Source organism: Bombina bombina, chromosome 6 (assembly GCF_027579735.1).
Source record: "Bombina bombina isolate aBomBom1 chromosome 6, aBomBom1.pri, whole genome shotgun sequence".
In the NCBI taxonomy this organism is placed as follows: domain Eukaryota; kingdom Metazoa; phylum Chordata; class Amphibia; order Anura; family Bombinatoridae; genus Bombina; species Bombina bombina.
The window spans coordinates 669,438,541-669,510,629 of record NC_069504.1 but is presented as its reverse complement, the minus strand read 5'-3'; positions in this window follow the sequence as shown (position 1 = coordinate 669,510,629).

The window sequence follows — 72,089 nt, the reverse complement described above, 5'->3', positions numbered from 1 at the left end:
TGTTTAAACCTATGTATCGCCTCTTGGATCTGTTTAGTTTCTAGTTCTTTAATCTGACTACGGAGGGTCTCCACCTCTGAGGATGTCTCCTGAGTGGGGTTAGCTTTGTTGAGCCTTTCTTTAGTTTGAAGATTAGCAACCAGAAGGCCCAGCGGGCACCCTTTAATTGTTTGATGGACGCCTGTTTGTGAATACAGACGCCTCTAATATAGGCTTTCAAAGCTGCCCAGATTGTCTGCTGAGAGGTGATAGAGTCAGAGTTATGGGTCAAATATTCTTGAATAGAATTTTGGATTAGGGGCAGAAAGTCTGGGTCCGCCCAGAGATGGCCCGGCAGTCTCCAGCCCGGGCGAGTTGACGTGTTCAGATCAGAGTCTAGGGAGAGTATCAGGGCATCATGGTCAGTCCAGGAGCAGGACTTAATTGTGGTCTCACGGATTTTATTAAGGCTCCATGTGTCTGTAAAAAAATAGTCCAGTCTGGAGTAGGACCTGTGTGGCCTAGAGAAAAATGTGTAGTCTTTAAAGGTGGGATGGCATGCTCTCCAAGTATTATATAGGTTGTATTGTGAAATTAATTTTCTGAATTTTTTTGCTGTGGTAATTGAATAAGAATTAATTGTTTTATCAGCACTTACTTTTTTATCTAGGGAGGGGTCCCAGATCATAATAAAGTCGTCCCCCCCCCCCCAAACAGTAGAGTCCCTGAGGCCTACTTATCAAGCTGTCAACTGTGCTGCATTCGACGGCACCAATACGCTCGCCTGATATCGCCTAACATCGCGGCCGCGGACCTGAATACGCTCTCCATATTTATCTAAAAAGCTGTCAAAAAGCTGCACACCAAGTACGGGGCAATGAGCAGCGGACTGTTGTTAACTAACAGTCATCGATCTCGCTGCTCTTCGGCTTTTTCACAGCTTTATTTGTATTCTGTCACTAAACACCGCCACTATACTAAACTGTTTAACCCCTATGCCACCGCTCCCGGACCCCACCGCATCTAAATAAAGTTATTAACCCCTATCCCGCTGCTCCCCGACATCACCGCAACTCTAATAAACTTATTAACCCCTATCCCGCCGCTCCCGGACCCCGCCGCAACTAAATATAGTTTTAAACCCCCCTACCCCGCTGCTCCCCGATGCCGCTGCAACTCTAATAAACTTATTAACCCCTATCCCGCCGCTCCCAGACACCACCGCCACCTACATTATGTTCTTAACCCCTAATCTGCCCCCCCCGACAACGCCGCAACCTACATTATACTTATTAACCCCTATTCTGCCATCCCGACACTGCCGCCACCTAAATAAAAGTTATTAACCCCTAATCTGTCGCCCCCTACAACGCCGCCACCTACATTATGTTCTTAACCTCTATCCCACCGCTCCCAGAGCCCACCGCAACTAATTAAAGTTATTAACCCCTAAACCGTCAGTCCCCACATCGCCATAAACTAAATTAACCTATTAACCCCTAAACCTAACAACCCGCTAAATGTACATTAAATATTAACTCATCCCTATCTTATAATAAATTTAAACTTACCTTTAAAATTAAATTAAACTATATTAAACTATTAATTAATCTACCCTAACTGTTATACTAAATTACCTTAAACTACAAATTAAATTAACTATATTATATATGTAAACACCTAACCCTACTCAAATAATTTAAATCTACACTAAAATTTACTAAGTTACAAAAAACTAACAACTAAGTTACAAAAAATAACAAACACTAAGTTACAACAAAAAAATAAACACTAAGTTACACAAAATAAAAAAGAAATTATCAAAGCTTTAAACTAATTACACCTAATCTAAGAGCCCTATGAAAATAAAAAAGCCTCCCACAGAATAAAAAAAACCCTACCCTAAACTACAAATAGCCCTTAAAAGGGCCTTTTGAGGGGCATTGCCCCAAAGAAATCAGCTCTTTTACCTGTAAATAAAAATACAAATACCTCCCAACAGTAAAACCCACCACCCACACAACCAACACCCCCCAAAATAAAAACCTAATCTAAAAAAAACTAAGCTTCCCATTGCCCTGAAAAGGGCATTTACATAATAACATACATAGTAGATGAGGTTGAAAAAAGACCGAAGTCCATCAAGTTCAACCTATACCAATCTAAAATATATACAAAAAGTTCCAGTTAAGATTAAATAATCCCACTAAAAGGTGACCCATTTAATACTAGCAATCATATCTATGAATTTTGTTTATAGACAGAAATGTATCCAAATAATTTTTAAATGTATCTAGGGTATTGGCATTCACTACCTCCTTTGGTAATGAGTTCCAAAATTGTATTGGTCTTACAGTGAAAAAATGTTTCCGTTGCAGGAGATTAAATCTCCTTTCCTCCAACCTTAAATTGTGACCTCTGGTCACAAACTATTTTCTTGGATTAAACAGCGCTTCTGCGATCTCTGTATATGGGCCTTGAATATATTTATATAAAGTAATCATGTCACCTCTTAAGCGCCTTTTTTCTAAAGAAAGCAGACCCAGTTTGGCTAGCCTCTCCTCATAGGTTAAATTCTCCAATCCCCTTATTAGCTTTGTGGCCCTTCTCTGAACTTTTTCTAGTTCTGCAATATCTTTTTTTGCGATCGGTCCCCAGAACTGCACTCCATACTCAAGGTGAGGTTTTACCAGGGCTTTATATAGTGACAGAATTATGCTTTCCTCCCTTGAGTCAATGGGGCATATTTATCAAGCTCCATATGGAGCTTGATGCCCCATGTTTCTGGTGAGCCTGCAGGCTCGCCATAAACAGCAGTTATGAAGCAGCGGTCACAAAGACCGCTGCTCCATAACCTGTCCGCCTGCTCTGAGCAGGCGGACAGACATCGCCGGAAATCAACCCGATCGACTATGATCGGGTTGATTGACACCACCCTGCTGGCGGCTCATTGGCCGCGAGTCTGCAGGGGGCGGCGTTGCACCAGCAGCTCTTGTGAGCTGCTGGTGCAATGCTGAATATGGCGAGCGTATTGCTCGTCGTATTTAGCGAGGTCTGGCGGACCTGATCCGCACTGTTTGATCAGGTCCACCAGACTTTGATAAATTAGGGCCAATGCCTCTTTTAATACATGCTAGTATCTTATTAGCCTCTGAAGCTGCTGCCCTGCATTGTGCACCATCTTTAGCTTGTTATCTATTACTACTCCCAGATCCCTTTCCTCCTGTGTTTGGCTAAGTCTTGTCCCATTTAAATAATACGTTGCCTGCTTATTTTTACTTCCAAAATGAAGAACCTTGCATTTTCCCGTATTAAATCTCATTTTCCATTTACCTGCCCATACTTCTAATTTTTGCAGGTCCCTTTGGATGGGCATTGCCCTTAAAAGGGCATTTAGCTCTATTGCAGCCCAAACCCCTTATCTAAAAATAAAATCCACCCAATAAACCCTTAAAAAATCCTAACACTACCCCCTGAAGATCCACTTACAGTTTTGAAGATCCGACATCCATCCTCCAAGAAGCCGGCAGAAGTCTTCATCCAAGCGACCGAAGTCTTCAAGCGGCAAGAAGTGGTCCTCCAGGCGGGCAGAAGTCTTCACCCAGACGGCATCTTCTATCTTCATCCATCTGGCACGGAGCGGGTCCATCTTCCAGACATCCGACGCGGAGCATCCTCTTCTTCCAACGACTACCCAAGATGGCGTCCCTTAGATTCCAATTGGCTGATAGAATTCTATCAGCCAATCAGAATTAAGGTTGAAAAAAATCCTATTAGCTGTTGCAATTATCCAATAGGATTGAGCTTGCATTCTATTGGCTGATTGGAATAGCCAATAGAATGCGAGCTCAATCCTATTGGCTGATTGGCTCAGCCAATAGGATGAAAGCTCAATCCTATTGGCTGATTGCAACAGCCAATAGGATTTTTTCAACCTTAATTCCGATTGGCTGATAGAATTCTATCAGCCAATCGGAATCTAAGGGACGCCATCTTGGATGATGTCATTTAAAGGAACCTTCATTTGTCGGGTAGTCGTCGGAAGAAGAGGATGCTCCACGTCGGATGCCTTGAAGATGGACCCGCTCCACGCCAAATGGATGAAGATAGAAGATGCCGTCTGGGTGAAGACTTCTGCGGGCTTGGATGAAGACTTCGGCCGCTTCGTTGAGGACTTCTGCCGGCTTCTTGGAGGATGATGTCGGATCTTCAAAACTGTAAGTGGATATTCAGGGGGTAGTGTTAGGATTTTTAAAGGGTTTATTGGGTGGGTTTTATTTTTAGATTAGGGGTTTGGGATGCAATAGAGCTAAATGCCCTTTTAAGGGCAATGCCCATCCAAATGCCCTTTTCAGGGCAATGGGGAGCTTAGGTTTTTTTAGATTAGGTTTTTATTTGGGGCGTTGGTTGTGTGGGTGGTGGGTTTGACTGTTAGGGGGTATTTGTATTTTTTATTTACAGGTAAAAGAGCTGATTTCTTTGGGGCAATGCCCCGCAAAAGGCCCTTTTAAGGGCTATTTGTAGTTTAGTTTAGGCTAGGGGTTTTTTTATTTTGGGGGGGCTTTTTTATTTTCTTAGGGTGTAATTAGTTTAAAGCTTTGATAATTTATATTTTATTTTGTGTAACTTAGTGTTTATTTTTTTGTAACTTAGTGTTTGTTATTTTTTGTAACTTAGTTGTTAGTTTTTTGTAACTTAGTAATTTTTTATTGTCGATTTAAATTATTTGAGTAGGGTTAGGTGTTTAAATATATAATATAGGGGGGCGTGGCTATGCAGCAGTTAGGATAGGTCGCACTTCATGAAGCTCCTTGAAATTTTCCCTGAAAATATACTTTTTATCAAGAAATTTAGCCTCATATCAGCCTAATTGGGCAACATCTACTACTGGAGCTGATTCAGCATAACCTCATCTACTTCTCTGGACTCAAGGAACTGAATAAATCCATCCAGATTACAGACCGCAAGCCTATATGTGAACTCCTAACATCCCCCCCCGATCAGCCGGGTTAGAGCGACGCTACTACTGCTGAATTATTGAGGCATCAGTACTACTTTTTATTATGGAGGGGGACACTTTTGCAACATTACAAACACTTCTCTTTGAGTTAGATATGAAGATGCAACACAACTTCTACGATCTCCAGCGCACCATCAGAGACACATGGGGGAGAGAACATACAAACACTCTCAAGATGGCGGACTATGGAGAGAATTCAGCGCAGCACAATGAATCAGAAACAGCTCGGAGAACTCTCAGCTCCAAGACAAGTAACGACCAGCATGGCGCATTGTCGTTCTCTTACTTGGAAGAAGAACAGAACTTATCCCCACTAAAAAACGAATACTGTACTTCCGGTACTGCAACGGATCTTCTCCCCGTTATGCTGCCTCAACAGGATCCCCCGCTGCTTGAAATGTCGGATGGTGCGGCCGGCCACCCGACAAGTCAAAGTTAAGGACCCTAAGAGACAGACTTATGTTGAGAGGCGGGTAGGGGGGAGAGTATCCCGATATCACCTGGATGCTCCTGAGTTGGAGACTTCTGCAGCATATGGAACACCTAACGACTTGAACTCGGTCCCCTGTGATGCCCTCAGCCGATTATATTTGTCACTGGGGTGTGTTTTTTTGAGTTCGGTGATGCAAATCCCACCATGCTCCCACAATCTACAAAATGTAGATAAGATTGTAGCATCTGGTATTGGTTGAGCGTGGACTACCGTGGCGCTCACGCTTGAAAAGTTGAAATGCGCTTCTCTGTTTAGAGACTTTCCCATCAGTTATCTCAACTTAAATTGTTTATCTTTATTTTGCAGGAGTTGGTAATAATGAACCGTTGTTTTACTTCACTATTGCACTATATTACTGTTCATATACACGTGCTTTTATGGTTATATGGCTGCATGTTTTGATTTCTTACTGTCCCTTATGGATCCCCCCATAGCCACAGTTGAGCCTGTTAACACGAATTACTTAATATATTGGGAATTTCTCGGTGTGGTATTACGCACTGCATTATCTTCCTTATATGCTTTATATATTTATACGATCTCTCTACACACTGCAGACCAAGTTCTCTTAGAGATGGGAGTATAGACATTTTAATTGAACAGCTATTAAAATATACACAACATATCCATGCCAGATTTATACCTAGCGTATACTATCAGTTTCACATTACATATCCTACTAACTCTCTCCCAATCCAGTGCTTCAGATAGAATGACATCTGATAGAAACTCACCCCACTAAAATATGGTTATTGCAAAAGGGAAGACCTAGAAGAATGTGCTGTGCTGTTTTCTCCACCACTTATTAATTTTAGAATACTTATCGAATACGCTGTTGGTAAACGTGCTTATGAGATACTGCAATGATATTTTCCTTTTCCATGTATCTAGGTCCCATCTGGGTAACATCACTCCATACGAAGGTTTTTACTCTTCCAAAGTGTACCTCTTTCTGATTTCTACTACCTCTCTTACACTCCGCTAGTACTGTACCTATAACTTACATGTCATTATTTTCTCATAAGACCCGGGAGTGTCCATACATATGATTATCATATGCGCCCCGATTACACAACTATATGACTCATAGGGAATTAGTTTAGCAAGTATCCCAGTGGGTTATGGCCACTGTGACGTAGAGGACCCAGAGGGTTAAGCAAACTTTCACTTTTTGTTTCACTAATAGATTTTAGCATAAGTAATTTATGTATTTTGGGTTGTGGTGTGTAAAACCGTGAGTCACTTATCACTTGGCAGGAGAGAATGATGTATCCTACTGAGGAGTCTGTAATACTACTTATATATGTCTCTAGGTTAACAATACCTCATAAAAAGCTCTATACCCCCTCCACTTCTTAAAGTGCCTCTCCCTTATTCTTACACTTTCTTTATATATTCAGCAAGTTATTTTTATATAATTTGATTCTATTACTATTGTTATATAGATATATTTTTTGTTATTAAAGCAGTGCTTATCCGCTGACATTTCCCTAATTCCCCCCTCGCTCCTTATGTAGCTCCTTGTATTAGGACCCTTTAAAAACAAAAAGCTAATAATTAAGCTGACAAATAACATCTCCAACAAATTAGTTACAGTTTATAGCAAATTGGGTCACCTCAGTAGCTACAATGTTCTCTTAGAATGTGTCACGACACGAGAGTCTTTACTAATTGCTACAGTCATTGTGATGTCTTAAAAATCTATAAAAAGTTGGTTTTCAGTTATAAATGGGCAGATATTGCGTGACGTGTTGTTTTTACTAATATTTCTGTTTAGATATCCATTATTCTGTAATGTAATGTTGATGCACCATATTTACTTATTGTTATTATACAAAACCATCAATAAAAAACTATTTAAATAAAAAAAAATATATATATATATAATATAGTTAATTTAATTTGTAGTTTAAGGTAATTTAGTATAATAGTAAGGATAGATTAATTATTAGTTTAATATAGTTTAAGGTAATTTTAGTTTAATAGATAGGGTAGGTTAATTATTAGTTTAATATAGTTTAATATAGTTTAATTTAAATCTAAAGGTAAGTTTAAATTTATTATAAGATAGGGATGAGTTAATATTTAACATAAAGTTAGCGTGTTGTTAGGTTTAGGGGTTAATAGGTTAATTTAGTTTATGGCGATGTGGGGGCTGGCGGTTTAGGGGTTAATAGGTTTAGTAAGTGGTAGTGATGTGGGAGGCCAGGGGTTTAGGGGTTAATACATTTATTTAGTTGTGGTGGGCTCTGGGAAAGGTGGGATAGGGGTTAATAAGTTTATGTAGGTGGCGGCGGTGTCAGGAGCGGCAGATTATGGGTTAATAACTTTTATTTATGTGGCGACGGTGTCAGAAGAGGAAGATTAGGGGTTAATAATTTTAATTTAGGTGGCGGCAGTGTCAGGAGCGGAATATTAGGGGTTAATAACTTTTATTTAGGTGCCAGCGGTGTCGGGGGCATCAGATTAGGGGTGTTTAGACTTGGGGTACATGTTAGGGTGTTAGGTGTAAACATAACTTTTATTCTCCCATAGGAATCAATGGGATATCGGGCAGCAGCGAACATGAGCTTTTGCTGCTTTCAGACTCCCATTGATTCCTATGGCATCCGCCGCCTCCAGGGCTTTTGCCAGTCTGTAGGCTTTGATAACTAAGGAGAATCAAGCTCTTCACAATTATGCTGCGGAATTCCAGCATATTTGCGGTTGACGGCTTGATAGATAGGCCTCCCTGACTTAAGTCTGTCAATATTTTGGAGTAAAGTCTTCAGGAATCTAGGTTGGTTTTGGCCCGGGGCGTACATGTTGACAAGTGTGAAAAGTTGGCCATCTAGTTTACAAATTAAAACAAGGAACCTGCCTTCCATATCTGACTCCAGATATATGTTTTCAAAGCTGACTTGTTTATGGGTGAAAATGGCAGCTCCTCTCGACTTATCAGAGTTAGAGGCCGAAACATATTGAGTATAGTGTAAGGGCTTAAAAATCTGTGGTATTCACCATTCAGTTCCACTAAGGTTGCTCTTCCCATCTCGGGTAAACTTTTTTTACTTTAGATGATAACCTCCCCCCCCCCACATCCCATCTTATATCATATCATTTTACACTATACTGTCATATATTGGATGTTGTTCACCCATGGTCCATATGTGACCACTTCATTTCAAGCGGTACTTACCCGCTGAAAAGCTACCCTGAAAGTGTCATTAGGCCCAATAGGGTCTTCAACATGACTACCGTACCCCAGCATCTATTTTACCTATATTAAAGGATCCATGAGTGGCCAGATAACTAGTCATTTATAGAAACTACTGTATATATAAAATGGAGGTTTCAGTTAATGTTGTGATTCTTCTTATGTCTGTCAAATTTTTCTTTTAAAAATTTAATTGCATTGTGCTCTATGACAAGCTGTTGTTATTTACAATATGCACCATTCATTGTATGTTTTATTTTATTTTTTCTTGAAAAACCTCAATAAAAGATTATTATATAAAAAAAAAAAAAAAAAATGGTGGTATGGTAGATAACCAATGGGTCTCCTGAGCAAATACAATTTTGACTCTATTGGTATGCATATATAATTGTTCAGACGGCTACGCTTGGTAGAAGAATTTAGACCCTTACAATTAAGTGAAGCAAAGGTAAGAGTGTTCGGTCTCTGATCCATGTTAGGGGAGGGAGGGGGGTATTGGGGGAGGGAATGGGAGCAGGGCAAGAGATAGGAAAAGAAAAGAGAGAGCAAGAGGAAAGAGAGGGGGGAAAACCCTCTCCACCTACCTGAGGGTGCTGTTGTGCAATCGGTACTCGAAGTAATGGTAAGCTGGGCATTGAGGTAATTATCCAGCAATGTGTGTCCCTGATAGGGCTATTAAGCAAACGAGCAACTATGTAACAGGGGGACGAAAGACAGCACAAGTTAAAGATAAAAACTTATACCAAACCAACTCAATATTTGAGAAACTTGGTGGCTCTATTCACCGCCTAACAAGGAACTAATAGATTTACCTGTGGGGAACAATCTAGTTCATTGATCTCATCAAGATGAGAAATACAAAATTAGGGGGAGGAGAGTACAGAGGGAGAATCTACTACTTAGACTACAGGGTGACCTCTCAAAGGGGGCAATTGAGGGGCCACGGGGGGAGGAGGAAGGGAGGTGTTGTGGAGCCTATTAGCTCCAAATTAACATAGGGATCAATCCCAACTAGAATGAGAACAATAACTTTATTAGAGACTGGAGAGATTATAATTTGGTGTTCCGGTCCCAAGCCACTACAGGGGGAGGAATCTATCTACGCTGTAGAGTGATATGGTCTGTTGATATTGGCCGCATCAATCGACTAGACAGATGTCAGGGGGCTACATATGAGTACAGGGTAATCTATCACTGGGATAAAGGACATGTGTTCTACCTCTGGAGCATGTACGCCTCAGTGTGTGCTTTTAAAAACATAAACATATGTACAAGTTTGAAGTTTGTTATTGAGAAGTGTATATATCTCCCTGTACTACATGTTCAACGAGGCAGAGCCCTATAATGGTAGTGTTCTAGGTGTGTTACTCTACCTGTTGGGTTTGAGCGGGAGTCCCAGTCTCCCTACAAGGGGATCAGGTAAGTTAGAAGGAGTCAACAGGCTAAAGACTGACACAGGTTACCAGACTCTACTATCTCTACTAGATAACTCCTAATCTATTGACCCAGTTCTCCTCAAGGGACCTAAGGGGTTTCCAACTCTGAGTGGCGGAGGACATCAAGACCAGAGGAATAACATTCACACAGAAACCAATAAAACATTATTACAGTGAGATTAATGTTAACAGTGAAAAACAATAATATGGTGTGCCCCATTAGAAGAGCTTAAAATAAGGCATTACGATCAACATATCTTATAGATGATACCAATGTCACTAGTACGCAGTGTGGACTGTGGGGGACTATCTCAGAATAGCATAAGGCCTTAGAACTATATAGGTGAAAATGGTACTTAAACATGTAAGCAGGAGTACTCCTAGGAAGTGGAAACTGCAACAGCAAAAAGATGAACCTACCTCGTTTGGGGCTTGAAACAAAAAACTTCTCAATTATCAACACTTACATATAGGGGCCTAGTTATCAAGCCGTCAACCTCAAATACGCTGGAATTCCGCAGCGTATTTGTGGCGAGGCTGATACGCCTTAGTTATCAAAGGCTCGAGACCGGCAAAAGTAGAATTTTGTGACGTAAGCATCGATCCGCCGGACTCAGTCCGACACAGATCGATTCTTACGTCACTCCAGATGTTCCGCACACAAGTGCGGCACATTCTCACTACTTTTGCTAGTTATCAAAAAACTAGCAGGTACGCTCGGCACTTTTACGGCCCAGCGTACCTGGTTTTCAATCCGCCACCCCTGGAGGCGGCGGATCCCATAGGAATCAATGGGAGTCTGACCATAGCGAAAGTACAAGTTCGCTGCTGACAGACATCCCATTGATTTCTATGGGAGCTGTCTACACCTAACACCCTAACATGTACCCCGAGTCTAAACACCACTAATCTGTCCCCCCTACACCACCGCAACTAAATAAATGTATTACCCCCTAAACCGCCGCTTCCGGAGCCCACCGCAAGCTATAATAAATATGTTAACCCCTAAACCGCCGCTCCCGGTCCGCGCCGCAACTATAATATATGTATTAACCCCTAAACCGCCGCTCCCGGAGCCCACCGCAAGCTACTCTATACATATGAACCCCTAAACCACCGCTCCCGGAGCCCACCGCAACTATAATAAATGTATTAACCCCTAAACCGCCGCTCCCTGAACCCGCCGCAACCTATATTAAATGTATTAACCCCTATCCTGCCCCCCCTACACCGTCGCCACCTATAATAAATTTATTAACCCCTAATCTGCCCCCCCTACACCGTCGCCACCTATAATAAATTTATTAACCCCTATCCTGCCCCCCACTACGCCGCCGCCACTGTAATAAAATTATTAACCCCTAAACCTAAGTCTAACCCTAACCCTAACGCCCCCCTAACTTAAATATTAATTAAATAAATCTAAATAAATTAACTCTTATTAACTAAATGAATCCTATTTAAAACTAAATACTTACCTTTAAAATAAACCCTAATATAGCTACAATATAAATAATAATTATATTCTAGCTATCTTAGGATTTATATTTATTTTACAGGTAACTTTGTATTTATTTTAGCTAGTTAGAATAGTTATTAAATAGTTATTAACTATTTAATAACTACCTAGCTAAAAGAAATACAAAATTACCTGTAAAATAAATCCTAACTTAAGTTACAATTAAACCTAATACTACACTATCATTAAATTAATTAAATAAACTACCTACAAATAACTACAATTAAATACAATTACATAAACTAACTAAAGTACAAAAAATAAAAAAAGCTAAGTTACAAAAAATAAAAAAATAAGTTACAAACATGTTAAAAATATTACAACAATTTTAAGCTACTTACACCTAATCTAAGCCCCCTAATAAAATAACAAACCCCCCCAAATTAAAAAAATGCCCTACCCTATTCTAAATTAAATACATTTCAAAGCTCTTTTACCTTACCAGCCCTTAAAAGGGCCATTTGTGGGGGCATGCCCCAAAGAAAACAGCTCTTTTGCCTGTAAAAGAAAAATACAACCCCCCCAACATTAAAACCCACCACCCACATACCCCTAATCTAACCCAAACCCCCCTTACAAAAACCTAACACTAATCCCCTGAAGATCATCCTACCTTTAGTTGTCTTCACTCAGCCGAGCCACCGATGGAACTGAAGAGGACATCCGGAGCGGAAGAAGTTAATCCTCCAAGCGGCGCTGAAGAAATCTTCCATCCGATGAAGTCATCATCCAGGCGGCGCTGAAGAAAAGTCTTCGATCCGGCCGATGTCATCTTCAAAGAGGCGCTGAAGAGGTCTTCTATCCGGGCGAAGTCATCTTCCAAGCCGGGTCTTGAATCTTCCTTCCGCCGACGCGGAACCACCTTCTTCACCGACGGACTACGACGAATGACGGCTCCTTTAAGGGACGTCATCCAAGATGGCGTCCCCTCAATTCCGATTGGCTGATAGGATTCTATCAGCCAATCGGAATTAAGGTAGGAAAAATCTGATTGGCTGATGGAATCAGCCAATCAGATTGAGCTCGCATTCTATTGGCTTTTCCGATCAGCCAATAGAATGCGAGCTCAATCTGATTGGCTGATTGGATCAGCCAATCGGATTGAACTTGAATCTGATTGGCTGATTCCATCAGCCAATCAGATTTTTCCTACCTTAATTCCGATTGGCTGATAGAATCCTATCAGCCAATCAGAATTGAGGGGACGCCATCTTGGATGACGTCCCTTAAAGGAGCCGTCATTCGTCGTAGTCCGTCGGTGAAGAAGGTGGTTCCGCGTCGGCGGAAGGAAGATTCAAGACCCGGCTTGGAAGATGACTTTGCCCGGATAGAAGACCTCTTCAGCGCCTCTTTGAAGATGACATCGGCCGGATCGAAGACTTTTCTTCAGCGCCGCCTGGATGATGACTTCATCGGATGGAAGATTTCTTCAGCGCCGCTTGGAGGATTAACTTCTTCCGTTCCGGATGTCCTCTTCAGTTCCATCGGTGGCTCGGCTGAGTGAAGACAACTAAAGGTAGGATGATCTTCAGGGGATTAGTGTTAGGTTTTTGTAAGGGGGGTTTGGGTTAGATTAGGGGTATGTGGGTGGTGGGTTTTAATGTTGGGGGGGGGTTGTATTTTTCTTTTACAGGAAAAAGAGCTGTTTTCTTTGGGGCATGCCCCCACAAATGGCCCTTTTAAGGGCTGGTAAGGTAAAAGAGCTTTGAAATGTATTTATGTAATTGTATTTAATTGTAGTTATTTGTAGGTAGTTTATTTAATTAATTTAATGATAGTGTAGTATTAGGTTTAATTGTAACTTAAGTTAGGATTTATTTTACAGGTAATTTTGTATTTCTTTTAGCTAGGTAGTTATTAAATAGTTAATAACTATTTAATAACTATTCTAACTAGCTAAAATAAATACAAAGTTACCTGTAAAATAAATATAAATCCTAAGATAGCTATAATATAATTATTAATTATATTGTAGCTATATTAGGGTTTATTTTACAGGTAAGTATTTATTTTTAAATAGGAATAATTTATTAAAGTATAGTGTAGTGTTAGGTGTAATTGTAACTTAGGTTAGGATTTATTTAACAGGTACATTTCTCTTTATTTTAGCTAGGTAAGCTATTAAATAGTTAATAACTATTTAATAGCTATTGTACCTGGTTAAAATAAATTGAAAGTTGCCTGTAAAATACAAATAAATCTTATTATTTATATTGTAGCTATATTAGGGTTTATTTTAAAGATAAGTATTTAGTTTTAAATAGGATTCATTTAGTTAATAAGAGTTAATTTATTTAGATTTATTTAATTAATATTTAAGTTAGGGGGGCGTTAGGGTTAGGGTTAGACTTAGGTTTAGGGGTTAATAATTTTATTACAGTGGCGGCGGTGTAGTGGGGGGCAGATTAGGGGTTAATAAATGTATTATAGGTGGCGACGGTGTAGGGGGGGCAGATTAGGGGTTATTAAATTTATTATAGGTGGCGACGGTGTAGGGGGGGCAGGATAGGGGTTAATAGGTTTAATATAGGTTGCGGCGGGTTCAGGGAGCAGCGGTTTAGGGGTTAAACTATTTATTTAGTTGGGGAGAGGTGCGGGATCAGCAGGGTAGGGGTTAATAATTTTATAATATAGGGCGACGGTGTAGGGGGGGCAGGATAGGGGTTACTAGGTATACTGTAGGTGGCAGCGGTGTCCGGGAGCGGCGGTTTAGGGGTTAATACATTTATCAGAGTTGCGAGAGGGTCTAGGAGCGGCGGTTTAGGGGTTAATAACTTTATTGAGTTGCGGGGGCTCCGGGGGCGCCGGTATAGGGATAGAACAGTGTAGTTTAGTGTGAGTGCTTAGTGACAGGCTAGCAATAAAGCTGGGAAAAAGCCGAAGGGCAGCGAGATCGGATGAGTGATAACTGTCACAGTCCGCTGCTCATCGCCCCGCGGCTTTTTGACAGCTTTATTTGATAACTTAGGCGTACTTTTTCAGGTCCGCTGCGGCGATGTGAGGCGAGCTTAGGCGGGCGTATTGGGCCGGCGAAGCCAGAAAAGTAGACGGCTTGATAACTACCCCCCATAGAGACAAAATTCCCTAAATGGCTGTAGGGATTACTTATGTCCAATTCAAAGCAAGAGTCCTTTAGATTAAATGTCCTTTCCTGAGAGATTGTACAGAGGGGCTGTTGAAGTATCTTTTTTTCCTTGACCTACGGTGGATCTTTGCGGAAGGGGTGTCCATTCTGAAGCCAAAACTTGGAGTTGGCGGGGCTGTTCTGGTTCACCTTGAGTGGTTGCAGTCCTCCTCAGGTCCCATTTTTTGAGAAGGTCCATGCCATCATTGATGTTAAAGATGGTATGCAGCATCCCATTTCTATTGACAATGAGCTTGGTAGAGTATCCCCAGCGATACTTCACATTATGTTGTCGCAGAACCTGTGTAAATGGGGTGAAGGACAGGTCTGGGAACACTGAGATGGACTTACATTTTTCCGGCAAAGTTGGTTTATTAGCTAGTTCTCTAAGGATCTTGTCTTTATGTTTGAAAAAGTGGATCCTAGCTAGGACATCTCTGGGTTTGTATGCTGATATGTTCCGGGTCTTGGTGTGCAATGGACCCTGTCTAGGAGAAAACTTGGTGCATCCAAATCTGTAAGGAATTGCATACAAAAGTCACTGATAAACTTATCTAGGTCTGTCGTAGGGATCTCCTCAGACACTCCTCTGAACCTTAGGTTGTTTTTTTTTTATCTATCTTCCAGGTCAGAGAGTTTCAATTCTAAATCTGAGATCTGGATAGCCAGATTCTGAGAATAGGACAGTAAGTGCTCCTGATCAACAGCAAGATCCTCCTGTTTCCTGTCTAGTGCCTATGTTCTTTCTCCAATTGCTGCTATATCTCTGTGTAATTCTGCTGCAGATCCCTTAATGGCTTTAGTGAGGGAGTCTTGAAGGCTGATCATTCGTTGACAGACGGTATCCACATGTTCAGTGGCGGAGCTTCGCTAGTGCTGGCTCTAGAAATAGTGTCAGTCTCTAGATCCTCTATAGATAGAGCCCCTTCAGGAGAGGAGTCGTAATCGTCTCTGGAGGAATGTTTAAAGTGATCGGCCACAGTCCTATTACTACATAGCTGAAATTCTTTAGGTTTTCTTTTGTTACAAGTTTTAAAATGTTTAGGTATTGGTAATTCTAGATTTCTCTCCAGGTTCATATTTTCTATTGAATTTAGGTGTTCACAGATCCTATCTTTTACGGGCCTTTCTGACTCTCCAATGTACTGTTTCAAACACAAACATTCTATTAAATAGATTATATTGGAGTCTGAACATCTATAGATGTCATTCATTTTAAATTCTTTACCTGTTATAGTAGACCGAAAAGATTTCTTTTTGGAAGCATGCTTGCAAGACTTGCACTTTAAGCAAGGATAGAACCCTAGAACTTCTTTTCCCCATGGTGTTTTCACTTTATTGAACATGCCCTTATTTTATCCATATCTGTTGGAGCCAGCATAGTTTTTAAATTCTTGCTCCTCTAATAGACAATTTGTGGATAGTTTTTACGATCTTTGAAAGATTTTATTTTTGTAGAATAGTGTTGTGGTTAATACAAAACTATATAGTAAGCAGTTTGAATATTTGTATAGCGCCGTCAAATTCCGTAGCGCTGGAAATGTTATAGGAGTGTAAATATCACTCATAAATTTAACATGTGATATGTATGTCCCTTTAAACAAAAGGTATCTCTTTAATAGACACTGCTTATAAGGCGTGCAATTGCAATGAATCTTGAGTTTGAAAAAGGAATTTAAAATGCGCTGCTCAGTGTATCTTTGGCTTCCACATAGGAGCACACACCTTCTGTGATCAGTACACCTGCTACAAGCAGCTCATCGGTTTGGTGTGGCAAATGGCTGATACTAGCCTCTAAATTTGGGTCTGTTTTTGTATCAAACAATCGGACCACAAGTAAAGCCCCCTAGCCTACGTGTCTGAATTGAAGCAGAGACAATTTTTAAAGCTCATAGAGTTGAATTTTATTATTCTGCAGTGACTAAACTGGTATCCTGCTCTGAAACTACATCCGAATCATCGATCTGTGGCGAACAACGCAAACCTATATGTGAGTATGGATATACTCTTAAGCTATACTGCTGTTGGTATTGCGTTAAGGAAATCCTCTTTCCCATTAACAGAACCCGGTGGCGGTAATCTGAGGGAGTTCAACACACCAAAGATGCTCCGAATTTGGTTGTTTCATTTGACTGAACATTTTTCTTAGACACAAACTGCTCTGTTTACGGAAGATACCTTTCGTTCGTAAGATCTAACCAAGGAAACTATTGAGAACTTTGTTTGTCCTTAATTTTTGCAATATGATTTAGCACACACTGCTGTAGAAATTAGTACGGTTGTATTTTATCTCTTTTTTATATTATTTTAGTATTTTAATGCGGCCACATATATGTGTAAATTTCACACAAAAAATGTTCACCAAAATAATGTTTTCCTTTAAAATCGAATCGATTTTCTAAAATTAATAGTTCAATTAAACCCACATTGATATCTTCCCTTAGTAAGGTATAATTAACCCATAACTAGATTTATACACATCCTAATTTATATCACAAGATTTTAATAAAAATTATACCTTTACCTAGGTATTAAAATCACTTTATTCTTCACCAGACACATGTAAATTATATTTTAATCCACCTTTAGCACTCTTTTGCGCAATCAATTATCATTTGTTTTGGATGAATGTATCCACCAATCAGCAAGAACAACCTAGGTTGTTCACCAAAAATGGGCCGGCACCTAAACTTACATTCTTGCATTTCAAATAAAGATACCAAGAGAATGAAACAAATTTGATAATAGGAGTAAATTAGAAAGTTGCTTAAAATTGCATGCTCTATCGGAATCACAAAAGAAAACATTTGGGTTCAGTGTCCCTTTAAGAAACTACAAAAAGATCTCAGAGTTCAAGACATTTGGAGAATCATGCATCCAGATGTTAGGGAATATTTGTGCCTCTCCAAATCTACCTAATCTCTATCTAGACTAGATCTTTTCCTGGTCGGATCATATGGTCAACCAGGTTTAGGAAGCTAGAATTGATCAAATCACAATCTCAGATCATGCCCCCATTATTATTGCATTAAATATAACTCCCCCAAAACAACTTGGCTCTTTTTTCTTCCCCAAATATCTTCTAAACAATCCTAAATTTATACATTTCATGAAAGGCAAATGGATAGAGTTTTAATAATAACTACCTTAATAAAACGAATATTTATTCAAATACAGCAAAAGCGGTACTTAGGGGGGAGATCACTGCCTTTATAATTAACATGAAGAAAACAAACAATTAAAACGACAAGTAACCAAAGCATTAATAAATGCATATTGGAGATATTTGAGGAATAGATCCAAGCCCAACTGGGAAAAATATATCCTAGTGAAACAGAACTGAGACAACTTTTTTACACAAAATTAAATTAAAGAAAACATGAAGGCCTGTAGTAAATTCTACAGATTCGGTAATAGATCTGGCAGGTTCCTGGCACAATTAGTTAATAATCAGAAAAAAACTGTTTATTTCCAAAGTAAAAGGCAGGGACAATATTGTAACTAATTTTAAAGATATACAAGAAGCATTTTATGAATAATTCTCAAATCTATATACATCCTACCCAGTAGATGAGGAAAAGAAAGACCAATTTTGGGAATCAATTAATGTTCCAAAAATAGACACTACTCAAATAAATAAACTCAATGAGGCTATCTTGGAAGAAGAAGTAGCTCAAACAATTAGAAATATTTCTAAAAATAAAGCTGCTGGTCCTGACGGATTATCCTCAGAATTCTACAAAATCTTGATAAATGAAACTACCCCTATACTAACACTACTCTTGAACAAATTCTTGAATGGACAACTTATACCTTCTGTAGATTTTAATGAATCTACAATAATTGTTATCCGAAAGCCAGGGAAAGATCCACACTTACTAGAATCGTACAGACCAATTTTACTCCTAAACATTGATTAGAAAATAGCTACAAGTATTATAGCAAAAAGACTACATACAATTCTGAGGGAAATAATCCACCGGGACTAAACAGGCTTTATAAAAGGTCACTCATCTAACATAAACCTAAGGAAATTGTGTAATATCTCTAGATGCGTACAAAGCCTTTGATCCAATTGTATGGGACCATATATTTACAGCACTAACTAAATTTGGTTTCTCTGGAAACTATTACAATATGATAGAATTATTATATAGGAAGTCCCAGGCAGCGATAGTCATAAATAATCATAAAACAGGATATTTTCCATTATTGAGAGGAACTCGCCAAGCCTGTCCTCTCTCCCCATTGATCTTTAATTTAGCCCTAAAACCACTACTGATTGCTTTAAGATTAAATATTTGAATAGTAATCTATTGTAAAGAGATTAAAGTTGCAGTGTATGCTGATTAATTATCTTTACCAGACAATCAAAAGTACATTTTAAACTTATTTGTCAAACTGTTGAAATGTTCGACTCATTTTTGGGCTATAAAATTAACACAAACAAGTCAGAAGTTTTATGAATTCATAAGAGACAGGATTCAGAAACCCAAATCTTTAAAGAAGTAAAGCATTCATTAATCTATTTAGTGCTTTAGTTCTCTGCGGACCCAGCAGAGATATACTCCTTAAATATAAAGGAAGCTGTTAGGATATTCACCAAAAAACTTAAACACTGGGAATCACTTCACCTTTCTCTTTATGGTAAAATAAATCTATTAAAAATGATAGCACTATCGTGATTATTGTATATCTTCCAAAATATCCCACTGCTAATCAAAAAAGATGAAATGAACAAAATTAATTCATCTATCAAAATGTACTTATGGGGGAATAAGAAAGTAAGATTAAGCCATAAAAATGAATGCTCCAAAAAAAACACCTGGGATTGGCTCTACCAAACATTCTGCTATATAACTTGGTGGCAGTGGGGAAAATTGCCCTATATTGGCTAATGGGTATAGGACATTTTACCATACTAGATATTGAATCTCAACTAGTCAAACCTTTATATCTTAAAAATATTGTCCATCTAGAGATTAAAGAGCTTTCCTTGTACGTTTAGAGAATACGTTTTCCGAAGGACCCAATAATAGCATGTTATAGGATCTGTAAAAAACTAAATTTAAAGTTTGCAGTCTCTCATTTCCTTACTATTAAAGGAAACCAGTATTTTCAATTACGGCGTCAATCTAATGTGTGTTCGATATGGAAAGACCATGGCCTAGTTAATATGGTTCAATTGGTAAACAGGGACCAGGAAACACCTAAGGTTTTAGATTTTGTAACTACCAAAACTCAATTTCGGCTTAAGAAGGAACATTATTACGCTTATCTACAAGTAAGAGACTATTGACAGAGACATATAAGATAATATGGGAAATCGTGGGACTACCCTCCACTCTCACCAGTATTCAATGCATACAAAAGAGGTAAATTCTCCATCTCTTTACTATATAATATTATAAACAATATAGACTATGAGAAACAACTGGAGAGGATTACAGTAAAATGGAAAGACACGCAATTCCCTAATCTGTCAGTACAGACAGTTCTTAGAAGTATAGAAAGATTATGGAAAGCCTAACTCTCAATGTCAATGCGCGAACAACATGTTGAAATAATATGGATGACATATTACGCCAGAAATGGTGTCTCAATGGGGGAATAGTTAAAACGGACACAAGTGTGAGAAATGTAGGCTGAATAAAGCAAAATTAATACACTGCTTATGGTTATGCCCGAAATTACAAAAATATTGGAGAATGCTATCCTATTGGGCCAACAACAGGTGTAATTCCCATGTGACACTCCAAGCAGAACATATTATTTACCTAAACTTTAATAAAAAGGAACTCCCACAGTGTAGGAACGTTTTTACTATGTTAATCTTACTAAGCAGGAACTTGATCCTAAAAGGATGGAAAGGCATACACTCACCATCTCTTAACTCATTAAAAAAATGTGGTACAGAAGCAATTTCTGATAGAAAAAAATGATATCTGGATTAATCTTGAGGTTAATGTTGAAAGGTTTTTCGAGAAATGGAAATTCTGGATTAAAGCACAAGATAGGGATACACAAAAGAAATTCATCTCAAAGTTTGAAAACAATCAATTTATAATGGAGAGTAGGCTGAGAGATGAATGGCTATGGTGAAGTTAAAAGGGGGTGGAGGGGAGGTTAACACAAGTAATTGACTATGGTATGGCTATACTGTTTGTTTGTTTTCCTTTGCTCTGTTTTTCCTTTCTTTTTTTGTTGTTGTTTTTTCTTAGCATTAAGAATGGACTGTAGTGGCAGTAACCTAATTATCTAGACCGCTCAAATATATATGTCATTGAAATATGCTTGGATTCCAGTAGTACTGGCAATATTAGATAGGTCACGAAGGCACACTCTAAATCAAATTATGGTGGTTTTGGATAACCTAAGTATCTTAGAAGTAATGTTTAAAGGGAGCATAAGGATTCCTATATTTTGTGTTATTATATTTTTGTGAGAAGCATGTATAATGCGAGATAATACTATATAATGCTGTAATGCAAATGATATATACAGGCTTCATAATTTAGACTATTCATTTACGTAAGGGGCCCAGGATTCTTCTACAGAATGGAAAAGAAAGAGAATGTGGCTTCCTAAGTTTTTTTTTTTTGTTTTGTTTGTTTTTGTATAACTGTATTTCTCCTTGTTTGACACAAATATTCAATATCAAATCTGTTGTATTATCTCACTATTATTGCTGCTGAAGTCTGTCTATGTACTTTAAAATATTAATAAAAATACTTTTAAAAAAAAGAAGGGAAGGAGAAAAAAAAATGTGTCAGCACACACCAGGATTGGGCAAACCGTATATTTTAAAGCTATAAAACAGTCCACCTCTTTAGGTTTATTCTATATTTATTGTTCACCCTGCAACTATACTATGGATTAAGGAGGATGCTCTGAGGCCCCTAAATGTCACAGGGAACTTAGTTTATTCTATTATGAATCCCGTTATTAGTACTTGATATGGACTATGTTGTTGACATTGTAATTACTGTTGTTTATAGCTTATTTTGGTAAGAAGGTAACCATAAAAGTTCTTCTGCACTATATGAAATGCAGATTATATGTATATGATTTGAGTTCTTAATCTATTTATTTTTTCCCTGTTAAATTGTAACTAGTACCATTTCAATGATTCTGCAAACCTGTTTGTAAAACTAATACAAATTTATTTTTTTTAAAAATAAAAAAAATTGCATGCCCTATCTAAATCATGAAAGTTTAATTTTGACTTGACTGTCCCTTTAAGATTCAAATTTTAGGAAAAGCATACAAAACAAATAACAAAAGCAATTTGCAAAGTTGTGTTCACTATGCATCATTATACCTTTTATGGGTAATTATCTTTTTGGCATTAAATGTCATTACAACTTTGCCCAACAAACAGTACCTTGCCAAAATAACAGTGCATTGAAATAAGACTTAGGTAGCAATGTAATCTCAGCTGTCAAACACTTCTTCTGGATCTAATAAATAAATAAATCACTGAACAAACCTTCCTATATCTAAATCCCCTGATGCCCTATTCTTATCTTTATTGCTTCTTTGATAATACCAGGGTCTGATTAGAGTAAGTAAACTATAGATGATTGATGAAACTTTACCAATTTAGGAAGTTCAACTCATTTCCAAACTCATTCAATCAAAAAATAAAACTACTATCTTTTGTTCTGTTTACATTAGGAAGACAGTATTTTCCATATGGTATAAAATTGCTCGGTTTGCTTAGCTATGAGTGTCAATTTGTTTTTATAATCAGTAAACTGTTTAAAGTTTGGAATTCTGAACAAGCTGTATATACATGTTTGCCTGCACACCTGTATTTATTGATATTTTGAGCCTGGAATCGGCTCTCTGACATGCAAATCCATATGTGGTGATTCGCTGGGAATAAAATGCATATGTATTTTTACAATTATATTAGTTATTTAAATATTGACAAAAGCCTTCATAAAGAACTAGTTGTCCATGTTTTAATCTAAATTCTAGGTTTAAAAGGTCAGTAAGGGACTATTATAAATGAGGTAGTAGATTAGCAAAAATACAGTAGAATTGCATAATTAGCAAGTGCATAATAGAAAGACAATGCAATAGCACTTACTCTGAATTTGAAATAAGCAGTAGATTGTTTTCTGGCAAATTTATTTTTTCTCCCTTTTTCCAGCTCCCTGTATCATGTGACAGACAGCAGCCAATCACAGACTAGTATGTCTATACCCTGTGAGCTTGTGCACATGCTCAGTAGGAGCTGGTGCCCCAGAAAGTGTGAATATAAAAAGACTGTGCAAAATTTGATAATGGAAGTAAATTGTAAAGTGTCTTAAAACTGTATGTTTTACCTGAATAATAAAAGTTTATTTTAACTTGAGTGTCCCTTTAACTGCTGAGTTGTTTTGGAGCTTGTGGATTCTGCTTAAATATTAGCACATTTATTGTTTTGTTGGGGGGGTGTCAGCAGGATATTCAAACTATACCATTATTGTATGTATATATCATGATGTGAGAAATCTACAAGAAAAAGTTTTTAAAAATGCACATTTTGATTAGAACTGTAAAAAAAGTAAACCATAAAGGAACTGAGATTGAGGGGGTTTATACTTTTATGCTTAACCCACACCTAGCTCCCTTCTTCTTCCTGCAGCAGCCCAGCACTTTCAGGTTTCTAAGGCTTGGTGATTCCCCTGGCAATGCCAAACTGCTCTGCTGGCAGTAAAAGCCTCAAGTGCCTAAAAATGTAACCCCATATAGTCCTCGATTACACGTGGAGCGCTATTGATAAAGTAGGGTGCATTATAATATCACAGGTTTGCGCTAAGAATAGGGCACAATCTTATGTAACAAGTGATTTGTAAAATAGTTTTTTCAAACAATAATGTTGGTTAGCATGTGCAAATTTTTTTAACGTGCCCTATAATTTCAATGGGTAGCACAGGCACGATAAAACTACTCATATTGCAAGTGGTGCATTATGTGCTGAAAAGTTTAGCGCCCCTGGAGACCCTAAGTAAAGGGCTAGAATAAAAGTATAACAAACCACAAGTATAATATTTTAAAATAACGTATTTTAAACACACACACATATATACATATATATATGTATATATATAAGGGGTAATAATAGTTAAAGGGATATGGTATATGGCAATGTGATGAACTGGGAAGGGTTCAAATTAGGTTATGTGTGTGTAGATTTGTATGTGTATGTATATATGGGTGTATATATATCAAAATAACAAGAGTATTGCATTGAGCAATGATACTTTTTTATTGGACTAACTATACATTTATAAGTTGACAAACTTTCAGGAGAATGTCCTCCTTTTTCAAGTCTGAAGCAATACTGACCAATTTGATGGAATTGACAGATTATGGGTGTGGTATACTGTTACTTTAAGAAAAGACACTCTGGACCTGGGAGGGAACTCTATGATCAGCAGCCATCTTCTTTATGTTAGTTTTCTCAGTTAGTTCAGTTAGTGTTGTTGTTTACATCTGAGCTGAATAAAGACCTGCTCTGTGTACCTACTATCATCAAGTAGTGCTTATTCCTATTGCTAAATAGCCACACAAGAAACATGACAATGGGGCATATTTATTCATGCGAGCGGAGATGATACAATGTAGCGTATCATGTCCGCTGCACATCGATACATGCCGACAGCATACGCTGTCAGTATTTATCATTGCACCAGCAGTTCACCAGAACTGCTTGTGCAATACCACCCCCTGCATATTCGGGGGCAATCGGACAAGTTATGGAGCAGCAGTATTTAGACCGATGCTTCCTAACTTCTGTTTCCGGCGAGATAGAAGGCTCGCTGGAAACAAGGGACATCAAGCTCCATTTGGAGCTTGATGATTTGGCCCCTATATCTTAAAACACAGGCTAAAAAGACAGAAGGTGTTACAGAGGTCTGATTGAAGGTGGAGGAGGGGGTGTCGTAAAAATCACAAGGGGGTTAAGGAGACAGAGGCATACAGTGTCCAGTGAAGGATAACAGACAGGGGAAATATATGGTTATACACAGATAATATACTGACATAGAGTTATATATATTTCAACATGGAATCAATATGTATAAAGATGTGAGATTAGGTATACTAGGGAATATAAGATAGTCAAAAAGGAGAAAGGAAAGAAAGGAAAAGGAGAATAATAATAATGACAAAAGTGTGGACATAAGCTTATATAGGCCTATGTCCACACTTTTTGTCATTATTATTATTCCCCTTTTTCTTTCTTTCCTTTCTCCTTTTTTGACTATTTTATATTCCACTATATACCTAATTTCACATCTTTATACATATTGATTCCATGTTGAAATATATATAACTCTATGTCAGTATATGCTCTGTATATAAACAAATAATTCCCCTGTCTGTTATCCTTCACTGGACACTGTAGGCCTCTGTCTCCTTAAAGGAACAGTATACACCCATTTTCATATAACTGCATGTAATAGACACTACTATAAAAAATAAGATGCACAGATACTGATATAAAAATCCAGTATAAAACTTAGACGCTCTCAGTTTAGCTCTGTTGAAAAGATAGCTGGAAAGTCCACTGCAAGTGGGAAATAAGACCTTCCCCCTAGGGTAAGACCTAGGGTAAGCAGTAATCCTAGGGTTTAAGAGGCTTTACTAGCTTGCATAAAGGGCTTACTTTGGTTTTTTTGGGCACTCAGTTTGTATGATTGGATTGGATTGGAGACAAACGTTTTGGTGTTCTGGGAGTAACGGTTTTTATTGATGGGACATTTGCATGAGGGTTCATTTGGCTTATTTGGGGTTGTTATAACCCACATGGCTTTCAGTCAAGGTTTGTTGGTTTTGTGTAGGCCCCAGCCACATCGAGTGTGGTGGGCGGGGCCTATTTTCGCCTCTGTTGCGCATTTAGTTTTACTGTCTAGCAGCAAGCAACTTCTCCTGAGGTCCTGATATTCTCCTGAGGGCCTAATTGAAGCTTTAACATCATTTTATCGTTCCTTAAGGGCAGGTAGGGCCACAGAAGAGCTGTGGCAAGGTGCTAATAGGGGTTTAAACCGGTTTTAGACATTTTTCAATCCGGTTTTGTCAATTGGGGGTTAATTGATTATTTACTTGTGGTGCAATCCCTCTAAAGCTTAGTAGATATACTGTTAAAATTTCAGAAAATTTGAAGCTTGTTTAACCTGTTTTGCAGTTTGTGTATGCCTTTTTTTCTCTTAAAGGCACAGTACCGTTTTTGCAAATTGTGTGTTTTTCATTAAATAAAGTGTTTTCCAAGCTTGCTTGTCTCATTACTAGCCTGTTAAACATGTCTGACACTGAGGAAACTCATTGCTCAATTTGTTTATAAGCCATTGTGGAACCCCCTCTTAGAATGTGTCCCACTTGTACTGATATGTCTATAAATTGCAAACAGCATATTTTGACTTATAAGAGTTTGGCATTGGATGATTCTCAGACAGAAGGAAATCAGGTTTTGCCATCTAGTTCTCCCCAAGTGTCACAGCCAGTAACTCCCGCACAAGCGATGCCAAGTACTTCTAGTGCGTCTAATTCTTTCACCTTGCAAAATATGGCCTCAGTTATGAATACTACCCTCACAGAGGTTTTATCTAAACTGCCAGGGTTGCAAGGGAAGCGCAGTAGCTCTGCGTTAAGAACACATGCTGAGGCTTCTGACGCTTTAGTAGCCGTATCCGATATTCCCTCACAATGTTCTGAAGGAGGGATGAGGGATTTGCTATCTGAGGGAGAGATTTCTGATTCAGGAAGGATATTCCCTCAGACAGATTCAGATATGACGGCATTTAAATTTAAGCTAGAACACCTCCGTTTATTGCTCAGGGAGGTTTTAGCGACTGGATGATTGTGACCCTATTGTAGTTCCATAGAATCTGTGTAAAATGGACAAATATTTAGAGGTTCCTGTTTACACTGATGTTTTTCCAGTCCCTAAGAGGATTTCGGACATTGTTACTAAGGAGTGGGATAGACCAGGTATTCCGTTCGCTCCCCCTCTTGTTTTTAAGAATATGTTTCCCATATCTGACACCATGAGGGACTTATGGCAGACGGTCCCTAAGGTGGAGGGAGCTATTTCTACTCTGGCTAAGCGCACAACTATACCTATTGAAGACAGTTGTGCTTTCGTTGATCCTATGGATAAGAAATCAGAGGGTCTCCTAAAGAAAATTTTTGTTCATCAAGGTTTTCTTCTTCAACCTATAGCGTGCATTGTTCCTGTAACCACTGCAGCTGCCTTCTGGTTTGAGGCTCCAGAAGAGGCTCTTCAGGTGGAAACCCCACTAGATGATATTCTGGACAGAATTAAGGCTCTTAAGCTAGCTAATTCTTTTATTACAGACCCCGATTTATATCTCGCTAAGTTAGCGGCAAAGAATTCAGGTTTTGCCATTTTAGCGCATAGAGCGTTATGGCTTAAGTCCTGGTCGGCTGATGTGTCATCTAAATCTAAGCTTTTGACCATCCCTTTCAAAGGTAAGACCCTATTCGGGCCTGCACTGAAAGAGATCATTTCGTAGTTCCATCCTTCAAGATGGAGACCATTCGGACTATTTTACCAATGATCCAGGAGGGTCAATATATGACCACCGTGGATTTAAAGGATGCGTATCTACACATTCCTATTCACAAAGGTTTGCCTTTCTGGACAAGCATTACCAGTTCGTGGCTCTTCCCTTCGGGTTGGCCACGGCGCCAAGAATCTTCACAAAAGTGAAGATTCGCGGGCCGCGGGGCATTGCAGTGGCGCCTTATCTAGACGACATCCTAATTCAAGCGTCGACTTTCCAACTAGCCAAGTCTCACACAGACTTAGTGTTGGCCTTTCTAAGATCTCATGGGTGGAAGGTGAACGTGAAAAAGAGTTCTCTTATTCCTCTCACAAGAGTTCCATTCCTGGGAACTCTGATAGATTCGGTGGACATGAAAATATTTCTGACGGAGGTCAGGAAATCAAAGATTTTCACCACCTTCCGAGCTCTTCATTCCATTCCTCGGCCGTCAGTGGCTCAGTGTATGGAGGTAATCGGACTTATGGTAGCGGCAATGGACAAAGTTCCGTTTGCTCACTTGCATCTCAGACCACTGCAACTATGCATGCTCAAACAGTGGAATGGGGATTATGCAGATTTATCGCCTCAGGTAAATCTGGATCAAGAGACCAGAGACTCTCTTCTTTGGTGGTTGTCACAGGATCACCTGTCCAGGGGAATGTGTTTCCGCAGGTCAGCATGGGTTATTGTGACGAAGGACGCCAGCCTACTGGGCTGGGGTGCAGTCTGGAATTCCCTGAAAGCACAGGGTTTGTGGACTCAGGAGGAGGCTCTCCTACCGATAAATATTCTGGAATTAAGAGCGATATTCAATGCTCTTCAGGCGTGGCCTCAGCTGGCTTCGGCCGGATTCATCAGGTTTCAGTGGGACAACATCACGAATGTAGCTTATATCAATCATCAGGGGGGAACAAGGAGTTCCTTGGCGATGATGGAAGTTTCCAGGATAATCCGATGGGCAGAGACTCACTCTTGCCATCTATCAGCGATCTATATCCCAGGGGTAGAGAACTGGGAGGCAGATTTTCTAAGTCGTCAGACTTTTCATCCGGAGCAGTGGGAGCTCCATGCGGAGGTGTTTGCTCAACTGGTTCAGCTATGGGGCACACCAGAATTGGATTTGATGGCGTCTTGTCAGAACGCCAAACTTCCTTGTTACGGATCCAGGTCCAGGGATCCTCAGGCAGTACTGATAGATGCTCTAGCAGTACCCTGGTCATTCAACTTGGCTTATGTGTTTCCACCATTTCCTCTCCTTCCCCGTTTGATTGCCAGAATCAAACAGGAGAGAGCTTTAGTGATTTTTATAGCACCTGGGTGGCCACGCAGGACTTGGTATGCAGACCTGGTGGACATGTCATCTCTACCACCATGGACTCTGCCACTGCGACGGGACCTTCTAATTCAAGGTCCGTTCAAGCATCCAAATCTACTTTCTCTGCAACTGACTGCTTGGAGATTCAACAATTGATTTTATCAAAGCAGGGTTTCTCTGAGTCGGTCATAGATACTTTGATTCAGGCTCAAAAGCCTGTCACCAGGAAAATCTATCATAAGATATTGCGTAAATATCTTTTTTGGTGCGAATCCAAAGGCTACTCATGGAGTAAGATCAGGATTCCTAGGATTTTGTCCTTTCTTCAAGAAGGATTGGAAAAAGGATTATCAGCTAGTTCCCTAAGGGGACAGATATCTGCTTTGTCTATCCTATTGCACAAGCGTCTGGCTGATGTCCCAGACGTTCAGGCTTTTTGACAGGCTTTAGTTAGAATCAAGCCTGTGTTTAAACCTGTTACTCTGTCATGGAGTATAAATTTAGTTCTTAATGTTCTTCGGGGGTTCCGTTTGAACCCATGCATTCCATAGATATTAAGCTTCTATCTTGGAAAGTTCTGTTTCTAGTTGCTATCTCTTCAGCTCGAAGAGTTTCTGAACTATCTGCATTACAATGCGACTCGCCTTATCTTGTTTTCCATGCTGATAAGGTGGTTTTGCGTACCAAACCTGGGTTCCTCCCTAAGGTTGTTTCTAACAGGAATATCAATCAGAAATTGTTGTTCCTTCTCTGTGTCCTAATCCTTCTTCTAAGAAGGAACGGCCTTTGCAAAACTTGAACGTGGTTCGTGCCTTAAAGTTTTATTTGCAGGCAACCAAAGATTTTCGCCAATCATCTTCTTTGTTTGTTGTCTATGCTGGAAAGCGTAGAGGTCAAAAGGCTACGGCTACCTCTCTTTCCTTTTGGCTGAAAAGCATCATCTATTTGGCTTATGAGACTGCTGGATAGCAGCCTTCTGACAGAATTACAGCTCACTCCACTAGAGCGGTGGCTTCCACATGGGCTTTTAAACATGATGCTTCTGTTGAACAGATTTGTAAGGCTGCGACTTGGTCTTCGCTTCATACCTTTTCCAAATTTTACAAATTTGATACTTTTGCTTCTTCGGAAGCTATTTTTTGGGTGAAAGGTTTTGCAAGCAGTGGTGCCTTCCGTTTAGGTTCCTGTCTTGTCCCTCCCTTCATCCGTGTCCTAAAGCTTTGGTATTGGTATCCCACAAGTTTGGATGAATCCGTGGACTTGGTACATCTTGCAAAAGAAAACAAAATTTATGCTTACCTGATAAATTTCTTTCTTTTGCGATGTACCGAGTCCATGGCCCGCCCTGGCTATTCAAGACAGATAGTATTTTTTTATGTAGACTTCAGTCACCTCTGCACCTTATAGTTTCTCCTTTTCTTCCTTGGCCTTCGGTCGAATGACTGGTGGGTGGAGTTAAGGGAGGAGCTATATAGACAGCTCTGCTGTGGTGCTCTCTTTGCTACTTCCTGTCAGGAAGGACAATATCCCACAAGTTAGGATGAATCCATGGACTCGGTACATCGCAAAAGAAAGAAATTTATCAGGTAAGCATAAATTTTGTTTTATATATATATATATATATATATATATAGTAAAGCAAAGAAAAAGTCCGGACAGGGAGCTCAAAGCAAAAGTGAAAATTTATTGGCACTATATAAAAGCTTCTAAGATATATTTATCAGACAAATGGCTATAATAAACAGCAAGAAAGGGGCTTGGGTGGGCGTCTGACGCATTTCAGCTCCTTTAGAGCCTTAATCATAGACAGAATACTGCCCTAATGCCCTATTCAAAGTGATATAGACTATGCTATCTTGCTATTGGATGACCTGACCTACCTGTGTTACTTGTGGGTGTATACCTATTAAGGAAAACTGCCTATGTGTGGCTGAATACCTTGTGATATAAGAATATAATACTCTAGATAATTGTTTATTTATTGTGTTAAATCATGTATATATTTATATCTTTACTGCTGTGAGAGTGTAATTCCCTGAAACATATTTTTATAGTTTTATTACTCAATTTGTATGTTAGTAATCTTGTTAGTGCCCTATTCACCAATGGACATAAAGTCTCATTAGTTGACAACTGAAAAGAAGAAAAGTAGTAACGTTTCAGCTAGTTAGATAGTTAAGTTACCTACTACTTACTTCTAAGCTGATCGCATTATATGCTGAATGTATGCCAAATTTTACTTGTGGTCATACTTATTAACAGCTTATTATAGAGGTAACTATATTCTACTGTCACTAATTCAAAATGAATGAATACGGGCTTTGTTGTCCTCAATATATATTAAGATGTTTAAATATTAAAGTAACATGAAAGTGGGTTTGTGGTAGCCTCAAAATGAAGTTAAGTTGGTCAACAAGAGGGCATGTAACCAATCACAACAACACTCTTAATATTGGATTAATCCTTATATCTATATTAACTGTGTATCTTTACAAAACTAAATGTTGTTGTATAGCAGTTGGATAGTGCCCTCATGTTGATCAACTTTGTTTGCTTAGTCGAACAAATGTAAAAGTAAATTGGAGAGAAAAGAAACAGTATTTGTTTACTTACATAAAAAATAATAATAAGTATTTACATTGGTATGTTGTAGTACTTATGTACAAAACCAGACTTTTTTTTATCATTTACTTATTTAGATACTGCACTTTTTGAAAACACAATGTAATGTATTTAGAAGCAGATGAGGGACAATCAATTACCAATGATTGATTAGGTCCGTCTCAATGTTTAGGCCAGTTGGTTGCCGACTACCTAGGGTGAAGATCCAGAACACTTCTTTGGCAAGGAGGTCCTTCAATCTATCTCCACCTCTTGGCTTCCTTTTTATCTGGTCGATCACAGTCCAGGTGAATGTGCTTATATCCTTATTGTGCTCATCCACAAAGTGTTTAGAGGCTCCTGTTGGTGTTATCCCCCTTTCAATGTCATTGAGGTGGGCACGGATCCTCTCCCTGGCTTCCCGGGAGGTACATCCTATGTATTGCTTCTTGCAAACACTGCATGTAATCATGTAGATCACAAAGGTCGATCTACAGTTAGTGCATTGTGATAGTGAGTACACTTTTTGTGTGGCCAGGGATTGAAAAAATTTCCCGTGATGACAAAGCCGCAGGCCTTGCAGGTACTGTTGCCACATTTATAGTGTCCCTTCTGTGAAAGCCAGGTACTTTGTGGTTTTGGTTTTTTGAGCATTGATGGCGAAACTTGATTGCCGATGGTTATATTTCGTCTTGCTACACAAAAGCAACCGTCTTTGATGTCATCCTTAAGAAGATCATCTCCCAACAGAATTGGCAAATTTTTGCGCAATATTTTGCAGATTGAATAGTACTGCGGACTATAAGTAGTCACAAAGGTGGGCTTTTTTCTAGCTTCCTTTGTTACTTTTTGGTCTCAAGCAAGGAATTCCTGTCGAGATGTTTGACATCCTCGAGTGCTTTGTGCACCACATTGATGTCGTAACCTCGCTCCGACAATCTCTGAATTAGTTTTTCACTTTCTGCCAAAAAGCCATCATCCTCTGAGCAGTTACGCCGAATTCGCAAGAATTGTCCTTTGGCTATTCCATATATATATATACATACAGTATATATTTGTACATATGAATGTGTATGTGTGCTCACACATACATATACATATATATATAAATACCGATACACATACATACACACATACAAATCTGGACACAAATATATACACCTTTGAGCCTTTCCCAGTCCAACACCTTGCTATTTACCATATCCCTTTAACTCAGTGTTTTAACTTTTTTTGAAAAAAAAAATTAATCCTTTGTTGAGCTTTTTTGTACAGGCAGAGCTACTCCCCCCCCCCCCCCTTTATATATTAACCATAAAAAATGTGCAATCATAGCTAATTAAATGAGTTTAAACTACTCAATGAGATTTACATTGGGGGATGGGAAAAACTGATTTTTTTTGGGGGGGGGGGGATTTGCAGGGAATACATTGAAGGACCTTTCAGCATTGAAGAGGGTTTTTTTATGGAAAAATGTGATATGCATCAAAACCACTTATCACTGAAGACTGAGCATGATTAAACTTTCCCCCACTCCTGCCAAACAAAATCCTACTCAGGCAGATCTCTTGAAGTGACAGCGGTTTAGTGTTTTGATTTAGGGTGTACTGGGGGTCTTTTGAAGACTGTCTCCCATAATTTCTTTGCCCCCTCGACCTGTGATCAGTTTAAGAGTTTGACTGGGACTTCCAAAACCCCCCTCCTCCTTTCCCAGTATAATCCCACAGAGATGTGAGAGAAAATTGCTTCAGAACTCTTTGGTTAAATTTATTTTCCATGCTTGAAGTGGCCCAAAACTATGTCTAATAAATAAGCCTGCTGTGTGATTTACGACTGCTTGGGTCTGATTTAGAGGCAGAGGGGGAATATATTCTGCCTTTGGGAGTTCTGAGATCTGACTTGTAAGTGAGACCAGATGTTTTTTCTTCTCCTGGAAAAAAAGGGGGAAAGTGAAGGGAGTTTGAGAAAGGAAGAGAATGAGCAAAAAAAACGGAGAGAGAAAGAAATGAATAAAAAATGACAACTAAAATAGTAAAAAAAAATGTGACAAATTAAATAATATAGATAATGGAAATGGGAATAAGTATTACATGACATTTTAACATTCCGATATTTATGTATATATAGGCAAAAAGGAAGCAAAGAATATAAATTACAACTAGACAGAATGGATAATGAAAAGAAGAAATTAAAGAACAAAATAGTTTTCCCACTTGCAGAATTTAAAGCAATTATATAATGAGTATAAATGATACAATATCCATATTTTGCTCACTCTCTGTCATTTTCCATATCTTAGTCTTAAACAGTCTCTTAATATTCCTTATACCCTCTCTTTGTTTCTCTCTATCTCTCTTCTCTCTCTCCCTCTCTATTTCTGCTGCAAGCAGGTCTGTTTGATAAATATGATACTTAGAAATATTCCTCCCTCTAGACAGCAAAGCCTTGCAGTAAAAATGATATAATCTTTCACCAGACTCCTCTGAATCAAGGTTGAAATGGAGTCTGGGACTCTGCAAGACAGGGCCACAGAAATGTTTAACCCATGCCTTTCTAGAAATATGGGGCCGATTTATGTAAGTGTGAGCAGACATGATACGATAAATGCCGACAGCATACGCTGTAGGCATTTATCATTGCACACATAAGCAGTTCTTGTGAACTGCTTGTGCAATGCCGCCCCCCTGCAGATTTCTGGCCAATCGTCCGCTAGCAGGGGGTGTCAATAAGCCAGAAGTCTTTAGACCGCTGCTTTATAACTGCTGTTTCCGGTAAGCCTGAAGGCTCTCACAGAAACAGGAGCACAAGCTCTATTCGGAGCTTGATAATTCGGCCCCTATGAATTAGATTGTGACAGCCTTAGTTGTTTATTTAGCAAAAAATCTGCTGCCCCCAAATCCCCTTCTCCAATCAATATTAGCCTATAACTTTCTCATAATAGGAGGTAAAGGATGCATAAAGGGGTTATGGCTGCAACTAGAAAATCAGAAATCAATTACTTGAAATAAAATTAGTAAACAAAATATGATTATTTTATTTTATTATAGTATAGGAGTAGGAAGGCATCATGCCATAGAACCTCCCCTTAAAATGTACCACCCCCCCCCCCCCCCCCACACACACACACACACACACTAAATGCTGCTGCTCCTGCTCCAGCCCTAGGTTTTATTGGCTTAGGCTAAAGTAAGCCCTAGGGCAACCAAAATACTCCTAGTGTGAGAATCCATACATTGTTTTAACTTTAATTATAGGGCTCAATTTACAGCTCCTCAAACTATAAAATTTTCATTTTCATCAGTACCCATCGTCAAGTTGGTCAATTTAGCGGAAAGAATTAAAACAAACCATGATCATAGCCCTACATTGTTAAGTCCCAAATGTAGCAAGTATAAGTGGTGTGGTAAAGAGAAGAAGATCCAGAAAAAACTAAAAAAAAATAGCAAAGGATCCCTTATGCAAGCACTGGCACTTTTTCTCCTCTTGTATGGTTGCTGATTGCTTAAAAATGTAGAATTGCATAATCAACAAATGCAAAATAAAACAAGTAATGCAATACACTTACTCTGAATTTTAAATGAGTAGTAGATTTTTTTTTCTGAGAAACTTAAACTACAATTTGTTGGATCTGGATATCATGTGACAGCCATGAGCTAATCGGCCAATCACAGAATCATATACATATACACTGTAAAATATTGCACATGCTCAGTAGCAGCTGGAGAATCAGAAGATGTTGAAGTAAATTTTTAAAGTCTCCGAAAACTACATGCTCTATCTGAATCATGAAAGTTTAATTTTGAAAATAAAACAGATTATGGATCATATACATTTCAGATATTTGTCATGGATGTGCCAGATCATAACATTTTGGAAACACTGTTGACAATTACAGGGTTATTCAAACTCAGACCTGGATGCCACAAACAGGATCTGTCTGCTTGAAGACAGAATCATTAATGCTCAGCTATTTTTATATAACAACTGGTATATCGACATGCTAACGTTGGCATTTACTACAGGCTGTGTGCATGGTCTTTCAAGCCGTACATATTTGATAGGCTGAAGTATAGAAGCAGGGAGAATGGTATTATTAATATATATATATATTATCAATAAAACTAACAAGAAGTAAAATGTATTATTAATTTAAAACTGTCAGCCACAATACAGTCTGTCTGCCACACTTAAGTGACACTGATGCAGTTTGACATAGGCACAGATAAAACGCGTTAGTGTGTGGTTTTGGGTATATGTAATACCATTGCTGTGTGAAACAAGGCACTTAAAATGAAACACTGACCGGTTTTGTTGCATTTAGTGCAGTGGATGATGCCAACTGCATGTTACCAGCTAAACAATAATAATCACCTTTTAAGACAGAAAAGCAGATAGATTAGATAGATAGATAGATAGATAGATAGAGAGACAGACAGATGATAGATAGATAGATAGATAGATAGATGGTAGATAAAAAGATAGATAGATAGATGATAGATAGAGAAATAGATATATTTATAGATGGATAGTTAGATAATAAATAGATAGATGATAAATAGATAGATAGATAGATAGATAGATAGATAGATAGACAGACAGGCAGACAGATAGATGATAGATAGATAGATGATAGATAGATAGATAGATAGATAGATAGAAGATAGATAGATTGATAAATATACAGATAGATAGATAGATATAGACTAATAGATAGATAGATAGATAGATAGATAATAGATAGATAGATAGATAGATAGATAATAGATAGATGATAAATAGATAGATAGATAGATAGATAGATAGATAGATAGATAGATAGATAGGCAGACAGATAGATGATAGATAGATAGATAATAGATAGATAGATAGATAGATAGATAGATAGATTGATAGACAGATAGATAGATATAGACTGATAGATGATAGATAGATAGATAGATAGATAGATAGATAGATAGATAGATAGATAGATAGATGATAGACAGACAGATAGATAGATAGAAAGATAGATAGATAGAGAGAGCCTAAGCATCATGGGAAGTGCAGTTCTAAAACATCTGGAGAGCCAAGGTTGCTGACCCTCTAGTCTAAAAACATTGCTGCTTTAAAAATACATGAAGGTGATTGGCTGGCATGTTCTGTATGGCTCAGCACAGCACATTTGCATATTTTCTTTGATTATGTACACACTAGACTAGGGCCTCTATTTAACAAAGTGTGGCGGACCTGATCCGACAGTGCGGATCAGGTCCGCCAGACCTCGCTGAATGCGGAGAGCAATACACTCTCCGTATTCAGCATTGCACCAGCAGCTCACAAGAGCTGCTGGTGCAATGCCGCCCCCTGCAGACTCGCGGCCAATGTCTGTCCGCCTGCTGTCCGCGATGTCTGTCCACCTGCTCAGAGCAGGCGGACAGGTTATGGAGCAGCGGTCTTTGTGACCGCTGCTTCATAACTGCTGTTTCTGGCGAGTCTGAAGACTCGCCAGAAACACGGGCCATCGAGCTCCTTTCGGACCTTGCTAGATAGGCCCCATGGGGATGTAAAAAAGGATCCATCATAAAGCCTAAATTTCACACTTTTAATGGTATTGTTTTAATCCCAACAATATGGAGATTTCTCTGTATACATCTAAAGCTGAGTATATCTACCTCCTCCTTATCATTTATATGATGTGTTACTAGAGGTAGTCTTACTTTGTATTGAAAGTCAAGCAATAGCTTTTGCAGCAGAAATATCTAAACTATTACTTGAAGACAGCTTAAAATATTTTAAAAAGAAAAAGTGCGACAGACAGCTGCATTATGGCACTAAACATTTAAATCATTTTTAGCAGGATTTTATCAATGACGCTCTAAAGCAGCTTGCATAAATACATCATTTTGATTATTATTTGAGTTTCAAAAGCATGAAGATTCCATTGAATATAAAGAATACGGTCTTAATTGTTGAAGTTTACTTTTTTGTATTATAAAAAAAAATATATATTTTCTTGCTTAGCATAGAGCAGAGTATCAGACAAGATGTACAGATGCAGGAGTAAAATATTTTTATGACACTATAAAAGTATTTTACTACCACATATATTGTACAGGCTTACACAGTGCCATCTATATAGGACAGATACTGTGCGCTCTCTACTGAGTTATCACTGTCAAATATTTTCTTAGCTAAACTGTAGATTTTAAGATGAAGTTCTGCTTGTATAACCTTTCACAGTTAACTAAAATGAGTAAAAATTAGTGATGTCATTTTGGATAACAACTGATATAACAAATTATGGCCTCCGTTCCAATCAGTTTGAATTTCATACACATTTTTTTACATTCAATTTAAACCAATTTAGGCTCTTCAGTTCCTTTGTTACTATTTATCACTTATTTTCCCATTATTTAGTGAATGACCTCTAAGGGTTAAATTTAGCAAGAAGCGAATGCTACAATCTACCCCCGTAGTTTCAGGTTCCCCTGAGATATAAGTTAAGAAGCAGCAGTCTTAAGACCGCTGCTCCTTAACTCGTCCACCACCTGTGAGATCGGGATGACTCACACACCTGCTAGTGGCCGCGAATGTGCAGGGGGCGGCATTGCACAAGCATTTCCCACGAAATGATTGTGCAATGATAAATGCCGACAGCTTATCCTGTTGGCATTTGTCGATGCTACAGCTGATCATGTCCGCCCAACACATGATAAATCGTCTCCTAAAGATTAACATATGTATTTGTGAGACTGGAGAAGATGGAAAGGCTGAAGGTGACGTTACCTCAATAAGCTAAATTCACTAGAGGCTTCTCTGCTTCATCAACCTCTCTATCCTCACCACCAGTAAAATGTTATTCAATGGAGAAATGAGTAAAACTTAATGAAATGGTTGCATAAATTAAAGTGACAGTAAATACTTTGAGACAATGTTTAGTTATGTGTAATGAAACACCTTTGCAATATACTCTCATTATTTATTTAGCCCCCTTTTCATGTATCTTAGCTCTAAAAATTGAGCAATTTCTAATTTTCAGAACTTGAAATGCACCCTGCTGACTTTTCAATGCTAAACCAGCTACAATCTTACTATAATTGACTTTAGCTGAAAACAACTGCAAAACAATGCATTTTAAACTAACATTATGACCTTGGCTAGCCTCGTTGCCTTCAAACAATGGGCCAGATAAAAAGTGGAGCAGTATTTAACGCTCCTGTTCGCGCGCTAACTCTGGCTAAAAGTAAGCGGACAGTGCTCGCATTACAAGTTGAAAGTAAAAAGTTTTTGCTTGCACGCAGTCAAACTCGATGCTCGCAAACCCGATAACATATTCTCAAGTGCGCTGAACCGATATGAAAATATACATTTTTTTACATTCCAATGTGTTCTATGTATACATAAATACATATTTCTCCATATATCTGATTGTATTTTGGTACAAAATATTTCTATACCTATATATATATATATATATTAGTCCTAAAGCCCGTGTACACGGGCCATTTTTTTGCAGTACAGCGGTCCCACCCCTTGCTCTCTCTCTCCCCTCTCTTTTACTCTCTCCCTCCCCACTCTCTTTTACTCTCTCTCCCTCCCCCCTCTCTTTTGCTCTCTCTCTCCCCCCTCTCTTTTGCTCTCTCTCTCTCCCCCTCTCTTTTGCTCTCTTTCCCCCTCTTTTGCTGTATCTCTCCCTCTCTTTTGCTCTCTCTCTTTCCCCCTCTTTTGATGTCTCTCTCCCTCTCTTTTGCTCTCTCTCTTCCCCCCTCTCGTTTGCTCTCTCTCCTCTCGTTTGCTCTCTCTCCTCTCGTTTGCTCTCTCTCTCCTCTCTTTTGCTGTCACTCTCCCTCTCTTTTGCTCTCTCTCCCCCTCTCTTTTGTGCTCTCTCCACCTCTCTTTTGCGCTTTCCCCCCCTCTCTTTTGCGCTCTCTCCCCCCTCTCTTTTGCGCTCTGCCCCCCTCTCTTTTGCGCTCTCTCCCCCTTTCTTTTGCGCTCTCTCCCCCCTCTCTTTTGTGCTCTCTCCCCCCTCTCTTTTTGCCCTCTCTCCCCCTCTCTTTTTCCCTCTCTTCCCCTCTCTTTTGCACTCTCTCCCCCTCTCTTTTGCGCTCTCCCCCCCTCTTTTGCGCTCTCTCCCCTCTTTTGCGCTCTCTCCCCCTCTTTTGCGCTCTCTCCCCCTCTCTTTTGTGCACTCTCCCCCCTCTCTTTTGTGCTCTCTCCCCCCTCTCTTTTGTGGTCTCTCCCCCCTCTCTTTTGCTGTCTCTCCCCCTCTCTTTTGCTGTCTCTCTCCCCCCTCTCTTTTGCTGTCTCTCTCCACCCTCTCTTTTGCTGTCTCTCCCCCCTCTCTTTTGCTGTCTCTCTCCCCCCCCTCTCTTATGCTGTCTCTCTCACCCCTCTCTTTTGTGCTCTCTCCCCCTCTCTTTTGCTGTCTCTCTCCCCCTTCTCTTTTGCTGTCTCTCTCCCTCTCTTTTGCTCTCTCTCCCCCTCTCTTTTGTGCTCTCTCCCCCTCACTTTTGCGCTCTCTACCCCTCTCTTTTGCGCTCTCTCCCCCTCTCTTTTGCGCTCTCTCCCCCCCCTCTCTTTTGTGCTTTTTCTCCCTCTCTATATATATATTAGTCCTAAAGCCCGTGTACACGGGCCATTTTTTTTGCAGTACAGCGGGTCCCACCCCTTGCTCTCTCTCCCCCTCTCTTTTACTCTCTCTCTTCCCCCTCTCTTTTACTCTCTCTCCCTCCCCCCTCTCTTTTGCTCTCTCTCTCCCCCTCTCTTTTGCTCTCTCTCTCCCCCCCCTCTCTTTTGCTCTCTTTTGCTGTCTCTCTCCCTCTCTTTTGCTCTCTCTCTTTCCCCCTCTTTTGCTGTCTCTCTCCCTCTCTTTTGCTCTCTCTCTTCCCCCCTCTTGTTTGCTCTCTCTCCTCTCGTTTGCTCTCTCTCCTCTCGTTTGCTCTCTCTCTCCTCTCTTTTGCTGTCACTCTCCCTCTCTTTTGCTCTCTCTCCCCCTCTCTTTTGCGCTCTCTCCCCCTCTCTTTTGCGCTTTCCCCCCCCTCTCTTTTGCACTCTCTACTACCCCTCTCTTTTGCGTTCTCCCCCCTCTCTTTTGCGCTCTCTCCCCCCTCTCTTTTGTGCTCTCTCCCCCCTCTCTTTTGCCCTCTCTCCCCCTCTCTTTTGCCCTCTCTCCCCCTCTCTTTTGCACTCTCTCCCCCTCTCTTTTGCGCTCTCCCCCCTCTCTTTTGCACTCTCTCCCCCTCTCTTTTGCACTCTCTCCCCCTCTCTTTTGCACTCTCTCCCCCTCTCTTTTGCTCTCTCTCCCCCTCTCTTTTGCGCTCTCTCCCCCTCTCTTTTGCGCTTTCTCCCCCTCTCTTTTGCGCTCTCTACCCCTCTCTTTTGCGCTCTCTCCCCCTTTCTTTTGCGCTCTCTCCCCCCTCTCTTTTGTGCTCTCTCCCCCTCTCTTTTGCCCTCTCTCCCCCTCTCTTTTGCCCTCTCTCCCCCTCTCTTTTGCACTCTCTCCCCCTCTCTTTTGCGCTCCTCCTCCCCTCTTTTGCACTCTCTCCCCCTCTTTTGCGCTCTCTCCCCCTCTTTTGCGCTCTCTCCCCCTCTTTTGCGCTCTCTCCCCCTCTCTTTTGTGCACTCTCCCCCCCTCTCTTTTGTGCTCTCTCCCCCCCTCTCTTTTGTGGTCTCTCCCCCTCTCTTTTGCTGTCTCTCCCCCCTCTCTTTTGCTGTCTCTCTCCCCCCTCTCTTTTGCTGTCTCTCTCCACCCTCTCTTTTGCTGTATCTCCCCCCTCTCTTTTGCTGTCTCTCTCCCCCCCCTCTCTTATGCTGTCTCTCTCACCCCTCTCTTATGTGCTCTCTCCCCCTCTCTTTTGCTGTCTCTCTCCCCCTTCTCTTTTGCTGTCTCTCTCCCCCCCCTCTCTTTTGCTGTCTCTCTCCCCCCTCTCTTTTGCTGTCTCTCTCCCCCTCTCTTTTGCTGTCTCTCTCCCCCCTCTCTTTTGCTGTCTCTCTCCCCCTCTCTTTTGCTGTCTCTCTCCCTCCTCTCTTTTGCTGTCTCTCCCCCCTCTCTTTTGCTGTCTCTCTCCCCCCCTCTCTTTTGCTGTCTCTCTCCCCCTCTCTCTTTTGCTGTCTCTCTCCCCCCCTCTCTTTTATTCTCTCTCCCCCCTCTCTTTTGCTCTCTCTCTTGCCCTCTCTTTTGCTCTCTCTCTCTCCCCCTCTCTTTTGCTCTCTTTCCCCCTCTTTTGCTGTCTCTCTCCCTCTCTTTTGCTCTCTCTCTCGCCCCCTCTTTTGCTGTGTCTCCTCCATCTCTTTTGCTCTCTCTCTCACCCCTCTCGTTTGCTCTCTCTCCTCTCGTTTGCTCTCTCTCCTCTCTTTTGCTGTCTCTCTCCCTCTCTTTTGCTCTCTCTCCCCCTCTCTTTTGTGCTCTCACCCCCCTCTCTTTTGCGCTCTCTACCCCTCCTCTTTTGCGCTCTCTCCCCCTCTCTTTTGCGCTCTCTCCCCCCCCCTCTCTTTTGTGCTTTTTCTCCCTCTCTTTTGCGCTTTTTCCCCCTCTCTTTTGCGCTCTCTCCCCCTCTCTTTTGCCCTCTCTCCCCCTCTCTTTTGCGCTCTCTCCCCCCCCTCTTTTGTGCTCTCTCCCCCTCTTTTGCGCTCTCTCCCTCTCTCCTTTTGTGCACTCTCCCCCTCTCTTTTGTGCTCTCCCCCCCTCTCTTTTTTGGTCTCTCCCCCCTCTCTTTTGCTGTCTCTCCCCCCCTCTCTTTTGTTGTCTCTCTCCCCCCTCTCTTTTGCTGTCTCTCTCCACCCTCTATTTTGCTGTCTCTCCCCCCTCTCTTTTGCTGTCTCTCTACCCCTCTCTTATGCTGTCTCTCTCACCCCTCTCTTTTGTGCTCTCTCCGCCTCTCTTTTGCTGTCTCTCTCTCCCTTCTCTTTTGCTGTCTCTCTCCCCCTCTCTTTTGCTGTCTCTCTCCCCCCTCTCTTTTGCTGTCTCTCTCCCCCTCTTTTTCGCTGTCTCTCTCCCCCTCTCTTTTGCTGTCTCTCTCCCCCCTCTCTTGTGCTGTCTCTCTCCCTCCTCTCTTTTGCTGTCTCTCTCCCCCCCTCTCTTTTGGTGTCCTCTCTCCCCCCCTCTCTTTTGCTGTCTCTCTCCCCCCTCTATCTTTTGCTGTCTCTCTCCCCCCTCTCTTTTGCTGTCTATCTCCCCCTCTCTTTTGCTGTCTCTCACCCCTCTCTCTTTTGCTGTCTCTCTCCCCCCCTCTCTTTTGCTGTCTCTCTCCCCCTCTCTCTTTTGCTGTCTCTCCCCCCCCCTCTCTTTTGCTGTCTCTCTCCTACCTCTCTTTTGCTGTCTCTCTCCCCCCCCTCTTTTGCTGTCTCTCTCCCCCTCTCTCTTTTGCTGTCTCTCTCCCCCCTCTCTTTTGCTGTCTCTCTCCCCCCTCTCTTTTGCTGTCTCTCTCCCACTCTCTCTTTTGCTGTCTCTCCCCCCCCCCCTCTCCTTTGCTGTCTCTCTCCCCCTCTCTTTTGCTGTCTCTCTCCCACTCTCTCTTTTGCTGTCTCTCTCTCCCCCTCTCTCTTTTGCTGTCTCTCTCCCCCCTCTCTTTTGCTGTCTCTCTCCCCCCTCTCTTTTGCTGTCTCTCTCCCTCCTCCCCTTTTGCTGTCTCTCTCCCCCTCTCTCTCTTTGCTGTCTCTCTCCCCCCTCTCTTTTGCTGTCTCTCTATCCCCTCTCTTTTGCTGTCTCTCTCCCCCCCTCTCTTTTTCTGTCTCTCTCCCCCCTTTCTCTTTTGCTGTCTCTCTCCCCCCTCTCTTTGCTGTCTCTCTCCACTCTCTCTTTTGCTGTCTCTCTCCCCCTCTCTCTTTTGCTGTCTCTCTCCCCCCTCTCTTTTGCTGTCTCTCTCCCCCCTCTCTTTTGCTGTCTCTCTCCCCCCTCTCTCTTTTGCTGTCTCTCTCCCCCCTCTCTTTTGCTGTCTCTCTCCCCCTCTCTTTTGCTGTCTCTCTCCCCACTCTTTTTTGCTGTCTCTCTCCCCCTCTCTCTTTTGCTGTCTCTCCCCCCCTCTCTTTTGCTGTCTCTCTCCCCCTCTCTTTTGCTGTCTCTCCCCCCCCCTCTCTTTTGCTGTCTCTCCCCCCCTCTCTCTTTTGCTGTCTCTCTCCCCCCCCTCTCTCTTTTGCTGTCTCTCTCCCCCCCTCTCTTTTGCTGTCTCTCTCCCCCCTCTCTTTTTCTGTCTCTCTCCCCCTTTCTCTTTTGCTGTCTCTCTCCCCCCTCTCTTTTGCTGTCTCTCTCCCCCTCTCTCTTTTGCTGTCTCTCTCCCCCTCTCTTTTGCTGTCTCTCTCCCCCCCTCTCTTTTGCTGTCTCTCTCCCCACTCTTTTTTGCTGTCTCTCTCCCCCTCTCTCTTTTGCTGTCTCTCCCCCCCTCTCTTTTGCTGTCTCTCCTCCCCCTCTCTTTGCTGTCTCTCCCCCCCTCTCTCTTTTGCTGTCTCTCTCCCCCCCTCTCTTTTTCTGTCTCTCTCCCCCCTCTCTTTTGCTGTCTCTCTCCCCCTCTCTTTTTCTGTCTCTCTCCCCCTTTCTCTTTTGCTGTCTCTCTCCCCCCTCTCTTTTGCTGTCTCTCTTCCACTCTCTCTTTTGCTGTCTCTCTCCCCCTCTCTTTTGCTGTCTCTCTCCCCCCTCTCTTTTGCTGTCTCTCTCCCCCCTCTCTTTTGCTGTCTCTCTCCCCCTCTCTCTTTTGCTGTCTCCCTCTCCCTCTCTCTTTATCCCCCCTCTTCTGCTCTCTCTATTCACCCTCTTTAGAGCTCTCTGTCTCTCGGCAGCCCCGGCATCTGGCCCCACCCAGCCCCACCCGTGTCACGTCCGGCCCCACCCGCACCACACCCATGTCACGCCCGGTCACACCGTCGTGTCCATCCACGCCCACGTTGCACCTGCCTGGCCACGCCCACTCCGCATCTGCCCGGCCACACCCACTCCACCACACGACCGCTGCATCTTATTTTTCAAGTGATCTGGAAACATCTGGGGTAGATTGCAGCATCCGCTGCTTAATAAATCTACCCCATAGTATTTATCTTGTTATGAATTGCACATTAGTCTCTGTCATTTCTATTGGGTAACTCATTTCTTGTCACATAACTTAGGGTTTTTTTATATTATGCCTAATATTATTTCACTTGTGTCTTGAAGCAAGTGATGTTTTAATATCAAACTCTGTATCAAAAAATATTGTTGAAAACATTTTATTCATATAGTGCTGATGACACATGCACTTTCTGCCTACCTTACACCTAGATTACGAGTTATCTGCGCTATAGGGAAATTAACGAACGCAACAAAAGTTGAGTTATTTAACCCCCTATAGCACAGCCATTACAAGTTTTCAAACAGCCGGCTTGTGCGTGTGATATGGCTGCGTTGAGCTCCATACCGCAGAAAATACAAGCGCTGTTTTGACGTGCTCGTGCACGCTTTCCCCATAGACATCAATGGGGAGAGCGGGTCAGAAAAAAGTCTAACACCTGCGATTACGGAATGAAAAGATACGTAACACAACCCCATTGATGTCTATGAGATAAAAAAACTAATGTTTAAACCTAACACCCTAACATAAACCCCACGTCTAAACACCCCTAATCTGCCCCCCACCGACATCACCGGCACCTACATAATGTTATTAACCCCTAATCTGCTGCCCCCGATATCGCCACCACCTAAATAAAACTATTAACCCCTAATCTTCCGCTCCCGATATCGCCGCCACTATACTAAAGTTATTAATCCCTATTCCCCTGTACCCCAACATTGCCCACACTATAATAAAGATATTAACCCCTATTCTGACGCTCCCCGACATCACTGCCACTAAATAAAGTTATTAACCCCTAAACCACCAGTCCCCCACATCACAACAACCTAAATTAAACTATATATTAACCCCTAAACCTAACCCTAACGTAACCCTAAGCCTAACCCTAACCCTAACACCCCCTAACTTTAACATAATTAAAATAGAGTTAAATTAAAGTTACGATTATTAACTAAATAATACCTATTTAAAACTAAATACATACTTACCTGTGAAATAAATCCTAAACTATCTACAATATAACTAATAGCTATATTGTAGCTAGCTTGGGTTTTATTTTTATTTCATACAGGTAAGTTTGTATTTATTTTAACTAGGTAGACTAGTTAGTAAATAGTTAAAATAAATACAAACTTACCTGTCAAATAAAACCTAAGATGCCTTGCACTAAAACCTACCATTACAAAAAATAACAAACTAAATTATACAAAATAATAAACATTATTCCTATTCTTATACCCTTTAAAAAAAACACCCCAAAATAAAAAACCCTAATCTAGAATAAACTACCAGGGGCCCTTAAAAGGACCTTTTGTGTGCCCTTAAAATGGCCTTTTGTAGGGCATTGCCCTAAAGTTAACAGCTCTTTTGCTTCAAAACAAACACCCCCCTAACTGTATACAAACCCCCACCCCCCAAACCCACTAAATAAAAAGGGCATTTAGCTCTTTTTCCTGCCCTTAAAAGGGCATTTAGCTCTTTTGTGAAATGACCAAGCCCTAATCTAAAAATAAAAACCCACCCCAAAACAAAAAAAATACATTACACAAAATAACAAATGATCAAAAATAATAAAAAATGAGTCCTATTGTAATACCCATTTAAAAAAAAAACTAATCTAGAATAAACTACCAATAGCCCTTAAAAGGGCCTTTTGTAGGGCATTGCCCTAAGTTAAACAGCTCTTTTACCTGAATTTTTTTTACAAAGAACCACTAACATTACACTCCCCCCCCCAAACCCACAAAATAAAAAAACTAAGCTACCCATTGCCCTGAAAAGGGCATTTGTATGGGCATTGCCCTTTAAATGACATTTAGCTATTTTACAAGCCCAAACCCTAAACTAAAAAAAAACCCACACAAAAAAAACCTTAAAAAAAAAAAACTATCACTAACCCCCCGAAGATCCACTTACAGTTTTTGAAGTCCCGCTTGAACAATCTTCATCCAGGCGGCGAGAAGTCTTCATCCAGGCGGCCTCTTCTATCTTCATCCATTCAGCGAAGTCCTCATCCAGGCGGCGAGAAGTCTTCATCCAGGCGGCCTCTTCTATCTTCATCCAGGCGGCATCTTCTATCTTCATCCAAGTGGGGCAGAGTGGGTCCATCCTGAAGACATCCGGCGCAGAGCATCCTCTTCATATGGTAACCGTCGTATACTGAATCTTCAATGCAAGGTACGCGATTCAAAATATTGTCCCTTGCATTCCTATTGGCTGATTTGATTTTGGAAATTCAAATCAGCCAATAGGATGAGAGCTACTGAAATCCTATTGGTTGTTCAAATCAGCCAATAAGATGAGAGCTACTGGAATTCTATTGGCTGATTTGAACTTTTATAGGCTATTGGTAGTTTATTGTCGGCTAGGTTTTTTTATTTTGGGTGGACTTTTTTATTTTGATAGGGCTATTAGATTAGATGTAATTCTTTTTTATTTTTGATCATTTCGTTTGTTATTTTTCATAATTTAGTGTTTGTTATTTTTTGTAATTTAGTATTTTAATTTTTTTGTAATAAGATAGTTTGTAATTTTTATAGTAGTGTTTGGATTTTGTTAATGTGTATTTTAGTTTAATTTAATTGGTAGTTAGTTTATTATTAGTTAAATAGTTATATTAGTTTAATTGTTAGTTTAAACTTAGCTTTTTTAATTTGACAGGTAAGTTTTAATTTAATTTAAGATAGGGAAATTGTAATTTTAATATAAAGTTAGGGGGTGTTAGGTTTAGGGGTCACTAGTTTAAATTAGTTTATTGCGATGTGGGGGGCTTTCGGTTATGGGATTATAAGTTTAATTTAGTATATTTAATTGTGGAGGGCTTGCGGTTTAGGGGTTAATAGGTTTATTATAGTGGTGGCGGTGTAGGGCTTGATAACTTTAGTATAGTGGGGCCGATGTGGGCGGATGGCAGATTAGTGGTTACTTTAATAATATTTAAATAGTTTTTGCGATGCGGGGAGCGGCGGAAATGGGTTAATAAATTTTATTAGTGGTGGCGATGTCGGGAGCGGCAGATTAGGGGTTAATAACTTTAATATAGTGTTTGCAATGCTAGAGGGCCTCGGTTTAGGGGTTAATAGGTAGTTTATGGGTGTTAGTGTACTTTGTAACACTTTAGTTATGAGTTTTATGTAACAGCTTTTAAAACTCATAACTACTGCTCTCAGATGGCGGTATGGATCGTGTCGGTATAGGCTGGAATGCAAGTTTTTTGCCTCACCGAAAAACTCGTAATGGCTGCGCTGTGAAAGTCCCATGAAAAAACTTAATTTTTACGTGTGGTGGACTTACGTTGCGTTATAGGCTAAAAGGCTTGTGGTACAGCTATGCCGACAAGACTCGTGACGGCTGCAGTCCGGTTTTAACGCTGAAATGACAATTTTTCAGCTTTAAAAAATGAATGCACAACTCGTAATCTAGCTGTCAGTAAGCTCTCACTTCTAATATCAAATATACTTCTTTCTCATGGTACCCTTTGTTGAAACTTAGCTCCTTTCCATGAGAGCATACTGAAGTAGGCTCAAGAAAAAGTGTTTCCAACAATGGGCCAGATTACAAGTGGAGCGGTATTTAACGCTCCCACTTGAGCGCTACTTCCGCTAGAAGTAAGCTTTCTAGGGGTGTTGGGTAGCGCTCGTTTTACAAGTTGAAAGTAAAAATTCTTCACTCACGTGCTAACCGGATGTGCTCAAAAAGCCAAAGTTACAAAAAAGTGGGGGGAAAACCTAACATCCTACTCACGCGCAAACTTGATATCATCATATATTTTCAAATGCGCAAACCCAACATGAAATTATGAATATTTCACATTCCAATGTTCTTCCCATAGCAGAATATCTTCTATTTAATTATAAATACATATTTCTACATATATCTGATGGTATTTTGGTACAATATATATCTATACATATATATATATAGATGATTATATTTAGGTACAGATTTATATAGAAATATATATTTATAAATATTTAGAACATATTCTGCTATATGCAGAACATTGGAATATGAAGTATTTACAGTAAATACACACAGAATAACACTTTATTAAAAAATAAATATTGCATAAATATGCTTTAAAACATTTTCATCTACTTGACTGCAAAGGGGTCCAGTGAACTTATATATTTATTCTTTATATGCATACATATATATTTATATGTGTATATGTCTCTAAATACATATATACACATATAAATACATAAATACAGATATACACACATTTAAACATATATATATATATATATATATATATATATATACACTGTATATATACATACATATACATATTTAGATATGTATCTGTATGTATCTCTTTGTTAAATCTCTTTGCCTGCCTTTCTTTTCTAACACCTGAGCCCTTATAGCTCTTTTGTGCAATATTTTATTTTAATAATTTTTATTAGATAGTGTTATTGTGAGTGTAACTGTACTTTTAAATGTATTTTTGATGGGTTTTTTTCTACATAATCTTATTCAAGCCCATTTTCCATCTCTTACCATCCAAGGTGTCTGTCTTGAAAAATGTTGGCAAGTGAGAGCACTGAGAATTGTGGATGCCACAAGAATGTTTTTATAAGCTCAGCAGTCTCTTATAACCACCATAGGGCTATATACCGAGTGGCGCTCTAACTGTTGCGTGCTTGTGAAAAGGGGTTTATCACGGCGGAAGTAGCGCACATATTACAGGTTGAAAGTGAATGCATTTGCTTGAGCGCAATATAATTTAACACACGGGATAGCTTGACTTCTGCGCTCTGCATAACTGTTACGCACGACTAAAATGTTGCACAAAACACATTAAAATTGTATTTAAAAGTACAGTTACACTCATAATAACACTGTCTAATAATAATAAAAAAAATGCATTAAAAAGTTATAAGGGCTCAAAGAGATGAGGTCTCAGGTGTTATAAAAAAAAAGTCTGCAAAAGGCTATATATATATATATACCCTATATGTATTTATGTGTGTAAATATGTATGTATGTATTTATAAATATATATATATATATATATATATATATATATATATATATATATATATATATATATATATATTCACACATATAAACACATAAAAACATATGTATACATATATAGACATATTTATAAGTGCATTGGAGCCCTTTGCAGTCAAGTAGCTGAAAACATGAACAATCATATTTATGCAATATTCATAAAGTGTTCAACTGTGTATTTACCGTAAATATTTCATATTCCAATGTTCTTCACATAGGGGAATATGTTCTTTAGTATTCTTATGTATTTTTAAATAGATATTCCCATAAATATATCTGTATATATCTATACCTATTTCTAATCATCTATATACATAAATATATATAGATACAAACAAAGTAGAATATATCCCCAACCAGAAGGGATATAAGCTTTGATAACAGGAGCACAAAACCACAGAGTTTAATGAAATCAGATAATCAATTATTAAATATATGGATTAATGGTACTTATATTTATACACATATATTGGAGGAATGTGCACTAGAGTTTTACTCTGCGGCAGACCAATACTAGCTGCTAGAAGTTTGAAAACCACTAAAGCAGAGTAACTTTTTCCTAGATACTCCTAACAAATGAGATTGCACAAAAAGAAAACTGGTTACAAACCCAGCGCTCAATACATGGACCCCACAGACATTTAACAAGTACAATAGGGGGACATTAAAGGGGGAGGCGCCGCTGCTGGCTGCCACACTTTCCTCAGGCTCCTGACCTCTTCTGGATTTATCTTAATTTTAACCTTCTTACATTCAAAATGCATCATAATTATTTCAAGGACCAATACCGACTCCACATAACGCTCAACTAGACTCATTAAAATTGAACGGATGACATTACTAAAGTGAGATACTCAACGGATGGAAATATACTCCCACCGGACCATCTTACTACCAGAAAGAGATACCTTCAGCTGAACACCACAAACAAGGTACACTTAAACTAAAAAAATAAAAAAAAGACTCAACCCATGCACAAATTGGGTTTTGGATTTCATCATCCATTTAGCAATGCTCAGATTTTATTTCTAAACACAAGAAAAACTAATTGATTAAGTCTATTTTACTAAAATATATTGGTTTTAAAACCCCTGCATGCTTTCTTATCTGTTATCTATAATGCAGCCTGAAGTGCAAAATCTCACACCTCACTCTGGCCTGAATTCTATAGAGCAGGGCAATGTAACCAGCCCCCACTGCTAACATTCCTACAATTACTAGAAGCTATTTTAACCCCTTCACTGCAGAGGGAATGACCACCTATACGCCCTCACATCTGCACTCCTTAAGACCCCAAAAAGCGGTCGCAGCACTAAGTCCCTCACTAGTGGCTACCCTAAAATCACTCAGCATTTTCAAAGGGACCGACAGGGGCTGTCGTGGAGGAAAATCAAAATTTAAAGTTCTATATCCTGACACTATAACAGCTGCCCCACCACCCTGTCCACACGCAAGCCCAATTGAAGTGATCCAACCTAAAAGCCACAAAAAACGCACTATCAAATCAAGAAAATCTCTTTGTGTGATCCCTATTAGAAGACACGTTGTCTCCAAAGTACAGAGCAAAAACTCAGAATCCCAAGACTGTCCTATCAGAGCAATCCTATGCAATGCCAGATCAATAAAGAACAAAACAGCTATTATTTCCGACCTTATTGAAACATGCGAATTAGCATGCATCACAGAATCATGGTTAGATGAAAATGCAGGGCCTATTCTAGAGGCAGCTATTCCAGACAATTACACAGTGTTCCACCGCCCGAGACAAGATCGCAAGGGAGGCGGAGTTATGATCTGTGCAAAATCATCCTTAAATCCCAGACCAATATCAGTCCACAAAACCCAATCATTTGAATGTGTAGCTGCCAGCCTCTCAATAGAGAGAGGATTCCGAATACTGCTAATATACAGACCCCCAGGAGATGGGAAGAGATTTCTTCAGGAACTCCCAGACCTTTTGGCTGGCTTAATCCTTGAACACCCCAGATGGCTTATATTAGGAGACTTCAACACTTGGATTGACAACACCCTATCCCTGCTTGGGCAGGATCTCCTCAGCTTGATGAGTACACTCGGCTTTACACAAATCAGTAACCACTCCCACCCACAGAAAAGGTCATACACTTGATCTAGTGTTTCAGTCTGGACTAGAAGTGTCACCAGTAACTGTAAACCCAGTTACCTGGTCAGACCACCACTCCATTCACTTCTCGATTGTATCACAATCAACCAGACACCAGCCTCAGAACCTGGTCAAACACCGCTCATTAAAAGGGGTGACACCACTGGATGTAGCATCACATATGGATCTAAGTGAACTAATGGGCACCTGCGAAGACCCCAGCTCCTTAGTCCGACTCTACAACAAAACCATGAGAGACACCCTAGAAAGCATTGCACCATCTCGCATACGCACTGTCCAAACCCACAACAATGCACCGTGGTTTGATAGGTCCATCAGAGAAATTAAAAGAACAGGACGTAAGCTCGAGAGAAAGTGGCGCAGAACACATGATCCAGAGGATAAAGCCGCTCTTACCAAACATCTAAATAAATATCAATCCAAGATAACTCAGAAAAAATCTTCATTTTTATCACGCAAAATTGCACTCTCCCACAATAGACCCAGGCAACTGTTTCGCACAGTAGAAAGGCTCTGCAAACCAGCATGCATGCTTAGCCTCACCAACTTTTCTCAGGATAAATGTGAAGCATTTGCGAACTTCTTCAGAGACAAGATTTCCTCAATCCGAACCGCTATCACAGCAGGCCAAACAGTTACACACCAGAACCACTACAATGGAATGCCAGACTGCCCCAGTTTATGGTACACTTTTACAAATGTGGATATAAAAGAAGTTAAACACCATACAAAAGTTGCACCCTACTACGTGTGACTTAGACCCTGCTCCAACTCAGCTCATATCTGGATGCATTGAAACACTCGCCCCAGCCCTCACAAAAATAGTGCAGTGTTCACTAAAAACAGGAGACTTTCCAGATCCTCTAAAAGAAGCTGTGGTAAAACCACTCCTAAAGAAACCTTTATTAGACCCAGACTGCATGACTAATTACAGACCAGTATCCAACCTCCCATTTCTGGGGAAAATAATTGAAAAAGTAGTGGCAACTCAACTGGAAGTCCATCTATCACGCCTAAACATATTCGATCCTTTCCAGTCAGGCTTCAGATGCCGCCACAGCACTGAAACAGCGCTAGTCCGAGTGCTAAATGATCTCCTCATGGCAAGAGACAAAGGTGATTACTCCATTCTAATCCTCCTGGATCTCTCAGCTGCATTTGACACCATTGACCATAGGATTCTAATAGAGCGCTTGCAGTACATCTGTGGTCTAGGAGGCACAGTCCTTAACTGGTTTAAATCCTTCCTCGCTGGTAGATCACAGAGAGTAATATCAGGATCAAGCTCATCAGCACCAACAGAACTGGCCTGCGGAGTTCCACAAGGATCTATCCTGTCTCCCATGCTATTCACAATTTACTTACTACCACTGAGGGACATCATTAACCGACATGGCCTAAGGTATCATTGTTACGCTGATGACACACAACTCTACTTCTCCTTTGCTCCAGATACTACAGACCCAGCATGCCGCATAAACAGTTGCTTAACAGACCTCATAGAATGGATGAATGCTAGCTGTCTCAAAGTGAACCCGGACAAAACAGAGTTACTCTTCGTGAGAGGACCCCGGGCATCAAAAATATCCCACGATCACCCAACTGGCCTGGAGCTTGGAGGCTCTGAACTCGTTAGTTCAGCAAAGGTACGAAACCTCGGAGTGCTGATTGACACTGGACTATCTTTTAAACAGCAGATTTCCTCCGTAATAAAATCTGCCTACTTTTATCTGAAAAACATAGCCAGGATACAACACTTAATTCCACCGGATGATATGCCAACATTAATCCATGCATTTGTATCCTCTAGGCTAGATTACTGCAATGCACTTTACTTGGGCCTCCCAAAAAAAGAACTCCATCGCCTTCAGACAGTACAAAATGCAGCAGCAAGACTATTGACCAATCAAACTCGCTCCTGCCACATAACACCTGTTCTCCACTCCCTGCATTGGCTTCCAATTAAATGGCGAACATATTTTAAAATTGGCCTGCTGACCTTCAAAGCCTTAAACAACTAAGGCCCACAGTACCTGAAAGAGCTCCTGATACCCTACATCCCATCCTGTTCACTTAGGTCAGCCAACACATCCCTCCTCTCAGTGCCAAGAATAAGGACAAACTCAGGCTCCAGAGCATTCTGCCACGCTGCCCCTACTTTCTGGAACTCTTTACCGTGTGCAATCAGAGAGGCACCGTCCTTACAGACTTTTAAAAAAAAGCTAAAGACCCATCTCTTCCATCAGGCATTCAGTCCGCTTATCTGACCTTCAGAAACTCCTAACTTTTATGTCTTATGTTGGTACAGTATATTTGTAAAGTGCTTTGAGTCTCACAGGGAGAAAAGTGCTATATAAATCGCAAATTATTATTATAATTATTATATAATAGAAAGCAACTATGCTCAGGCTTTTAAACATACAGGAAATGATAGTGTTATGTCCACTAAACATTTAGGTTTTATAGAGAATAGTATTAGGTTCATTTTGAGTAATAATTATTTTTGTTTTGACCAAGTCTTTTATAGGCAAAAACAAAGAACTGCCATGGGCACCCCAATGGCACCGTCATATGCTAACATTTATATGGCCAATATTGAGAATATGATGGTTTGGGATAATAACCCGTTTGCTAGTAATGTCGTCAAATATCTTAGATATATTGACGATATTATTATTGTATGGCAGGGAGATTTAAGTACAGCCCATGACTTTGTGGAACATATGAACAATAATCAATTCAATCTGACATTTACAGAGAAAATGTCAAAGGAAAAGATTGAATTTTTGGATATTGAGTTATTTGTTGATCATGTGTCAAACTCAGTAATGGTAAGGAACTACAGAAAACCAACGGACAGTAATGGTTTCCTGAATGCCAACAGTGGACACATGAGAACATGGAAAGACATCCGGTTTGGACAGTTCCGCAGAATCCGGCGGAACTGCACAAATTTGGATGACTATAATAAAGAAGCTGATGTTCTTCAGAAAAAGTTTTTAGAGAAAGAGCATGATAGGAAGTTGGTCATGGAAGCAAGAGAGAAAAATGCGCAATGTGATCGTAATAGTTTACTCCAACCTGCTAAGAGTAAAGATAAATGTGGGGCAGACAGTGATAATACAATTAGATTAATTACTACATATAGTGAAGGGGCAGGATTCATTAAAAAGATTTTACACAAACATTGGAGTATCCTGAGAGCTGATCCCATTCTGAGGGAAAGGCCCCAAATAGTTTTTAAAAAGAATCAGAATCTTAAAAATTTACTAGCTCCATCTAAACTCAAAGGATCCCCAACAGGGAAAAAAAATAGGTCTGGCACTTTAGATCAATGGGTCACGGGGAAACCAGGGAAGTACAAATGTGGCCGCAGGAATAGATGCATGTGTTCTCATTTGTGGAACTGAGATTCAATTATGAACTGGAATCACACAAAAAATGTACCTATAACATCTAGAGGTACCTGTCAATCCAAATTTGTAGTCTATGCCCTTACCTGTGGCTGTGGAAGTATTTACATAGGTAGGAGTATGGTGTAGTGGCCAAGTGCTAAGACAATCCCTAAGCTGAATACAAATAAAGGGCCTAACCAACCCCCAAAGGAAAGAACTAGTATGAAATAATATGTACAGCGCCAAAAAGGCTAAGGGATAAGTATAAACACTAAAAAGTTGGATGCTAAAAATTATTTAATACAATTGATAGAGTGGTATTTAATACAAATGAATAAAAGCAATAATAAATTAAAACAATACTATAAGTTAAATGTGTATAAAATCCCTATAATAAAACTTGCGTATAATGACAGTACGGTCATGGATCCATGGGTAATAAGATGAGAGAATATGAAATAATAATAATGTGAACTCCACGTGTCAGTGCGAATAAACAGATAAGTAGATGAATAAGTGAACAAGTGTGCGAAGTGTTGTTACAGCATAGGTGAGCAGTTAACAGCCGAATGTGATAATGAAAATATGAACAGTATATACATATACAGGAAAAAACAATCCAAAAGGTAATAGTCAAAAAATAATAATAACTGGACAGTCCTGATGAAAGCACTGCAGTGCAAAAAGGAACAAAAAATGATAATCACAAGTAAGTTAATACCATTGAGTGAAAAAATGTGAAAAAAATTGAGGTGACACAGTGATGTGAAAAAATAAAAATATATAAAAAAAGGAAAAAATATATAAGATCAAAAATCCGGTGAAAAAACAATAGTGATGTTCAACAAATGTTAATAAAGATCAAAAAAGAGCAAAAATTGTGTTGTAATCCAAATAAAATGACAGTAAAATAGAAATAGTATCACATAGAAGAACCTTGAATCCTGAGGGGGAAAGTTCCCAGGTGAATCCTGACAACGGTCAGCTCCTTATCCAATGTCCTAGAAATGTCCCTGTAGGAAAAGGATTAACATAGCGTAACAAGTCCTTAGAATAGTTAGAATCTTAAAATGATGCTTACCAACAGGTCTACGCGTTTCGGCCCCAAAAAAGGCCTTTATCAAGAGTCTTGATAAAGGCCTTTTTTGGGGCCGAAACGCGTAGACCTGTTGGTAAGCATCATTTTAAGATTCTAACTATTCTAAGGACATGTTACGCTATGTTAATCCTTTTCCTACAGGGACATTTCTAGGACATTGGATAAGGAGCTGACCGCTGTCAGGATTCACCTGGGAACTTTCCCCCTCAGGATTCAAGGTTCTTCTATGTGATACTATTTCTATTTTACTGTCATTTTATTTGGATTACAACACAATTTTTGCTCTTTTTTGATCTTTATTAACATTTGTTGAACATCACTATTGTTTTTTTCGTTTTTTCACCGGATTTTTGATCTTATATATTTTTTCCTTTTTTTATATATTTTTTATTTTTTCACATCACTGTGTCACCTCAATTTTTTTCACATTTTTTCACTCAATGGTATTAACTTACTTGTGATTATCATTTTTTGTTCCTTTTTGCACTGCAGTGCTTTCATCAGGACTGTCCAGTTATTATTATTTTTTGACTATTACCTTTTGGATTGTTTTTTCCTGTATATGTATATACTGTTCATATTTTCATTATCACATTCGGCTGTTAACTGCTCACCTATGCTGTAACAACACTTCGCACACTTGTTCACTTATTCAACTACTTATCTGTTTATTCGCACTGACACGTGGAGTTTACATTATTATTATTTCATATTCTCTCATCTTATTACCCATGGATCCATGACCGTACTGTCATTATACGCAAGTTTTATTATAGGGATTTTATACACATTTAACTTATAGTATTGTTTTAATTTATTATTGCTTTTATTCATTTGTATTAAATACCACTCTATCAATTGTATTAAATCATTTTTAGCATCCAACTTTTTAGTGTTTATACTTATCCCTTAGCCTTTTTGGCGCTGTACATATTATTTCATACTATTTACATAGGTAGAACAAAAAGGAAAATAAAAAGAAGGTGCTATGAGCACATCAATAATATAGAAATAGGGTTAAAAACGCACAGTGTGTCTCAACATTTTAAAATACATCATAAACAGGACCCTAACAGTTTACATATCAGTATACTTGAAGTAGTGCCACCAGGAACAAATCCACATCAAAGGTTAATTACCTTAAGACAAAAAGAAACAAAGTGGACACAAGAATTAGATAGTCTTGCCCCGAAAGGACTGAATATAGATCTAGACCTTCAAGCATTCATGTTGTGATGGAAAAAATAGGCTTGAGACATAGGCAGATAATGTAGAAGTATTATTTCATATGATAGAACATAGATATCTTGCTTACTGATTTGAGCAAGTTGGATTAGAGTATAGATTTGACAGTGACTTATTATTAAACAAACATGTATATCAATTGTTTTTATTGCATAAGACTTGTGGATTAATAAGCGGGGTATATTAATTGTTTTAATGTATTAAGGGATCTATGATGCTATTTTATTATGTCATTTTATTTATATTAATATACTAATGAATTTAGAATTTATACATAATGGCCTCTATTTATCAAGCCGTCGACTTTCTTGCATTCGACGGCACCAATACGCTCACCTAAGTTCGCCTAACATCGCTGCCGCGGACCTGAATACGTTCTCCGAAGTTACCAAAAAAGCTGGCAAAAAGCTGCGCACCAAGTACGGTGCAATGAGCAGCGGACTTTTGTTAACTAACAGTCATCGATCTCGCTGCTCTTCTGCTTTTTTTCAGCTTTCTTGGTATACTGTCACTAAACACCCACACTACACTATACTGTTTACCCCCTATACCGCCGCTCCCAGACCGCGCCGCAACTCTAATAAATGTATTAAACCCTAAACCGCCGCTCCCGGAGCCCACTGCCACCTACATTATACATATTAACCCCAAATATTCCGCCCCCTATACCGCCGCCACCTACATAAAGTTATTAACCTCTATCCTGCCGCTCCCGGACCCTGCCGCAACTAAATAAAGTGTTTAACCCCTAAACCGCCGCTACCGGAGCCCACCACCAACTACATTATATTTATTAACCCCTAATCTGCCCACCCTACACCGCCGCCACCTACATTATATTTAAAAAACCCTAATCTGCCCCCCCTACACTGCCGCCACCTACATTATATTTATTAACCCCTAATCTGCCCCCCTACACCGCCGCCACCTACATTATATTTATTAACCCCTAATCTGCCCCCCCCCTACACCGCCGCCACTATATTAAATGTATTAACCCCTAAACCTAAGTCTAACCCTAACCCTAACACCCCCTAACTTAAATATAATTTAAATAAATCTAAATAAATTATTCCTATTTAAAACTAAATACGTACTTATAAAATAAACCCTAAGATAGCTACAATATAACTAATAGTTACATTGTAGCTATTTTAGGATTTATTTTTATTTTACAGGCAACTTTGTATTTATTTTAACTAGGTACAATAGTTATTAAATAGTTATTAACTATTTAATAACTACCTAGCTAAAATAAATACAAAATTACCTGTAAAATAAAACCTAACCTATGTTACAATTAGACCTAACACTACACTATAATTAAATTAATTACCTACATTAACTACAATTAAATAAAATTATCTAAAGTACAAAAACAAACAAACACTAAATTACAGAAAATAATAAAATAATTACAAATTTTTTAAACTAATTACACCTAATCTAATCCCCCTAATAAAATAAAAAATCCCCCCAAAATAATAAAAAGCCCTACCCTATAGTAAATTACGAATTTAAAAGGGCCTTTTGCGGGGCATTGCCCAAAGTAATCAGCTCTTTTACCTGAAAAAAAAGTAAAATACGCCTGGATGAAGACTTCTGCCCATCTGGAGGACCTCTTCTGGCCGGCTTGGATGAAGACTTCTGCCTGTCTGGAGGACCACTTCGCCCGGCTTCGTGGAGGACTTCGGCCCGGTTGGGTGAAGACGTCTCAAGGTAGGGTGATCTTGAAGGGGTTAGTGTTAGGTTTTTTTAAGGGGGGATTGGGTGGGTTTTAGAGTAGGGTTGGGTGTGTGGGTGGTGGGTTTTAATGTTGGGGGGTATTGTACTTTTTTTTACAGGTAAAAGAGCTGATTACTTTGGGGAAATGCCCTGCAAAAGGCCCTTTTAAGGGATATTCGTAATTTAGTATAGGGTAGGGCTTTTTATTATTTTGGGGGGCTTTTTTATTTTATTAGGGGGATTAGATTAGGTGTAATTAGTTTAAAAAACTTGTAATTATTTTATTATTTTTTGTAATTTAGTGTTTGTTTTTGTACTTTAGATAATTTTATTTAATTGTAGTTAATTGTAGTTAATGTAGGTAATTAATTTAATTATACACTGTGTGCAGAATTATTAGGCAAATTAGTATTTTGACCACATCATCCTCTTTATGTATGTTGTCTTACTCCAAGCTGTATAGGCTCGAAAGCCTGCTACCAATTAAGCATATTAGGTGATGTGAATCTCTGTAATGAGAAGGGGTGTGGTCTAATGACATCAACACCCTATATCAGGTGTGCATAATTATTAGGCAACTTCCTTTCCTTTGGCAAAATGGGTCAAAAGAAGGACTTGACAGGCTCAGAAAAGTCAAAAATAGTGAGATATCTTGCAGAGGGATGCAGCACTCTTAAAATTGCAAAGCTTCTGAAGCGTGATCATCGAACAATCAAGCGTTTCATTCAAAATAGTCAACAGGGTCGCAAGAAGCGTGTGGAAAAACCAAGGCGCAAAATAACTGCCCATGAACTGAGAAAAGTCAAGCGTGCAGCTGCCAAGATGCCACTTGCCACCAGTTTGGCCATATTTCAGAGCTGCAACATCACTGGAGTGCCCAAAAGCACAAGGTGTGCAATACTCAGAGACATGGCCAAGGTAAGAAAGGCTGAAAGACGACCACCACTGAACAAGACACACAAGCTGAAACGTCAAGACTGGGCCAAGAAATATCTCAAGACTGATTTTTCTAAGGTTTTATGGACTGATGAAATGAGAGTGAGTCTTGATGGGCCAGATGGATGGGCCCGTGGCTGGATTGGTAAAGGGCAGAGAGCTCCAGTCCGACTCAGACGCCAGCAAGGTGGAGGTGGAGTACTGGTTTGGGCTGGTATCATCAAAGATGAGCTTGTGGGGCCTTTTCGGGTTGAGGATGGAGTCAAGCTCAACTCCCAGTCCTACTGCCAGTTTCTGGAAGACACCTTCTTCAAGCAGTGGTACAGGAAGAAGTCTGCATCCTTCAAGAAAAACATGATTTTCATGCAGGACAATGCTCCATCACACGCGTCCAAGTACTCCACAGCGTGGCTGGCAAGAAAGGGTATAAAAGAAGAATATCTAATGACATGGCCTCCTTGTTCACCTGATCTGAACCCCATTGAGAACCTGTGGTCCATCATCAAATGTGAGATTTACAAGGAGGGAAAACAGTACACCTCTCTGAACAGTGTCTGGGAGGCTGTGGTTGCTGCTGCACGCAATGTTGATGGTGAACAGATCAAAACACTGACAGAATCCATGGATGGCAGGCTTTTGAGTGTCCTTGCAAAGAAAGGTGGCTATATTGTCACTGATTTGTTTTTGTTTTGTTTTTGAATGTCAGAAATGTATATTTGTGAATGTTGAGATGTTATATTGGTTTCACTGGTAAAAATAAATAATTGAAATGGGTATATATTTGTTTTTTGTTAAGTTGCCTAATAATTATGCACAGTAATAGTTACCTGCACACACAGATATCCCCCTAAAATAGCTATAACTAAAAACAAACTAAAAACTACTTCCAAAAATATTCAGCTTTGATATTAATTAGTTTTTTGGGTTCATTGAGAACATGGTTGTTGTTCAATAATAAAATTAATCCTCAAAAATACAACTTGCCTAATAATTCTGCACTCCCTGTAGTGTAGTGTTAGGTGTAATTGTAACTTAGGTTAGGTTTTATTTTACAGGTACTTTTGTATTTATTTTAGCTAGGTAGTTATTAAATAGTTAATAACTATTTAATAACTATTGTACCTACTTAAAATAAATACAAAGTTGCCTGTAAAATACTATTAGTTATATTGTAGCTATCTTAGGGTTTATTTTATAGGTAAGTATTTAGTTTTAAATAGGAATAATATTTAAGTTAGTGGGTGTTAGGGTTAGGGTTAGACTTAGGTTTAGGGGTTAATACATTTAATATAGTGGTGGCGGTGTGGGGGGGGGGCAGATTAGGGGTTAAGAAATATAATGTAGGTGGCGGCGGTGTAGGTGGGACAGATTAGGGTTTAAGAAATATAATGTAGGTGGCGGTGGGCTCCGGGAGCGGCCGTTTAGGGGTTAAACACTTTATTTAGTTGCGACGGGGTCTGGGAGCAGCGGTTTAGGGGTTAATAAGTATAATGTAGGTGTGGGGGCAGATTAGGGGTGTTTAGACTCGGGGTACATGTTAGGGTGTTAGGTGTAGACATTCCCATAGGAATCAATGGGATAATGGGCAGAAGCGAACATGAGCTTTCGCTGCTTTCCGACTCCCATTGATTCCTATGGCATCCGCGGCCTCCAGGGAGGCAGATTGAAAACCAGGTACGCTGGGCCGGAAAAGTGCTGAGTGTACCTGCTAGTTATTTGATAACTAGCAAAAGTAAAATAGAAAAAAGGTTTTTTTGGACTGCGCTAGCAAATGTGATAGGTAGAGCCAACAGAAAAAAAATTCTCCAAACCCAAAAGGAGAATATCTAGAAATAAATTAGATAGTTCTGACTCCTGAAAGACAGGAGTCTGAACAATCCAATATCTGTGGCGCTCAAACAAGAGCTTAGAGCCTATTCTTAATATGGCCTAATATTAAAAGTTGATGTTATAGGAAGTATAATAATGGATGTTATAGGAAGTATAATAATGGAAGTTAATATTATAAAATGATATATATTAAAAAACACAAAAATAAATTATATAAGATTAAAAACTATACATTAAATGATTGGCTGCAATGCAAAAAATGAGTACATCCGTTAATTCATAAATATACAAACATACAGAAGTTTAGACAGACATTCACATATAAAATGCAATATAAATACAAATGTAAATGCAAATACAAACGTTAATGTGTATCATATAGATACACAATGCCAAGGATTTGTAAGGGAGCTTCAGAGACAGTGTAGTACACAGGAGGAAAAAAGCAACGCTCCTCAAACAATTGCTCTAGCTAGCTTCATAAAAAGCAGACTTCCAAGATGATATACACATAAGCGATTTCCTAGGGAAAGACAAGAAAAACAACTTGTCACCAGCGATAGAATGTTCACCAACAAAAGGTGTCCAATTTTACTTACACCGGGTGGTGTGTATTCCTGCTCCTGTTGAATAGCCGAAGCGCGTTGCTCTTAGAAGTGATCCTTCTGACGATCCATAGCTGGAGCGTGGATCACAGCTGTGTGGTCTATTCAACCGACCTAGATGGAACTGCTGTAACCGCTGACTGCAGCTATCCCGGATGTGACAAGCAATCACTGAGTGTGGGATGCTGTTCAGAAAATTACTGAGGAGCAGGAATACACACCACCCGGTGTAAGTAAAATTGAACACCTTTTGTTGGTGAACATTCTATCGCTGGTGACAAGTTGTTTTTCTTGTCTTTCCCTAGGAAATCGCTTATGTGTATATCATCTTGGAAGTCCACTTTTTATGAAGCTAGCTAGAGCAATTGTTTGAGGAGCGTTGCTTTTTTCCTCCTGTGTACTACACTGTCTCTGAAGCTCCCTTACAAATCCTTGGCATTGTGTATCTATATGATACACATTAACGTTTGTATTTGTATTTGCATTTACATTTGTATTTATATTGCATTTTATATGTGAATGTCTGTCTAAACTTCTGTATGTTTGTATATTTATGAATTAACGGATGTACTCATTTTTTGCATTGCAGCCAATCATTTAATGTATAGTTTTTAATCTTATATAATTTATTTTTGTGTTTTTTAATAAATATCATTTTATAATATTAACTTCAATTATTATACTTCCTATAACATCCATTATTATACTTCCTATAACATCAACTTTTAATATTAGGCCATATTAAGAATAGGTTCTAAGCTCTTATTTGAGCGCCACAGATATTGGATTGTTCAGACTCCTGTCTTTCAGGAGTCAGAACTATCTAATTTATTTCTAACTAACAAAAGTAGTCAGATAGTGCCGAACTTGCGTTCGGAACATCTGCAGTGACATAAGCATCAATCTGTGTCGGACTGAGTCCGGCGGATCGTATGTTACGTCACTAAATTCTACTTTTGCCGGTCTGTAGGGTTTGGCAACTAAGGCGAATCAGGCTCGCCACAAATACACTGCGGAATTCCAGCGTATTTGCGGTTGACGGCTTGATAAATAGAGGCCAATGTATTTGTTTATTAATTAGATTCGTGTTTTGAATGAATTTTCTGAAAATGAATATTGTTTTATGTATGTTTTAATAGTAAAGTTTGTATTTTAGTTTTATGATGGTTTTTAGGTAGTTTATGGATTGTTAGCAAAGATTGAACTCTCTCCATCTGTTTGTATTATGTGTAAATAACATGCACGCCTGAAATACATGGCTAGGGGGCATGTGAGGATCCTGGAAGTAGATTGGTGCAGGTCACAGCAAGAAGGTGGAGTCAAGCTGTACTTAAGAGAGGAAACCCGCTATTGGAGGAAATCAGCGTCCAGTGTCTTGACAAAGTCCGCAGAAGTCGGACAAAACGCGTAGACAAGGACGGTCTATAGATAGTATCGCCACTTCAGGAAAAAGAGAATTCAGGAAATAAAAGACTTACCTCATTACTTCCGCTTACGGACTTTGCACACAGCGACAAAGGATTATAGTGCTGGAAGCGAGAGCAGCTACCCAGATACCGGAATCAGCTGATTGTGTGTTGTAAGTGCAACTTATTATATGCTCACAGTAAAGATATTAAACCTTTTACCTTGAGTCGAGGTTGCGCTCTTTCTGTTCTCTTGTTTCAAGCTGAGATCACACATATACAAATAATGATAATCATAAGAAAACATATATAAAAAATATATAAAACATATATAAAAAATATATAAAACATATATAAAAAGTATAGTCCAAAATAACACACCAACGATGTGTTAGTTTACACCAGATCAGGTTATATAGTTCTTAGAGACATCTGTGTTTGAAAGTAAAGAGATGTGCTGCAAAAATCCCCTATAGGAGATCTACTTACAATTAGAGAGCTTAATCCTATGAGGAAAGTGTAGTGTGGGAAACAATGATATCTCTCCGGGTATGTCCCTGAAGCTGTCAATGCACCTCTTAGACCGGATTTCTCCTAAGGTTAGGTGTGAGTAGTTGACCATACGGTGTGTAATGAAAAAAGATATACAGACAATAATAGCGCAACACTGTTTTATTTGAGATTAATATAAAAGAGAAAATCCACACTTACAGTATGTGCCCTCAATGATATAAAGTAACAAATTAGCCTTTTTTACAAGATTTCAATGTGGAAGCACATCCGAAATGAACAGCACTGGTTAATACTGTCCCTACAATCGGTGGACGGTTCAATGGAAGAGCTAGATGCGGCAATAATATGTACAATGTGTACAGTTAAGTTACACCTTACGCGTTTCAAAGGGCTATATCAATATGCTACCTTCTTCATCAGAGGTAATATTGCTGTTTACTTGAAACACCGCACCATTTAAAGCCAAGCGGTGACACGTATTCATATATATAGGTATAGATATATATATTACCAAAAAACATATATATATATATATATATATATATATAATGTATATATATATATATATATATATATATACATATATATATGTATTTAGGAATAAATAGAACATATTCTGCTATGTGAAGAACATTGGAATGTGAAATATTAATATTTCATGTCAGGTTAGAGCACTTGAGAAAACGCAATCTGGTTTGCGCGATTAGTTGAGTGTCTGTTTTCCACTTTTCACTCTCCATTGAAGTCTATGGGGGAATAGGTTAATGCAGTCACAATGTTCAGTTTGGCTTTTTGAGCACATCAGGTTAGGGCTCGTGCAATAACTTTTTACTTACGACTTTTAATACACATGCTTACCTCTAGCGGAGTTAACACGCAAGCAGGCGCGATAAATAGCACTCAAAGCCTAATCTAGCCCATAGTATATTACATATCTTAAAGTTTTATAATTTCTCCCTTATGATTTAGCAATATGGAACATTTAGCTAAAACGTCTTTCAAACATGGATACTTGGGGCTATTTATCCTTGAGAGTTTATAAAATAATGTTTTTCTCTCCGGTGTAAAAAGAATATATTATATCACAGGGCTGTCTGCAACATCCTGTTCTTCTTCTTTAGAGTTTACCAAACTCTAGGCTCTATTTAAGGACACAGCTTGCACGTGACTCATGGCTATTGCTTCTGGCAGCTCGGATTAATATGTCAGATGATATAACGCACGTTGTTGAAAGGGATTTTTGACCCTGTCAGCACCCTTCACATTCCCAGATCCAGCTGTGGTTTACATTGATTGGAAGAAACAGTATTAATTTGGTCGCCTAGATATAGAGCTAAACAATATAATTACACTGTAGACTAAACACAAATATTAACACTTACAATAGATCATACAGAAATATAACTCTTCATATGCAGGAAAACAGAGAGTGTATACCGACAAAGGGTGCAATAATGTAAAAAACTAAATAATAATAGGTAGTGTTGATATTAAACTAGAGATAAAAAAAATACTAGAGCATTAAAATAAAAAGATGTCCAATATCCTAAGGGGTAGATTATTATTAAACTGAATATGCAGCTTTTTGGGCTATGTGAAGTAGGTTCACATAAGCAATCCTGCCACCATATATTTAAGAAGAAGAAACCCCTTCTTTTTTTCTCTCCGCCACCTCAGAAGGGGCAGATCAATCACCTGAAACTCACTAGTTTGCGCCCGAGCAGGGGCGGCATTGCACAAGAAACATCTTGTGCAATGTTAAATTTCACAGTGCAATGCAATATCCCAAGTGGAGATCACAGGCAGACAGGTTCACTACTTGCAAACCTGTTCGCCTGCAGGGATAGTAAATATACCCCTTAAAGTCATTTAAAATGGATCTGACAGCCGAAAAAATTACGTTTATGTGTTTTACTTACAGACAACTTTTCTTTAAATTAATTGAATATTAATTAATATAAATTAAGTAAAAAAATAGGATTTATTTATATAAGTATTTATAGTTATAAATGTATTACTATTTAGTGATGGAGGTCGGTTCACATCTATCTGATTGATTGCAACAGATATTAAAAGAGATCTTGTATCCTGAGAGAATAAAATAATTAGATTAAGATTAAAAAAAAAATAGAACTATAAACTATACATATATCAGGCAAAGTTGCAACTAAGTATTACATTTAGCAGAGCTCTCAACTATTCTTTATTCTGTAGTACAGTCTTGGTTTGGGAGATCTGCCCACAGTACCTCCAGAAGCTCTTCAAGACTTTATAAAAATACCTCAGCCGGGTTAGCCCCCACAAATCAAAATTTTAAAACAAACTTTATTCAGTTGGTTAGATCTTTGCTAGATCAGGTTTGATTAAGTGTTGTTTGCATAAGATCTAGCATACAAAAAGCGGTATTAACAATTATTTGGGACCAGAAGAGAAAAACTGCTACCAGACAATGAAGGTGTAATAAAGTTCAGGTATAAGTTTATTCAACCACAGTCATGGGGTTATTACAGACTGGAACACCTGACATGTTTCGCGCAAGCCTACCGGTGCTTCATCATCCTCTGATGAAGCGCGGGTACGCCTGCACAAAACATGTCAGATGTTCCAGTCTGTAATGACCCCATGACTGTGGTTGAATAAACTTATACCTGAACTTTATTACACCTTCATTGTCTGGCAGCAAACACTCTCTGCATTTATCATTGCACCAGCAGTTCTTGTGAACTGCTGATGCAATGCCGCCTGCAGATTTGCAGCCAAGCCGCTAGCAGGGAGTGTCAATACGATCGGGTTGATTTCTGGCAATGTCTGTCTGCTGCCTCAGAGCAGACGGACAGGTTATGGAGCAGCGGTCTTTAGACCACTGCTTCATAACTTGTGTTTCCGATGAGCCTGAAGGCTCACCAGAAACACAGGGCTTCAAGGCTCTATACAGAGCTTGATAAATATGCCCCTTTGCCTTAGATCAGCTGAGATTTTTTCAACACCGATAATGCTACTGTGGCTCCTTTTTGTACTAACATTGCTACTCTGATACACATTGTATCACTATAGTTTATTCTATAGTTACTCAGAGATCAAGTCATTTTAAGTGTGGTGTGTGTGTATCGTCTGGCTGGTTTTTCTATACATCCCCCAATAAAATTTGTGTGAATGTATGGATGAAACTATAATTTTTGTATTACGTTCACCTTTGCTCCTAATACATTTAGAGTTAGGCAATCTTTTCTGGTGCAGTCTGTACTGCATTTTTGTAAATTCAAAAGAAAAAGGAGAGCGCTAAAACATTAGCTGGTTGAGATCAAAGACTAGAATGAGCTATATAGCTAAGATAATAAAGATGTAAATGAGCAGGATGGCGACAGATTAATATTATTTGAGTGAAAACTAAAAACAGATACAATGTCGAGTAATTTTACTTTTACTGAGTAAATGCACATTAAAACATAACATTGATTGCAACTTTACATTGATTGCAACAAAGTAAAAACAGTGAGCTCATGAGTATTCCGGATAAAAAACTAATCTTTGTTTGGTACCAATGTGAAAATATGATTAAAAATATAAAAAGTTTAAAAAGTTCACACTGCAATGGAATAGATAATCAAACCTTAGGAGGTACTGTGTACTGTTGACCGAGCGGCGGTAACTGTGTTGGTAAAGCTGGGCCGACCAAGCGGAAAGAACCGGTTATACTGTGTCTGTATTAGATCCGGGTCACGTGGGATGAAGGGTGATGATTAGTTTAGGGCGACAAGCCCTTATGGATCCGTATGTCCACAGAAATTGTAGAGTTTCCAAAGTTGTGTTAAAGGTGGTCCATATGTCAAACGGACTTAATATGGACTTGCAATGAATCACCTGTTTTGCAGGAAAAGAAGTGTTTCCAAAAAAACAGTTCGTAACCGGTCACCCACAGGTCTGGGATTCTTTGTGGGGTTTCTCTATATGTTGTTGCTATCAAATAGCAGTGAAGAAATCTATGTGTTTTGGCCAACGGCCTTTATCAAGATGTCCACTGTCTGTATGAGTCATCCACCGCTGCTCAGTCGGCACTACACAGAACCTCCTAAAGTTTGATTATCTATTCCACTGCAGTGTGAACTTTTTAAACGTTTTATATTTTTAATGTTATTTTCACATTGGTACCATATAAAGATTAGTTTTTATACGGAATACACATGCGCTAACTTTTTTTTACTTTGTTGCAATAAATGTTAAGTTGCAATCAATGTTGTGTTTTAATGCGCATTCACTCAGTAAAAGTAAAATGACTTGACATTGTATCTGTTTTTATTTTTCAGTCAAATAATATTAATCTGTCGCCATCCTGCTCATTTACATCTTTATTAATTTAGCTAAAAATCTGATAGTGTGACACTTGTCATCTTTCCTAGTCTTTAACTCCTTTGTAGGGGTTCAACGGATAAGTAGAAGTGACAATTATACTTTGAGCATTTTATTATTGCTCTAGTATGTCTCTTTAATATGTTAATTAGACAATTGCTTCCATAAAAGTTTGTTAAAATTCATGTCTTAATTTAATTGAAAATGCTATGATACCGTTATTTTTTATAATATATTTATTTACTATCATTAATGCCATAGTGCATTAGAATGGAAGTACCTACCAGCCAATCAGCATTGTCAGGAAGTTTACTATCAGCCAATCAGCTTTACTAGGATGTACCTATTAGCCAGTAAGCATTAGTAGGAAGTACAGAAATAATACTGCTGTTTCAATGTAAAAAGCTGTTACTTCACTTTCAGGCAAAAAAGAAATAAAAACAAAAAAGTTTCAATGATGGACTTTCAAATGAAAGTCAGAACATTTTCAAGTAAAATACCCTTTGAACTATATTTTTTCTATCATACGATTCAAAAGCTTCAAGCTGTTTCTCTAATTTAAAAGAAGGCTCTTCTTATGAATTGGAAAGAAACAAAGAAGAAGAAAAATGACGCTAGCTGCTATACAATGTGTTTGTGTGACAATTTTAAAAGATTAGAATCTATGCCAATCTTATCTTCTAAAACTGCTTTTAGATAAAGACCTAAACCAATAATTGTAAATTTAACAGAAAATATTGCTGGCAATATAATCTAGACATCTGTTGAGATAAGGGGTATATTTTATTGATTATTATTTATTTCTGTGTTTAGCATGAACAAATTATATTTAAAGTTTTTTTTCTGACTTGTATAGATCAATGTCCGTACAAGTCATAAATAATCCAGTTGTGCTGCTAACACTTTTTTCAAGGTCAAAAAATGATGAGGAACTGAGTTCCTTATTGACCTTGTGAATATGGCTTGAGGTGGAAGGTTAAATGTGACTTCCTCTATCTCAGTAACAACAACTCTGTTCAAATTTAACAATCATTGCACTATAAAACACATATGGGTTTTCAAGCTGGACCATAAAATACCTTTTAGAGGTCATAAAGGATGCAATGACCCTATAAAAAGAGTCAGCTGCATCAGGGGAAAAAACACTCATTAAGGAACCCTCGTTTGTTGTAACACATACAAACCTTTAGTCAGAAAATGGGTTAAGCCCTCCTTTATAGATTTACCTAATAAAATGTTGCCACCTAAAGATTTTTGATAGCCCTATTAGACACAAAGGTACATATGGCTGAGTTGTAAATTGCTAATGTCCAGGCTCCATAAAATATTAGCCAGGCATCCTGGGTGGGCCATTTTTACTTTGGGTTGTTATAAATCAGCAATGGCATCTTTCTTAAGAGCCTCTTAAATCCATCAACTTTCTAATGGATTTTTTTTTCTGCAATCCCCTGCTCACATTATTTGTGCCACCATGAAAAGTAGTTCTAAGAATGCACTGAGAATACAAAAGAATGAAATCACTATATATATATATATATATATATATATATATATATATATATATATATATATATATATATATATATATATAGAAAGGGCAATGAGCAGTAACATATTCAAAAATATATTTAGCTTTTTCAAAGAAAGCTATTTTTTGTGCATATATAAAATGAATATATTAAAAACTTGTGAGTGTAAATTCATTTCAGCATATCAATGTTCATGACAAAACCATTAGGAAATAAAGATACAAAATTGTAAAATAGTCAGGAGGAAACCGATTCTCCCTATAAACACGAATGTTCATCTCAAAAGCATCTAGATGGTTCTAATAAGTTCCAAACAATGACAGGTAAGGGAAAGTTTAATTATTTGGGGAAACATGGGCTCTGTTATGTTTGGAAAAAAACAAAAACTGTTTTTCCACATGAAAGGGAAATGGAAGTCAGAATTAAACTTTCATATTTTATAAGAAAATGTATATAACATAAGATTTCTAATTTACTTATGTTATCAAATTGACCCCTTTGCTTGTTCTCCTTGATTGAAACATTTCATGAGAGCATGCTAATGCCTCAGAAGCGTGCACGTATATAGCATTATTACAAACATTGTTGGCAACACTGCTGCTGTATAATGCTGTAGACATGTGCACGCTCCTGAGCCATCACTATGCTCTAATGGAAAGGTCAAACAAGTAGACCAAGAGAAATATGTAAATTTGATTAAAGAAATTAACTGGAAAGTTTCTTTAAATTACAGACTGTATCTGATACCTTTTTAAGAACCTCATACTAACCATCAATCATGGTGGTGGCAGTTGCATGACTTGTACATACTTTTTTTAGCATCAGGGCATGGGCAAAAAGTCATCATTATACAAACCTGAAATTGTGCTTTCTATCAGAAGATTCTACATGTGACTGTCCATTCATCTCTATGTCGAAGTACAAGCAATGGCCTAGAGTAATAGACTCTTAAGTTTGACAAGGGACCTCACCATAAAAGCAAGATCATGTTCAAAATTCATAGAGCCTTACTTCATCCATTTCTCCTGCAGAATCATTAGTGGGTGTTCCTGTTATTGATGTCCATAGTTGGTAAAGGTGCATAATTAAGAAGATCTTACACATGAAACAAGAAACACAAATCGATTAATAAATAAACATCTATGTATAAATATGTGTATATAAACACTAATATATAGATAGATAAATATGAAAAGATTAAAAAAAAGACAGTTTGAAAAGACGCTGTTCAGCCCTTAATAATGTGTGGGTATTTTGAAATGTAGAGCTTACTAGACCAAAATGTATACAGAAAGTATTAAGGCGCTTACATCAGAATCCCCAATAAATATCAAAGCTAATCAAATGCACAAATCTGCTTATGAATACTTCCAATATTCCAATAATAACCAATAATTGTCTGGAAGTCAATCATAAAAAATAACAACAATACATTGTTGCAGAATCCGGAAATTACTATCCCAATAAAATTCCAATCAAATATTTTACAAATATAAGTATGTGATATAGTCTATAGCGGTTCCTACTCACAATTTTTTGCCTCAATCCTATGAGGTAAGTTCCGCGTGTGGGGTTGAGACCCTAAATAGGCACATGAAGTTCCCAATCCTTTCCTGCGCCCTACAGTATGGTAGTACTTTTATCTGGTATATATTCCCATGTCACCAAGGCCTGTGGTCACATGATTCATATATATATATATATATATATATATATATATATATATATATATATATATATATAAAGTATCCCACAAAAGTGAGCACACCACTCAGATTTTTGGAAATATTTTATTATATCTTTTCATGTGACAACACTGAAGAAATAACACTTTGCTATAATGTAAAGTAGTGAGTGTATAGCCTGTATAACAGTGTAAATTTGCTGTCCCCTCAAGATAACTCAACACACAGCCATTAATGTCTAAACAGTTGGTGCAGTTAGTGAGTACACCCCTAAAAGGAAATGTCCAAATTGGGCCTAATTAGTTATTTTCTCTCACAGGTGTCATGTGACTCGTTAGTGTTACAAGGTC